This window comes from Lathyrus oleraceus, chromosome 7 (genome assembly GCF_024323335.1).
Source record: "Lathyrus oleraceus cultivar Zhongwan6 chromosome 7, CAAS_Psat_ZW6_1.0, whole genome shotgun sequence".
Lineage (NCBI taxonomy): Eukaryota > Viridiplantae > Streptophyta > Magnoliopsida > Fabales > Fabaceae > Lathyrus > Lathyrus oleraceus.
The window spans coordinates 484,778,523-484,850,611 of NC_066585.1; the positions used below are offsets into that span (position 1 = coordinate 484,778,523).

At 36.7% G+C, this 72,089-nt stretch overlaps 3 protein-coding genes and 1 non-coding gene across 4 annotated transcripts; 1 reads left to right on the forward strand and 3 right to left on the reverse strand.

Moving 5' to 3' along the window:
• Positions 1-22,077: 22,077 nt before the first annotated feature.
• On the reverse strand, positions 22,078-23,333 carry LOC127104469 (uncharacterized mitochondrial protein AtMg00810-like). Its single transcript, XM_051041646.1, has 2 exons — positions 23,203-23,333; positions 22,078-22,633 (listed from the first exon to the last, which is right to left on the reverse strand). Exons 1-2 carry the CDS (start codon positions 23,331-23,333, stop codon positions 22,078-22,080), a joined length of 687 nt encoding a protein of 228 aa, XP_050897603.1.
• A 3,397-nt stretch (positions 23,334-26,730) lies between these two features.
• Positions 26,731-27,964, reverse strand: LOC127106329 (WUSCHEL-related homeobox 2). Its single transcript, XM_051043637.1, has 2 exons — positions 27,403-27,964; positions 26,731-27,273 (listed from the first exon to the last, which is right to left on the reverse strand). The coding sequence occupies exons 1-2, from the start codon at positions 27,752-27,754 to the stop codon at positions 26,894-26,896; spliced, it is 732 nt and encodes a 243-aa protein (XP_050899594.1). The 5' UTR covers positions 27,755-27,964; the 3' UTR covers positions 26,731-26,893.
• A 7,270-nt stretch (positions 27,965-35,234) lies between these two features.
• Positions 35,235-35,390, forward strand: LOC127108840 (5.8S ribosomal RNA). Its single transcript, XR_007796349.1, has one exon. It is a non-coding gene; the product is annotated as a 5.8S ribosomal RNA (ribosomal RNA).
• Positions 35,391-60,039: 24,649 nt separating this feature from the next.
• On the reverse strand, positions 60,040-61,221 carry LOC127104470 (uncharacterized). The gene is made up of 2 exons (XM_051041647.1): positions 60,750-61,221; positions 60,040-60,584 (listed from the first exon to the last, which is right to left on the reverse strand). The coding sequence occupies exons 1-2, from the start codon at positions 61,219-61,221 to the stop codon at positions 60,040-60,042; spliced, it is 1,017 nt and encodes a 338-aa protein (XP_050897604.1).
• Between the last annotated feature and the right edge of the window lie 10,868 nt (positions 61,222-72,089).

Below are 72,089 nucleotides of genomic sequence, written 5' to 3' on the forward strand. Positions count from 1 at the left end.
CTTCTGTCATTTCCTCTTCGCCGGTTGTTTTTTCGCATTCCCTTTTTTAGGCTGCGACACTCCCCATGACCCTTCTCCATGTTGGGAATTGATATGATTGGCATGATTGAGCCCAAAGCGTCAAATGGACATCGTTTCATTCTGGTGACTATTGATTACTTCACAAAGTGGGTTAAAGTGGCATTGTATGTGAATGTGACCAAGCAAGTTGTTGTGAGGTTTATCAAGAATCAGATTATATGCCGATATAGTGTGCCAAATAAGATCATTACTGATAATGGATCGAACTTGAATAATAATATGGTGGAAGCTCTTTGCAAGGACTTCAAGATTGCACATCATAATTCTTCTCCCTACAGACCCAAGATGAATTGGGCTGTTGAAGCTGCAAATAAGAACATCAAGAAGATCATCCAGAAGATGGTTGTGACGTACAAAGTTGGCATGAGATGCTCCCATTTGCTTTGCATGGGTATCGTACATTTATTCGCACTTCAATAGGGGTAACCCCTTTCTTACTTGTTTATGGCATGGAAGTTGTGCTCCCAGTAGAGTTTCAGATCCCATCATTGTGTGTCTTGATGGAAGCCAAGTTGACCGAGGATGAATGGTGTCAGACCAGGTATGATCAGCTGAATTTAATTGAAGAGAAGAGATTGACTGCCATGTGTCATGGTCAGCTCTATCAGCAGAGAATGAAGAAAGCTTTTGATAAGAAGGTCAGACCTCGTGTGTTCAGAGAAGGTGACCTTGTGCTCAAGAAGATTCTATCTTTTAAGCCAGATTCTAGGGGCAAATAGACTCCTAATTATGAAGGCACATATGTTGTTAAGAGAGCCTTTTTAGGCGGTGCTTTGATTCTTACAACTATGGATGGTGAAGAGTTCACTCGTCCTGTGAGTGCAGATGCAGTCAAGAAATACTTCGCCTAAAAAGAAAAGAACAACTCGCTAAGCTGAAAACCTGAAAGGGCGGCTTAGGCAAAAATGAGTGTCTCGGTGGATTGCAACCCGAAAGGGTGATCTAGGCAAAAATTAGAGACATAAAAACAGAAAGATCATCCTTATAAATTGAGTACCCCACCATGGGGCAATTTATGCAAAAATTAGGGATTATGGCAAGTAACTGCATCCTGCTGATCTTCAGTTTTAAAGACATTCTTGAGCAAATCGGTCAATTCTGATTCACCATCTCCGATGAAGTCGCCAAGAGCACAGTGGACATCAAAAGTTAGTAGAAGGATTAGTGATCATTGTATTCAATGTAGCCCTTTTCCATGTAAATTACCATTTTTTATCTTTTGTAAAGATCTATGGAGTCTTGTCATTTATAGACTACCATTCCATTAAATAAAGTTAAGCTTTTTATCCAATTACTTCTACTCTTGTTTAATTCAGCCAAATAGATTTAAATTTTATTATGATCATTTTGAAATTAAATTTTAAATTAAAATCATATTTTATTAAATATATAAAAGCATTTAATTTAAGCAACTGATAACATTTTAAAGGAATATCAACAGCATTTTGAAAAGCGGTAAGCCCTAAAATACGGAGCATTATTGGTTTTCCCCAAGCAATGGGTGTAATCCTTATTTCATCCTCGGCAGCATTTCAGTAGCCGAATTCTGTTGGTTTCCCCAGCCAAGTTTGTTGGCCTCCCTTGAGTTGTAGGCGTGTTATTTCGGCAGTTAGCATGGCTTCGTCAGAATTTTGATTCCTCGCAGATCGTCAGAGTTACTCCTGATGTTGAGCAACTATTCTGTTTGTCCCCTGCAGGGTTATCTCCCATTTGATATGGTGTTGACCTAAATTCCCCATAGAGTTTATAGTAGTTTCCTCAGCAGATCCATTCCTTATGCTTTACCTAGCCAGGATTGAGCCTTCAAACGTTTGTTTGTTTCTCTCCAGCAGTTGTTTCCCTCCCATGAGGATATGCTAGGGGTTGTATCGATGATATAAATCAGTGACACTTGTATCCTTTGTGACCGTTTTGTCAGCATAATCATCATATATACATATACATATACTGAAGGTGAGAAAAACAAGAAAGGGGGGGTTTGAATTGTTTGAAAAATAAGCGCTTTTGCAAAATGAAATCACACAATGATTTTATACTGGTTCGCTTATAACACAAAGCTACTCCAGTCCACCCGGCCAAGGTGATTTCGCCTTCAACAAGGACTTAATCCACTAATCTTGAAAGATTACAAACAACCCCTAAGAGAGAAGAAAATCTCTTAGTCCTCTCAAGTCTACAGACTACAAAGAGTCACTTGAGGAAATCAAATAAAAATTTAGATACAAGATGTGTAATCTAGAGTGCTTCTAAGAAAGCAAATATTACAAACTTAAGAACAAATTTTTCACTTGATAAGCAAAAGCTTAGTGAAAATCTTTGAAGAACAAAGATGTTTTTCTTGAGCGTGATATAATTTCAGTATAGTTTTGGCTAGTGATTTCTTGCTTACTGAAAGTTGATTTCTTCTCTTTATATAGGAGTTGAAGTAGTGTTGAAATAGAGTTGAAGTAGCGTTGAATCTGGTGGATATAAAGATGTAGTTACGCCATTCCATAAATAGCTTCTGCAGGAGACTTTTTCTCTTAGAAGTGACTACTTACCACAAGTAGTATCTTCTCTCTTGGAAGAGGAGATTAACGTCTCTTTCTAATTGAGGAAATCCATTTGCAGAACTTTAACTTGGCTTAAACGTTACTTCATCATGATTAACAATTCTGATTAGAGTCTTCGTGTATCTGGAGAATCTTGCTTCTGATGTTATCTCTTGAGAGTTCAGATGGCGCTGATAACTTCCAGAGTTTACAGAAGGCATTTGTTCAGAATCAGAGCTTCTAGACTTTACTTCATGTTCAGATGCTTCTGATACTTTGCAGTTTTGTCCAGAGTCAGAGCTTCTTGAAACGAGATTCCACTTTAGATGCTTCTGATACTTGATAATTTGTATCTGATCTTGTTGTGCATCTGATGACATCATCAGATGTATTTCTTCTTTCTTTAGAACCCTGCACACTTAGAAACTTTTCGTTAGGGTGCCATTTTTGGTTTCATCCTTTGTTATCATCAAAATCAAGGAATCTGTTGTAGAACAATTTTTGTTCTTACAATCTCCCCCTTTTTGATGATGACAAAACAACTTAAAATAGGAGATGAAACATGAATAAAATAAGATCAGATAGACAGAAGCTCCCCCTGAGTTAGTGCTAGGGAGTTCAGAAGTTCTTACCAGAGCTTTCAAAGTAATAAGATTTCTGAAAACTTTCTGCAATTTCTTAAATTTAATGTTAGAGCCATTTAATCAGAGCTATTTTTATCAGAGCTATATCTACAAATGTTGCAGAGTGCTTAAGGTTTTAGACAATTTTCATCAGAGCTATTTAATGATTTCTCCCCCTTTTTGTCAGAATCAAAAAGGTAGATAAAAAAATAACAAGACAATAAAGAGAAAAACATTTCATTAATCAAAAGCACAAAGGCAAACAGCAGTCAAAACATCAGACTCAAAGAAAAAATATCAGAGCTAAAAAGAAGACAGAAGCAAAAACATTAGGCAAGCAAATAAAATAAATCCTAAGTGCCTAAGGGTTTGGAGGTTGAGGAAGTCTCTGAAGCAACATGGCAAACATGTTCTGGATGTTTTCATTCAAGGCATCTTGCTTGTCCATCCTGGCCCGGAGCTCATTCTGATCTTGCTTGATCTCTTTCTGATCTTGCTTGATCTCTTTCAGAGTGTTAAGAATCAACGGGATCGCAGAAGAGGACTCCCCCTGAGTCAGAGCCTGCTGAGCTTCAGCTTCAGCAGCAGCTTGGGCTTCTGCATCCGCCTGAGCCTTGGCTTCAGCTTCCTGAATCCTTAGAAGTTCTGCTTCCTTTGCCAGTCGTTCTTCTTCTAACCTCTTTGCTTCTTCTTCAGCTTCTTTAGCCAATCTTTCCTCCTCTAATCTTCTGGCCTCAGCTTCTCTAGCCAGTCTCTCTTGGAGTCTTTCCTCAGAGTCTCTGATGTAGCCATTTCTGACTTGTTCAGAGATACTCTTCAGCCTATAAGACTCAGAGGTCATCCAACTAATGACTCTGTTCCAGTGTGTCCTAACAGATTTAGGATCATCACTAACTTCAGAGTTTTTAGCCAGAGACTTGATCTTCTGGACTGAAGCTTCTGCAACCTGTAAAATGGCCTCCTCAAGGGTAGGTATGGTAAGTTCAGGTTCAGGTTCAGGTGAATGAGGTGGAGAGTTTTGAGGGCTGAGATTTAGAGGTTGAGGTTCAGATTCTGCTTCTGGTTGAAGTTCAGAATCTGCGTCTGGTTGAAGACTAGGGGATGAAGCATATAGTGGATTTAGGTCTAATGGGTCAGAGTCTGGTCCAGGTACAGCGGGAATAAATGGTGGAATGATATTAGAGGTGAAGGGATCAGATGGTTGAGTTTCAGAGGGTAAGGTTGTTGTTTCAGCTATTGTTGGGGAGTTAGGATCAGAAGGTTCTGTGGATGATGATGAAGAAACACTAAAGTATGGGGGTGTTTCTGGTGCAGAGGATGAGGAAGAGGAAGTGATGTGGTGATATAGTTGATTAGAGTCAGAGGTTGTTGTGAAATTACAAGCAACTTTTAGAACAGGTGGAGGTTGAGAGGTTCTGATGGTTGAAGGAGGGATTTCATTCAACATTAGGTTTGAAGATTGTTGGGTTGATAACCTCAGTGATGCGTTTTGACCTAGGAGGAATGTTGTAAATCCTCTTTCCTCCAGTAGTCTCCATGTTCAGCAAGGAAGCAATTGATGCTTCAGTGATGACAATCTTCACTCCCAGAACAAAAGAAACAATGAACTGGTCATCTGCATCAGCATGTCTCCAAAATTCTTTGACAAGAAGAGGGTAAATGGGACCATAAAGCCTGTTGAAGTAGTTTTCCCAACCTTGCTTGTGAAGATCTTCAGTAAGATCAACACCGTTCCTTCTCAAGTTCTCAAAATCTACCAGCGATTCACACAGTACATCCAAATTTTCAAAGGAGGTTGCAAGATGAATGTGGCGTTCACGTTCCAAAATGTGAGGTTCTTGATAAACAGGGGTTATGGTAACGCCTGTAACAGTGGGTGTTTGAGTGTTTGAGGTTTGGGGATTAGAACTGGCTTCCATCTGTTGGGAGAAGTTAAAAACTTCTTGCTCTTGAGCATTCATGAAGAAGATTGATGAAGAAGATGAAGAACTAAAAGAGTTGCAGAGAAAACTTCGAGAGAGGGTTTAGGGTTTTAGAGTGAGTGAGAGTGATAAGTGTGTGAAATGTGAGAAAAGCGTTTATATACCTAAGTAAAAACGCATGCAAAACGACACCTCAGAAAGCGTTAGACACAAAACTCAAAATGGCACGCTTGGGGGGAAAAATGATTACAGCTAATAAATGAATGTCTAATCCCACAGTTTGCACACTGCTCGAGGAAAACTCAAACGTCTGCCTTTTGAATTTCTTGACAGCTGTCTAGAAGTTCTAAGGTTTGACGCTCAGAGCTCCACGTGTTTAATGTATCTGATCTTCAGGAATACCAAGAGATTGGTTTCTGAAGATTTCTGATTCAGATGTCTTCTTAACTTGTAGAAGTATCAGAGTCAGAGGCAGAAGTGTATTTGTTTTTATCAGAGTCTCATTTTACATGTTCAGAGCCATATTTTACTCAGGGCAATTTTTAATGTTCAGATGTTCTAAGATAAAAAGAAATCTATCTTCAGCTAGAGGCTTAGTAAAGATATCTGCCCATTGATGTTCTGTATCAATGAACTTCAGCGTTACTATTCCTTTCTGAACATAGTCTCTAATAAAATGATGTTTAATTTCTATGTGTTTGGCTCTGGAATGTAGAATAGGATTCTTACTTAAACAAATAGCAGCAGTATTATCACAAAAGATAGGAATGTTACTCTCAAAGATTTGTAGATCTTCTAGCTGATGTTTCATCCAGAGCATCTGAGTTGTGCACAGTGATGCTGAGATATATTCTGCTTCTGCAGTTGATAGAGCGATTGTTGACTGTCTTTTGCTAGCCCAGGAGATCAAGTTGTTTCCCAGAAGCTGGCAATTTCCAGATGTGCTTTTTCGTTCTATTCTATCTCCTGCGTAATCTGCATCACAATAACCAGAAAGCCTATACTCTGATGTTTTCTCATACATCAGGCCCAGGTTAGGAGTTCCTTTCAGATACTTAAGAATTCTCTTAACAGCTGTTAAATGAGATTCTCTAGGATCTGATTGGAATCTGGCACACAGACAGACGCTAAAGAGAATATCAGGACGAGTAGCAGTCAGATAGAGAAGAGAGCCTATCATACCTCGATAGAGCTTCTGACAAACCTTGTTGCTTACCTCTTCCTTTTCCAGAATGCAAGTTGGGTGCATAGGAGTCTTTGCAGAGTTGCATTCAGTCATGTCAAACTTCTTCAGAACATCTTTAATGTACTTGCTTTGATGAATGTACGTGACTTGTGGAGTTTGATTGATTTGAATTCCCAGAAAGAACTTTAGTTCTTGCATTAGACTCATTTCAAATTCTGCCTGCATTAACTTAGAAAATTCTTGGCAAACAGAGATATTAGCAGAACCAAAAATAATGTCATCAACATAAATCTGGCATATCACGAGATCATTTTTATGGTTTTTACAGAAGAGTGTAGAATCAACTTTCCCTCTGATAAAATTTTGTTCCAGAAGAAAATTGCTTAGACGTTCATACCAAGCTCTGGGGGCTTGTTTTAGTCCATATAAAGATTTTTTAAGTTTGAAAACATGTTCTGGAAAGTTTGAATTTTCAAAACCTGGAGGTTGATTTACATACACTTCTTCTGAAATATAACCATTTAGAAATGCACTCTTGACATCCATTTGGTATAATTTGATAGAGTGATTAATAGCAAAAGATACAAGAAGACGAATAGATTCTAACCTTGCGACTGGAGCAAAGGTTTCATTATAATCAATACCTTCTTGTTGACTATAACCTTGAGCTACCAGTCGTGCTTTGTTTCTGACAACTTCTCCTTTCTCGTTCAGTTTGTTTCTAAAAACCCATCTGGTTCCAATGACATGAGTGCCTCTGGGTTTAGGAACGAGATCCCAGACATCATTCTTGGAGAATTGATCTAACTCTTCTTGCATAGCTGCCACCCAATCGTTATCTTGAAGAGCTTCATCACAGGACGTAGGCTCAATCAGAGACACTAGTCCCAGAGGAATGTCTTCAGAAGTTCTGAAAGTAGATCTGGTTCTAACAGGTTCATCTTTGTTTCCCAAAATCAAATCTTCAGATACGTTAATACGACTTTTAACTTTCCTTGGAATGTCTGGAGATTTAATTTCTTCAGAGTCTGGAGTGACAGTTGCTTCTGGAGTTTTCTCAGATTCTACCAGAGTGATCTCTAAATCTGCAAACTTTTCAACTAGCTTTGACTTTTCAGGGTCAAGCTTATCATCAAATCTAACATGAATTGATTCCTCCACAATTTTGGTTTCTGTGTTGTATACTCTATAGCCTTTAGAGCGTTCTGAGTATCCTAACATAATACCTTTCTGTGCTTTGGAATCAAACTTGTTCAGATGTTCTTTAGTATTTAATATAAAACAAATGCATCCAAAAGGATGAAAATAAGAAATGTTGGGTTTTCTTCCCTTACACAGTTCATAGGGAGTCTTTTCCAGAATAGGTCTAATAGAGATTCTATTCTGAATATAACACGCTGTGTTTACAGCTTCTGCCCAAAAGTGCTTTGCTACATTTGTTTCATTGATCATGGTTCTGGCCATTTCTTGGAGTGTCCTATTCTTCCTCTCTACAACTCCATTTTGTTGTGGAGTTCTAGGGCAGGAGAAATCATGGGATATTCCATTAGAATCAAATCATTCTTCAAAATCTTTATTTTCAAATTCTCCACCATGATCACTTCTGACTCTAACAATTTTAGAGTCAAATTCTTTTTGCACTTTAGAACAGAAACTGGTGAATACAGAGTGAGACTCACTCTTGTGCTTTAGGAATTTTACCCATGTCCAGCGGCTGTAATCATCAACGATTACTAGTCCATACTTCTTTCCATTGACTGATGCTGTTTTCACAGGACCAAATAAGTCAATGTGAAGAAGCTCCAGAGGCTTAGAGGTAGAAACAACATTTTTCTTTTTAAAAGATGTTTTTGAAAACTTTCCTTTCTGACAAGCTTCACACAGAGCATCTGAAGAAAACTTCAGTTTAGGCAGGCCTCTGACTAACTCAAGTTTAGTTAGCTGAGAAAGTTTTCTCATGCTAATATGGCCTAAGCGTCTATGCCATACCCATTGCTCTTTGTGAACTGACATTAAACATTTAACATTTTGATCTTTTAAATCAGAAAGATTTATTTTATAAATGTTGTTTTTTCTCTTGCCTGTGAAAAGGACAGAGCCATCGTTCTGACTAATGGCTTTACACGTTTTTTGATTAAAGATTACATCATAACCGTTATCACTTAATTGACTTATGGATAACAAGTTATGCATTAATCCTTCTACATAAAGAACATCAGATATAGAGGGAAGGGTACCATTACCAATAGTTCCGGAGCCTCTGATCCTTCCTTTCTGATCTCCTCCGAAGCCTACAAATCCAGCGTCTTTAAGTTCCAGGCTTTGGAACATAGACTTTCTTCCCGTCATATGTCGCGAGCATCCAGAGTCCAGGTACCATGACTGGTGTCTGAACTTTGCTGCATAGGATATCTGCAACATAGATAATCTTATCTTTCGGTACCCAGAATCTCTTGGGTCCTTTTAGATTAGTCTTCCCAGAGTTTCTTATAACTTTGGGTCTTCTATCATTCTTAAATTTTTGTTCTTGTGTGTGTGTGTAATGATATGAAAACGGAGATTTAAGCTGGTTACTGGTAGAGGTTTTATTTTCCTCAGAATCATACCCAATTCCCCTTTTATTATTCTGACCTACTCCATAAATCATGGATGCCATAATACTCCTATCTATCCCATTCTTCAGAAATTGTTGAAAGGCTTCTTCATATTTATAAATAATTTCATTTGAAGTTTGTGGTGCTTGAGACAACGTTTCTTCTAATTCTAAGCTTTTTGTTTTAGCTTCATCTCTTTCTAACGTTAGAGATCTGATAGTATCATCTCGTGCTAGAATTGTTGTCTCAAGTCTACTACATACTTCAGATTTTGCTTTAAGAAGGCCTTTAATGTCTTTAACTTTTTGTTTTAATTTCTGAAGAGAGGTAAGAGTTTCTGATAAACATGATTCTAAGTCAGATCTAGAAAGTTCAGAAAATACCTCTTCAGATTCTTCATCTGAACTGCTGGATGTGGTAGCCATAAGAGCTACGTTGGCCTGTTCATCAGAGTCAGATTCTGATGATTCGGATTCACTGTCGTCCCAGGTGGCCATTAATCCCTTCTTTGTTCTGAAGGCATTTTTCTTGAAGCTTTCCTTTTTAGAGTTATCTTTCTTCAGCTTGGGGCATTCATTTCTATAATGACCTGTTTCTTTACATTCAAAACAGGTAATATCTTTGTTAGGTTTACCTTTTGAAGTTGACTCTGATCGATCCCCTCTGGGTCTTGATCTTCTGAAGTTGTTGTTGTTCCTCCTTTTCCAGAGTTGCTTAACTCTTCTGGTTAGTAGGGACAGTTCTTCTTCATCATCAGAATCTTCAGATTCAGAGTCATCAGTGTCTGCAGTTTCTGCTTGAAGGGCTTTGGTTCTGTCTGACTTCCGTCTTTCAGGTCTGGACTTCAGCGCCACTGACTTGTTCCTTCTCTGAGGCTCATCCTCCTCTAGTTCTATCTCATGGCTTCTGAGAGAACTAACAAGTTCTTCAAGGCTGATATTGTTCAGATCCTTTGATAACTTCAGAGCAGTAACCATTGGTCTCCATTTCTTTGGCAGACTTCTGACAATCTTCTTAACATGATCTGCAGTCGTGTATCCTTTGTCTAGCACTTTAAGACCTGCAATAAGAGTTTGGAATCTGGAAAACATAGCTTCTATAGCCTCGTCATCTTCCATCTTGAAGGCTTCATATTTCTGGATCAGCGCCAGAGCCTTCGTCTCCTTGACTTGGGAGTTTCCTTCATGGGTCATCTTCAGAGAGTCAAGTATATCTTTAGCCGTCTCTCTGTTGGTGATCTTTTCGTATTCGTTGTATGATATAGCATTTAGAAGTATTGTTTTGGCCTTATGGTGATTCTTGAAAACACGTTTCTGATCTTCTGACATTTTGCTTCTGGGAACTTCAGCTCCATTTAAGGTTGGAGGTTTGTATCCATCTGTGACAATGTCCCAGAGGTCAGCATCATAACCCAGAAAGAAACTTTCGATTCTGTCTTTCCAGTAATCAAACTTTTCTCCATCAAAAACAGGAGGTTTAGCATTGTAAGAATCTCTCTCATTTGAGTGAGCCATTTGTTTTTCTCGCACTGGATCTCTCTACACGGTTAAGTGTTTGATTTGAAAATCAATAACAGAGCCGGAGCTCTGATACCAATTGAAGGTGAGAAAAACAAGAAAGGGGGGGTTTGAATTGTTTGAAAAATAAGCGCTTTTGCAAAATGAAATCACACAATGATTTTATACTGGTTCGCTTATAACACAAAGCTACTCCAGTCCACCCGGCCAAGGTGATTTCGCCTTCAACAAGGACTTAATCCACTAATCTTGAAAGATTACAAACAACCCCTAAGAGAGAAGAAAATCTCTTAGTCCTCTCAAGTCTACAGACTACAAAGAGTCACTTGAGGAAATCAAATAAAAATTTAGATACAAGATGTGTAATCTAGAGTGCTTCTAAGAAAGCAAATATTACAAACTTAAGAACAAATTTTTCACTTGATAAGCAAAAGCTTAGTGAAAATCTTTGAAGAACAAAGATGTTTTTCTTGAGCGTGATATAATTTCAGTATAGTTTTGGCTAGTGATTTCTTGCTTACTGAAAGTTGATTTCTTCTCTTTATATAGGAGTTGAAGTAGTGTTGAAATAGAGTTGAAGTAGCGTTGAATCTGGTGGATATAAAGATGTAGTTACGCCATTCCATAAATAGCTTCTGCAGGAGACTTTTCTCTTAGAAGTGACTACTTACCACAAGTAGTATCTTCTCTCTTGGAAGAGGAGATTAACGTCTCTTTCTAATTGAGGAAATCCATTTGCAGAACTTTAACTTGGCTTAAACGTTACTTCATCATGATTAACAATTCTGATTAGAGTCTTTGTGTATCTGGAGAATCTTGCTTCTGATGTTATCTCTTGAGAGTTCAGATGGCGCTGATAACTTCCAGAGTTTACAGAAGGCATTTGTTCAGAATCAGAGCTTCTAGACTTTACTTCATGTTCAGATGCTTCTGATACTTTGCAGTTTTGTCCAGAGTCAGAGCTTCTTGAAACGAGATTCCACTTTAGATGCTTCTGATACTTGATAATTTGTATCTGATCTTGTTGTGCATCTGATGACATCATCAAATTTATTTCTTCTTTCTTTAGAACCCTGCACACTTAGAAACTTTTCGTTAGGGTGCCATTTTTGGTTTCATCCTTTGTTATCATCAAAATCAAGGAATCTGTTGTAGAACAATTTTTGTTCTTACATATACATATACACTCATATAATTTCATTATTGCACTTTGCGATTCATGGTTCGCTTTGATCCTCTGCTATGGTGGTTTTCCTTCTCCACATGCAGATTTGGTTTATCTGTCCTCTTTCAATTATAGACTGTCAACCCATTAAGCAGAAAGACTTTAACCTTTCTCTTTCCCCACTGAGATATTTCCTCATGGATGATCATTATTTCAGTTTCCTCCCCAGTTGATTATCTGGATGAGACCACTCCCCCTAAGTTATATCCTCATTGGGATGAGTCCTTTGATTTATCGTTTCTTTATAGATCTTACCTAGATAGATTCTTTTGGTCCCCTGAGAGTCTATTACCCAGTAATTGGTAATATTCTTCTCATGTTTGTTACTTTTGCCCAATACCCGGCAAAGGTAACCTTGTTCCCCCGGTGGATTCGTTTTCACGTCTCTCAGGAAGTATATCCTTGATGTGTTCATCCTAATCGATGACGGATATTTTATTCCCTTGTTTGAGTCTATCCTTGATATGTTCATCCTAACCGATGACGGATATTCTCTCCTCTTGGTATTCTACCCAGTAACCGGTAGTTGTAAATCTTGTTTTTCTCTCCTTTGCAGAGTTTATCCTTGATATGTTCATCCTAACTGATGACGAATACTCTCTTTTTGGTATTCTATCCAGTAACTGATAGATGTAATTCCTATTTTCCCCACTGAGTCTATCCTTGATATGTTCATCCTAACCGATGACGGATATTCTCTTTTTAGTATTCTATCCAGCATTCGATAGATGTAATTCCTACTTTTTCAGACAGTTTATCCTTGATATGTTCATCTTAATCAGTGACAGATATCCTCCCTAGAATCCCCAGGCAAGTCTATCCTTGATATGTTCATCCTAACCGATGACGAATTTTCTTTCCTTTGAGTCTATCCTTGATATGTTCACTTTAATCGGTAACGGATATTCTTTCCCCTGTGGTCTTCTGCCCAGTAACTGGTAGTTGTAAATCCTATTTTGGCTTTTCCCAGCAGTTTACTCTTACCAGTAAGCGGTTATGAATACACATCATGATTGCCTTCAGCGAGTCATCTTTGATATGTTTATCCTAACCGGTAACGGATGTCCTCTGTGTCAGATTTTTGTTATCTCCTTACCCAGTAAACGGTAATGGATAATATATTTCTGCTCCTCTTATGTTGAAGATCTTTTCTTCCCCAATCAAGTTTGAGTGTGTTTTCCCTTTGTGGAATCGTTGTTTCCTGCTTGGTTCGAGTATTTCAGCTTTGCTCTGATTTACCCGCTTCCCCTGCAGGTGTTCCTTTTGTTCCCCAGCTGAGTCTTTCCATCGATTCATTTTTGTGGAATCCCTCGAGTCCCCCAGTTGTTCTTAAGTCGTAGCCTGGCCTACGCACAACCCTTTTTCCCCAGAGTCTCTGTCTCCCCGGTGAAATTTCCCTTCGGAATGCATTATACTCTTGTGGACTTTCAATCTCTCCGGATTCTTTTCCTTTGTGGCAACATTTCCCTACAAAGATTATTTTAACATTCATTTCATATGCATCATGAGGTCTCTTAGGGACCAAAATTTGTTTCTGTCTGTTGTTATTTAATCCCATTCTACTGAGTTGATGCGAAGATTTTAAACTTCTTCTCCTCAGTTAGATTGTCCTTAAATAGGGGCAGCTGTAAGACCCCAACTTTGACCCTAAGATCCCTCATGATATCTCATCATATGCATTAGCATTGGGATCATACCTTGGCATCCTCCTTACCCCTCATTCATTGGTTTTGCATTGGGAGAGATCACCAAACATCATGTGATTGTATCATAATTTTTATTTTATCATCTTTACTAACCAAAATACCAAAAATATCTCTTTGTATAAACTAACTCTTTTGTAGGTATGGCATGTGCTCACCTTTGATCTATCAAGCTCACATCTAGGGTTTAAGACCCTCAAGGCAAGGATCTCAATCAAAAATTGGTTTACTATGGCTCTAAGCATCATATATGAATGCCCATGGTCTTCACATGTTATTTTGATCAATAAATCATCAAGATTTTGGAGTTGGTTTGCCTTGGAAACCCTAATTCATCTGGGTATCTTGTGTAACTTCTTCAACAAGCTTCTTCACCAATTGTTCAAATATTTCAAGGGATACTTCAAATTACATCATCTTGTACATATATGATCCTCCATGAGTCCCAAAAGTCAAGAGAATGGCAAGCTAGCAAGTTGGTTTGTGGTGGTTGACCAGAGGAATTCATCTAATCAAAACTGGGGTTCCCTAGACCCTATCTCCTACAATTTTTATCATATTAAAATGATCTCAAGAGGAATGTTACTCTAAATGACATTCCAAACAACTTTCTTGTTGAGGTCTAGAGCTACTTTTTCTTGGAAAGTCATTTTTTATGGTGAAAGATTATAGGTCATTTGGTCTAAACCCTAATTTGGAGGTCAACTTCCCAAGGCCATAACATGCTCAATTTTTATGATATGAAAGATTTCCAAGTTTCACAATCAAATTAAATATGTCTTCGTCAAATTTTATGTTTGGGGGAAGAGAAAATTCAACTTTTATAGGCATGTGATATGAGGATACATTATAGGTCATTTTGGACCAATGCCATTGAACAAGTGATTTTCCTCAACTTCAAAAATGTATAACTTCATCATATTAAATCCAAATGAGATCAACTTTGTGACCATTTTAAAGGACTTTGAGATAGTTACAACTTTGAAAGAGTAACTTTTCTCATTTGAAGCTCACATAAAAAGTTAGCCAAGGTTGAATAAGTGAACATATGGCTTGATACTTAGAATTTTTTTTTGACATGTTTGATTTTCCTAACTTCCACCTCATAATTCATTATGATCCAAGCTTCAAATGAAAAAGTGTTCAACACGAAACTTGTTCCTCTTTATCTAACCTTTCCAAAAAGTCCAATTTCATCCCATTTGGACACGATATGAGTGACATGCGCATGGCTTGAACATTGGATCATCATTTGGCATAAGTGAGCTTGAAACTTTCATGCACAATTGCATAGCTTTCCAACATGACTTCAGCATTGTTTGTACTCAATTATGGACCAGAAGGAGTGATTACATGGGCCTATCACACACCCATGCACTCATGCAATGTACATTGCTATTTTTAGAGCTTTGATTTCAAGTGTGCAAATATCAATCCATATGGCTATAAATAGAATCCCTTGCCATCAGAATTAAGGACCCTTCGTGCATGCTTTGATTCCCAACCTTCAAACCCTCACATTTCAAAGGATAACCTTGATAATTTCCATTGGAAATTGAGTTTGAATCTCAGTGTTTTGAGATTCAAAACTCCAAGAGTCTTGTGCCTTATGATCATTCCATTCCACTCCATCAATTGTCCAGAGCAAGATCAATAGCAAGCAAGAGCAAGATCGATTGAATACAGACTTGCAATGAAGGTATTTTCCAGAAATTTTCATCTCTTCGATTCTCACTCAATTCTCCATAATTCTTATTGGTTTTTGGTTGTTTGAAGTCCTACCAATGTAGGCAACAAGATTGAGTTGCTTTGAGGTCAAATCGAAGAAACTCAGATCATACACCTCAAAATTCAACTCCCTGTATCTTTCAATATACTTGGAGTTAGGAGAAATTGAGGCCAGATTCGAGCTCCTGAGCATTTTTACTTTAAATTCATGTCCTTATTTTTAATTTTGGTGATGGTTATGAGTGAACCAATCCGGTGAAGCTCACCGAAGAAGGAGACCGGAGCATTGGCTCCGGCGGTGTGCTGGCACTCATCTGGACCACGGGATCCTTTTCAAATGTTTTAATCTCGTGCCTTGGTTTTGCATACCATCCATACAGTGCTTTGACTTGACTCCACCATGGAACGGCGCACTAGCAGCCACTTGATCTGCCACCTCAATTAATGAGGCAGATCAAGTGGTCCACGTTTTTTTCCTATTTTCTGATTTTTATTTTATTTGGTTTATTTTCATTAATTCATATTAATTTTAATATTGATCCAAAAAATATAAGAGTTTCACCAAAAAAAATTAATAAATTCCTCTTTCATTTTCTGAATTAAAATTAATTTTTGGATCATTATTAATATTTTTCATGATTTAATTGTTTTTGTGATTATTTTTAAGTTTCCAAAATTAATGATTTTTTTTCTCCAAGGCCCTTTGCCCTTGTTTGACCTATGATAAATATCATGGCCATTTATTTGGTGTTTTGATGAGGATTTAGGATTTTGACCCCGACCATAATTTAATTTAATGCATTATTTAATTGATTTTAATTGTTAAAATGCAAAATAAGTTGTGTTGAGCTTTTGATATTGACTTGTTGAGTTTGACTTGTGTTGTTGGGCCTTGATCAAGGTTGATTTGACTTTGTTGAGTTAAAATCATTGGATTTAGGGGATTGATGAAATGTACATTTCATCTCCCAAAATGAATGAATGATTTTAATTCCATAAAAGTCCTCCTTTGACCAATTTGTGTTGATTCCATTTCCCCTCCCTCTTCATCTCAATCCGATTTTCTTCTCATTCATTTCATGGACCTATGATGTCTCTATATCCTAAGGCTAGTTGATTGCAAAATCAACATAAGTGTGGATGAGATTAGGTCCACCTCTTTTGCATATTCTTTTAAGTGTGGTATGTTTTAGGAGTATGGTTCATTATACCATATCTCTAACATGCATTAACACTAAAATTTCTATTGTCTGGCCTCAAATAGTTGTGACTTCTACATAAGTCCAATTACGATTGCTTAACATAGCGCTAAATTGTTGACACAAAAGGCAAAGCATTCTAGTAAGTGAGATTGTAAGTCTCCCCTCTTTCACGGTATTGTGTGGAAACTTGGCCTTTTTTCCTTCCTTTGGAAGATGTCTTGGTTCAAGTATCCATGCTTGTGAATAGTGGGTTGAGTGTTCTCCAAAGAATGACTTAAACAAAAGAAAAAGAAATACTAACTTCTAATCAACTAACAACTAACATTTAATTTCAAGTCATTTACTTTTATGCACTTTAATTTTAAGTCTTTATTCATTTGCCATTATTCATACCATTCAAATTGTTTACTTTAATGCCATTTTCACTTTGCTCATTTGAGCCTCATTTTGTGATTATATTGTGATTGTATATACTTGTTTGTTTTTGAGGTCTTTTGACCTTAATGTACATAATAACAACAAAAGCCCTACAAGACATCTGTGTGGACGGTTGGATTTGATCTGGGACATTGGACTTAGAATTAGGCAACACTCCCTATGCAAAAGGACTTGGCCAATGCCAACTTTCATGAAACCAAGTGCTTGTGATTTGAAACTTCATCTGATGCAAGTATTGTAATCCCATCTAAGTTCATCTGCTACATGGTCTTATTGAAGCTGTTACTTTGAACATGTGCCTAGTGCCTATCTTTGAGTTCATCTTATGCATGAGAGATTTTGAAGGAGATCATGAAGTTACTAAGCTTGGATGTGGCTATCTTTATTTGATGCCTTGCTCTTCATCTTGCTATTTGTGTATTGATATTGCTTGATTTAAAAGTCCAAGGGGAATTTGGGGTTTCTATATGACATTCTTGTCTATTCGATTGCATCCCATTGGTCAGATCTTTTCAACTCTTAACTTTTAAATTTTTTCTTAGGATTAGTCTCTTCATCTCTTCCCCACTTCTTTAATTTCAAATCTCTCCCTCCTTTTAAAATCTTCTTTACTTGTGTTATTTTTTTCCTAAACTTAGACCATATTGCAAATTAGAAACTTTGGCCTTATGCCACTGAATTTTTAAACTCTTTTCTTAATCAAATTTGTAAATGAACTTAACTATATTTGACTTAAAATTTCAAAAAGACAAAAAGAACTAACACTCATCCCAACCTTTTTAGGCCTTTTGTGCCTTTGTTAAACTTGTTTTTGTTAAAAATAATGCATCCACTTTGAAATTGTTACCACGAACTACGAGGTTTTGATCCCTCATTTTATTTTGGTACGTAGGCACAGGTCCGAAGGTCTTGTCAAACACAAAAATATAATCAATGAATTATTTTCTCATCCATCCACTCTATTTATTGCAAACATCATTTTGTACAAAAATACATATGCACACAAAAAAAGGCTCCCTAGGAGTACCTAGGAATCTTTGGGTGCTAACACCTCCCCTCTATGTAACCAACCCCCTTACGTGTAATCTCTGGCATTTTATTAGTTTTGATTTGAAAACTTCTTACTTCTGGGTTTTGTTCGTATGTTTCCCTTTTCCCTTGGAAACAATAAAAGTGCGGTGGCGACTCTGGTTTAATTGACGTATAGCTTATCCATTGCTTGATGGTCATGAATTTACCGTTACAGGTATGAGTACTTAGGTACCCATAGGATACGGGTATGGGTACGAATATTGGTGTCCACACGGGTATGGGCTCGGGTACGGGGATTTTTTTAAAACTGCGGGTTTGGGGACGAACACTATAGTACTCTGCCCAAATCCTGCCTATTGCCATCCCTAATTGGTTTCATGGAGATGTTTGAGTTTGTAGGAAGCGCTACCTATAGATTGATACAAGTTATCTAAGAGTAACTGACTATGCGAGGCTTTTCGACCTTCATGGAATTAGATTGCTAAAGGGGCATATTTTTTGGCTTTTTGTAAGGAACTGGAACAAAAGAAAACATAAGATAGTCAAAGAGTCAGAAAAGCTATATGTTCTTGGTCGGAGACATCTTCAGTCTTTTTCTAGTGATGGTAGGTGATGTAGTTTTTAAAGCTGGGAATTTCGAAGACAAACTCATTAACAATTTCTAGTGTGAGAGTTAAAGTTTCGCCTATAGGGTTAAGTCTCATGATGGTTGCTACATTGAATAATGCCAGTGTAAGAATTCCATATGGAAATTGGAATGTATTAGTCGAATCCTTCCAAAAGAAGATCGACGCGAGCAACATGGCTAGGTTATACCTAGGACAAGTTCTAGATAATTGGATGACATCAAAAATACCTAGGTTTTCCCATTATTTTTGTCTTTTGCCTTGGACTCTGTCGAGCCAAGCAATATACTCTTTGTTTTGAGCTGAGGAGCAGATCGGAAGACACATTTGGGTGTTTTCATGAAAGATAACTCTAGGGAGCATTATTCGAACGCATAAGGCATTGTAATAGAATAACATGGGAAAAAGTCTTTTACCTTCCCAGGTTATGACTTAGTCGTCGAAAATGGTCCTATGAGCGCTACAACTTTATCAGAGAGGATGAAAGGGATGAGTACTTGTTTCTTCCAAATAGTGGTTTTTTCTTTAGCCATTGGAGGTTCAGGTACGAAGTCTTTTCCATCGTTACCTTCAAATGTCAGAATCATGAACGCCAACAGGTTTTTGTTGGTGTGTGGTTTGGAAGATGAAGTGGTTGTTGCCATTGTTAAGTTTGAAAAACTTGATGTGAAAGGTTTTTTCTTTCTATATGTAAAATGCTAAAGCCATAGTGAAGAAGATGAGAAGAGAATACAAAGGAAGTATTTATAGAGTTGTTTTTCTTGTCAATGACGCACACTTGGCAGACGCATGTTTAGAGTGAAGCGCTTCATTTCTCAGGAAGTGGAAAAGCTTACAGAAGTGGAGAAGTTGGTGAAATCGTGCAAACCCATAATCTCATAGGAAATAGGAGTAATGATAGAATTCTGAGGAAATCTTTTGAAATTTACAATGTGCATTAAATATGTAATGATAACATTGACATCAGCAAGAAGGGTTAAACAATGTAAAAAATAAAATCAAAAATTCCACTTTTCTCCTTTTGATTAAAAGGAAAGTCGAAACATGGCATTTGGGGGGCAATTTGCTACCTCAAATTTTTGACACAAGAACTAATTATAAAGACGTGATAAGTTTTCTGGTTTGATGATAGGTTTATTTCCTGAATCAAAATGGGCAGATAATCCCATAGATATTTCGGCAAATTCGTCTCGTCGAAAGATGATGCCAACTTTGGTCGAATTTCTCAATGAGGCAGAGACCAAAGGTTTGGTTAGTTTTGAGACTGTGAATTCAGAGATTTCTGAACTTTTGTTTTCTCAACACAATCGAATGAGGTGTAGGTGGATAAGATCATACAGTCTGGAGGCACGTGGAAGCTTTTCAAATTTGGAGTCTGCACGGAGACGAAGACGTGACATATTTTGTTTAGTCGACCGTTGTAGACGGTTGACTTAGGACTAGTATATAAGTAAGCATTCACTTATGTTTTAGGGATTCCCAATTGTACATAAATTCAATAAAACTCAAAATATTCGTGTTTGTGAGAAAAGAGTCAAGAATCTACGTATATGCGTTACATTTTTTATAAATCAGAATCTTTATTTTTAGTTATTTTTTGCTTATAATTTGATTTCAATTATCTTTTATTGTCTTTTATATTTCGATTTCAGTGTCAAAAATATGTTTAAAGTGTTTAATTTTTAAACAATATCTCATGGGATCTTTTCGAGTTTAATATCTTAAGTAAAATCAAATTTATTTTTGTTTATTAAATTTCATAGTAAACATACTTTTATATATATATTGCATTAAGTAATGCCCGGTTGTCTTCTTGTGAAAGCCCAACAAGGCAAAGCTTGTATTATTTGCTTAATGTGATATTGATCGCTACTTGTTACAAAAGAAAATCAAAAGTTTTACCACAAAAATTAATTACTACTTTTTCTTATTTGAAAACTAACTAGATTTTTTTCGCTAGCACTAATTAAAACTTCTTTTGCACGAAGTTTAAAGAACCTTCTGTCTTATATATTTTATATAGAAGAATAATAGTGTAGTACTACAATTTATAGAATAGGCGACTATTGAAGCTGTTCTTGGAGCAACCTTATCTACCCATTACCCAAAAGAGCAATACTAGGTTGGATTAATGTATGTCCTTGAAGTAACTTCTTTTGAACAAGAAACTTCATTTTCATAAAGATTGACATTTAATTCGTGTAAAATGATCAATCAATTTGTATGCAGTTGGAAAGAAAAGATTTTGATTGGACTGGATAAGTAAAGGAACCAATAATATATAGATGTTGAGAAGGAACATAGGTATAGGAACATGAAGTGAAGTTGTCGAACCATATAACCGGGGATTCTTTTTGTTTGAAATAAAATTTGGGTTAGGAAGTTACGCTTTGCTTTTTATACATGGGCAAAAACAAAAGATGAAGTGTTGAAGTAACTTGAGTCTTAAGTTGATGGAATAGAAATGGGCTACATCCCATAGGCAATATCGCATAGTGTCGGTACTTTCATATGCAATTTCACTTTGTAGTTAATTTATTGGTGAACATGAATTTATATGACAAATTTTTATATAGTTCCTTTTACTTAATTTTATATTTCAATCTAACTATTTCGGACGAGTTATAGGCTCTAATAAGACTGTCTTAATTTGAAAGCTTAATCGAGAGTTTCATCCACTCAAGACTGACAAACATGTAAACCTCACTAAAGAGCCGCGCACGATGTTGAAATGTCACCAAATTTCCAATGTAAAATTTTATCAAATCTTGGAGAATTTTGAAACAATTATCATGAACAAGAATCAATCTTTCTAATTGATTACTCCTCTTATTTTTCACTCTTCACTCGAGTGAATCAACCACTCCTTGGTTGCAAGATGATTCTGCTGCACAAAAATTATTGAAGAAGAAAAGAAAAGAATGAATTGGGGAAGAAAAGTGAAATTAGGGTTTTTAGAGAAAAGGGGAAGGAGAATATTTCTGCATAGTTTCTCCCTACCTTCAAACTGAAGTTTATTCAATCTTTTTCTCTATGCAACTGCATTATTAGAATGATAAGGTACTCCCTATTTATAGACTTATATTGTGTGCACACCAAACAATCTCCAACTAACCTAACTAACTCAGCTAAAACAAACAATTAAAGTTAAGTTTAACTTTTTGTTGAAGACACACTTCTTCGACATTTCGACAACTTTATAATTTTTTACACACAGAGAATTTCGACAACAATAGGCTCTGTCGAAATGATGCTTTGACAAAAAAATTATACTTTTCAACACATCACATAATTCATTGTGTCTAAGCTATCTACATTCATCATTGCTCTTAGTCTTTTGAACACTTCGACATGCATGTCTTTCGTCATGATGTCTGCAATTTGATTCTCAACAGTGCAGTGTTCCAAGTTCAGCTTCCCATTTGCCAGTTGTTCTCGAAGATAATGGAACCTCATTTTGATGTGCTTGCTTCTTCCATGTGTTATCAGATTCTTCGCCGGATTGATAGCAGACATGTTATCGATCTTCATAGTAATTGCTCTATAATTCTTCCCTGTAACTTCTTCGATCAAATTCACCATCCATGTTGCTTGAGATGCATAGAGAGAAGTAACTATGTACTTTGCTTCACACGACAACATTGTTACTACTGGTTCTTTTCTTGAGCTTCAAGCAACTGGTGCACCACCTAGCATAAACACATAGTCAGTTGTAGATTTTCTATTCTCAGCATCACTACACCAACTTGAGTCAGTGTAACCCATTAACTTGCATTCTTTTCCTTCATCATATATAGGAAACAGAATGCCATAATCGAGAGTTCCTTTGAGATACCTTAATATCATTTTCGTCGTTGCTAGATGTGATACCTTTGGCTTCTGCAAGAATCTACTCACCATACATACATTGTACGTTAGATCAGGCATTTTGTGACAAAGGTATCTTAATGACCCAATAAGTCTTATGTACTGTGTTAGGTCGACATCGTCTTCTTTTGAATTTTTCAACAGTTGCAATCTTGGTTCAGCTGGTGTCAAAGTCGAATTGCAATCTTCCATCTCAAATATCTTGAGTATCTCGCCTGCATATCTTCTTTGATGCATCATCAAGCCTCTAGTGCTGTTGTAGAATTCAATGCCAATGAAGTATGAAATGTGTCCCAGATCAGAGATTTCGAAGTCCTTGCTAAGATCACCTTTGAAGTCTTCGATCTTTTTCTTCCAGCTACATGTTAGTAACAAGTCATCGACATACATACACGGTATAATAAATTCACTTTTTCTTCTTCTTACATATATTCCATGCTCAATTGTGCACTTCACAAATTCCTTCTCCCTTAGGAAATTATCTATCTTCTTATTCCAAGCTCTTAGAGCTTGCTTCTGTCCATGCAAAGCTTTATGCAGCCTGTATACCCTGCTTTCTTCTTCTCGTTTCAAAAACCCAACTGGTTGTGCAACATAAACCTCTTCATCCAAGGGCCATTCATGAATGAATATTTCAAATCCATCTGACACTTATGCCAGTTGTTCATGTTTGCTAAACCAACAACTAACTTGATTGTTTATCCTAGCAACAATTGTAAAAACTTCATCGAAGTCGATTCCTTCTTTCTGAAGAAATACTTTTGCCACAAGTCTTTCCCTGTGTCAAGTTACTTCTCCTTTGGGATTCAACTTCACCTGTATACCCACCTCACATCGATTTCCTTCTTGCCTTGAGGAAATTTGACAAGTGACCAAGTGTTTTTGACTTCGACGGACTTCAGCTCCTTATTCATTACTTTCATTCACTTCGAATCCTTCAATGCCTCAACAACATTGACTAGTTCGACATCTGCATAAAAAGCATAGCATACCAGCTCACCTTCATCATCGACCACATCATCTGATTTAATCACACATTCTCGCAACCTTGCAGGCATGTGTCTTGTTCTTTGAGGTCTACTTGTGCTAGCCTGACCTCTGACTTCTTCTTGTTGAACTTCTCTATCGACTTCACTTGTTGGTTCTTCACATAGGATTCTTACTGAATCCTCTTGACATTTTCAGTCCAATCTCATTCCTTAAACTCATCTATGATCACGCCCCTGCTGATCACTAGCTCGAAAAACTTGTATCCTTCAGTTGAATGATATCCTATTAGGATCATTTGACTTAACTTGTCATCAAGATTTCTTCTCAACAAATCAGCCACATGCCCAAATATATTCCACCATTTTGTTAGCACTCATTAGCGACTAGGTTACCTAAACCAAATCAACTTTGGCACCAGACAAAGAGGAAAAGCATAAGGGGAACCATACTCCTTCAGTAGCTTCTCCAAATATTTTACCTTTGCATCCAAAGCATAAGGGGAACCATACTCCTTCACCTCTTCTTACGCAAATTTCAAGAGCTTCATCGCCTCAACAAGTTCATTCACAAGACCGCCCCTTTCTGGAAGAACAAAGTTAAGTTTTTTTTTAGACATCCTTATCCTTCCAAATATTATCTGAAGTCAAGACCTCTAATTTTCCAGAGCCACTAATAGATAGCACGTGGCAGGTTGATGCAAATGGTAGGACAAAACTTCCATCACTTCTCGGTGGTTTGATTTAGCTAAATATGCAAAGTATTTATAATCATAATACATGAGGTTGGACTAGACATTCTTGGTCGTTCGAGGACCATTAGTGAGAAGGAAACACATTGGGTTCCCCCTATTTTTAACATCTAAAGGCACCCCCGTCTTGAGCTTCTTTGAGACCAGCACATCCTGAATAAGCCTTTTGTCTTTTTGCCATCTAGAAGAATCGTCATTGACCGTCCTCGATGAAGATCAGTCTGAAGCATAATTTCCCAGACTATCGTTAGATTTTCTATTCTAATCCTCGAAGGTTAGGGGACCATAGGTTTCTGTTCCTTCTGATCTGCCTCTTAGGGATTGATACTTTGACAACTCTGAACTCTGTTGTGTGCTTCTTGCTCGATCTCTTTTTGGGCTAAAAGTAATGAATAAGCTAAAGTTCCTCTCCTCAATGGATATTTTATGTCTTTCTTCCTTAATGGCTCTCCTCTACCAACGGCCAAGTTTCAATGCGCCACTTCTTTTTCTGCATGGTCTTACTGTCAGAAGGACCGACCTCATCCACAAAGCCTAAATCCTTATAGAATACGACAAAATTGACCTTTAAACTCTCTTTCTACTTAGACAAACCACAAAATTTGTAGGTATACATGCCAAGACCCTCTAAAATGGTGGTCCATTAGATACTTCAAAAACGTTTCTACACACTTCAGAACCATCTTGACATTTTGATGTAAAGAGGACATGAACCCCTTAAGGTAGTCTCTCTAATCCATATGATTCTCCGATATAATATATAAATTTTCATAGGCATCGCGACTGAAGGGGGGAGGGGGTAATCAAATAGTATATATCCTTAAATTTTTTGAATTTGTCAATAAAAACTACAAAAATCTTATTCCCTTGTGTAAAGGGAACATAGGCACATTGTATGTTTAAGAGGAGAAATAAGAGCTTTAGAGTGGGGACGTCGTTCGTGTATTCACACCAATACTAAAAGACTTTGACATAGGCCCAACTCACACGGTGCAATTGAGAATGGGTGATTCTTAAATGATAACGACCCTGGCCTCAAACTTGTTGAAAGAGACCATAAAACTCATTCCAAAGATCACTCGTGAAAGAGAAACTCGCATCCATTGAAATGGTTACAAAGTCTCTTGCTAGAAGCTACATTTGAAACCGCCAAGTCAGAGGAAGGCCCAACATTCAAATATGAAACCACCAAGTCAGAGGAAGGGCCAACATTCAAATATGCACTTTCTATCTGACACATCTCGCTAAAGATGGACGTCGTACCAAAAATATCTAGTTCGCTATGAAAATTGATATGTATCAGGGAGATCTTAAGCATAGTTTTAAATTGCGATTGCGCCTGCGAATGCGGTTGCGGTTGTGGGTGTTGCAATTGCGGTCATTGCGCTTGTTGCGATGCGTATTGCGGCCGTTGCGTGTGAATTTTTATAGATAGGTGCTTGAAATACAATGTTGAAAAACACTTAATGTTAATTTTTTTAATTACATATGAAATAAATTGAGTTTTAAGATTCTAATATATCGTTTTTTGATTAAAATATTTGATGAATTAAGATTAAAACTGTTTCATATGGTTCCTAATACATCTGAAGGTGTAATTTTAAAATAACACCGCAATTGCGCTCTACATTTGCAATATTACAGGTACAATTGCGGTTGCGGACCGCAATTTAAAACCACGATCTCAAGAGTCCTATGTCCGTTTCATATCATTTCATTCTCACATACAAAAAAATTTAATGTGAGTAGTGTAGGGTTAACAGGAGTCTATCAGTCAACTAAAGGAACAAATATGCCTTAATATAAATTTGGACCTTCTAAGAAGCCTTATATACATCTACACTCTCCAAGCTTGGTGTAGGAAGTTCACGGAAGGCGAAGCAACATCCTAGATATCAATCCTAAAGGGAGTGACTTTCTCTTCTTAAGCGACACACAGTTCACCTCGTACACCTTCAAACACGCCCCTACCGCCTTGTCTCCACAGAGTTTCAACAACTTTCACTAATCTCTAGTCTACAAAGTGAGGCCTCATGTCTAAAGGTGACACCTCCGGCACTTCTTGCTTTATCACTTCTATTAGTTAGCAGACATCACTTTTTCTTCATTACCCAACAAGTTTACAAAAGGAATGTTTTGGATTTCCTATCATGTCCATGACTAAGATAAATGGAATTAAGAAATTGAAAATGTAAAGAAACTATTACCTTGAACGTTTGCATTGTTCAAGAAAACCCAACCATTAAAGTTCAATAAATGTGGGCGGATAAAGATGAAGATGAAAATATATAACCAGGAAGATTGAAAGTATTGAAATCTAGAGAGATAGAATAAAAAGAGTTTTTAAATAACTTTTGACAAGACAAACTTTTTAAATGAATAATACTCAAATATTTAGTCCTAGTGGCATGTGATTCAATTAAAATAAACATTATCAATCTTTATACGGAATTAAAAATAAAAAATAAAAAGTTGAATGTATGAATAATTAGAAGAAACATTAAATCCCAATATTTATTAAGTAAAAATTAATGGCAGCAACTGCAATTAAATATTGCAAATGAAAACAGTAATTTTACACAATAAGGATCCAGAGTTATCTGTTCTCAAATTCTCCACCTTTTATTTGCTCTTTGTTCTTACCCATTTCAATCTACTAAAACCTAGACAAAATAAAAATTTCGACAAATTTCTATATTTTCAGAGGCTACAAAAGGTATTATTTTATAGATGGACTTCATGCATGAAAGAATGAGGAAGTAAAATATAGTAATACCCTAAATAACATAAACCCATATCATTGAATGATAACAAAATGTGGAACACAAAGTTGCACGTTTGTACTTTCAGCCAGAAACATTAAACAACATCGAAACTAACCTAAGAACCTTGTCCTGCAGAATTATTAAAAAAGTCAAAGAAGGGTTGATTCTGTTGATTGATAACATGATGAGGAGAACCAGAATTTGTATCAGTGGAACTATCAGCGGAAACGGAAACAATAGAAGACACCTGGTCAGTTGTTTTCCCTTCCAATATGCCAGTTGGATGCACAGGAAACAGATCCAACGTTTCATATTCCGATATTCTCTTTTGCATGCTGTTTTCATATACCATTGGATTATTGCAGACATTTGACATAACTTTTTCACCTTGGTTCCTTCTATAACCTACCGCAGGTAGAAGCAGTTTTGGATTTTGAGTGTAATAACTGAATTCATGACTGTGTTGCTGTGGTACACAATATGGTGCACAGATAGCTGAAAACCAGAAAAAAAATATACTATCATTTACAGTACCAAAAAGTGCTTTGTCTGATTAAAAAGTAGTTTCTTCAACAAAAAAACTAAAAGTAAATATAATGTAAACAACAAAAGAAGAGAACTCACGATTGGGACAGATTGGTGAAGGAAAAATGGGTTGAGGTCTATGAAGAAAGCGATTGAAATAAGCAATATTTTCTTGCTTCTGCTTCTGTCTCTGTCTAGCTTTGTGATTCTGAAACCAGTAAAAGACATTCTTTCCTTCGATGTGACCATACGCTCTAAGCCTAGCGGTTATCTGTTGTATTTCATCAGCACTCGGAGTTTTTATTCCTTGCTTATACAAATTCTCCAAAACACTTATTTGTTCTTTCGTTGGATTCCATCGTGAACTAGATGAAATAGTGTTGTTATTATTATTATTTCCATTCGACGCTTCTTCAATAATCTCGTTATTCTGATCACTCTCACTCTCCATCTTTGAACTTGTTCACTCAGTGTTGAAAACCAGAATAACGTTTCCAATGTTTTCTCAACTCTAAAGCAGGCACACTCTTTTATAGAGTGATACTCATAAATAACGAAGTTGGTTGAGATTGGTTGAGAGTTGAGATTTGAGAATGAGAGAGGGTTTGATTATTAATGAAAAAATTTAACATGCGTATTGTTTTTGGTGCACAACATTTGTGAAAACATGGAGGTTGAGAGAGAGGCTTAGGTTTCTTCGTCTTTGTTATTGTTATTGTTAGTAGAATATTTAGGATAAGAAAACAATGATAATTCCCCAAATGGCCCTCTCTTTTCATCTTCCTCTTTTTGCGTATAGGTATATACATAGAGAGTGTTTAACGTTGTCTTGGGAATGAAAGAGAAGGGATAGAAGGGTATAAAGGTAATTAAAATTAAAAAAAGACAGACGGTTGGGTTGTAAGGAATAGGTGAAGGCTAGGTATTGGGAATTGAAGTGAGAAGAGATAGGCTCAGATAGTATTAGTATGAAGTTAAGAAAGTTGAAAATTGAAATTAAGTTGAAACGTCTAGCTATATAGTATAGCTAGGGCTCTATAACACAAAGGTAACTGTGAAGTCCAACGTAAACACAAGGTGGACATTGCATTACATGGATCATTATGTAGATTTAAGGTTTGTTTGGGACTGTGTGTTGAATGTTCACGGTTTTATTGGGCTGGTAGGTGAGAGGGCCAACCAGAACCATATCCTTAAACTGTGGTTTACTATGTCATGCATGATTTACGTATAGGATACTACATTGAATGGTCATGGAGTATTTGAATAGGTAAAGGATAATGTAGCTTGAAATATTTTATTTCACCGTAAAAGGTGATTACTGTATAGTCACCGAATTGCTTTTCATTACAATATTTTTTCTTAAAAGTAGAAGAACCATGAATGTAGTAGTTTAAATGGAGTCATTATTTTCTTGCTCACATTCTTTCATTAATCAACGGTCTCTATCAGCACAATCAATTTAAAACACATGAATTCATAAGAATAATAATAATATGTAATACTTAATATTAATAATTATAATAATAAATAGTAGTAATGTTTCCACTACTCAACCATTGATATAAATGTAATATGCAACAAGTAATAAAAATGTGACCTTTTTTTAAAAAAGTTCATTCTCCACCTCTCATCTCTCATCTCTCATCACACCAACATGTTAATTGAAAATAATTTGATTAACAATTTTGAACTTATTGTGTTATTGTAGAGTAATGCACCCAAAAAAAAAGTAAGGTATTGAAAACTTAAAATGGATTAATTTATCTATTCATGATATGGTATGCGGGAATGAATTAATACAATTTATTGTACAAGATGAATTTATTCAAAATGTTTAGAATAAGATATAGTAGTACATTTATATCATTAAAATATTATTTCAAATATAGGGGTAATATAACTCAATTGATAGGTGTGTGAATGGACATCAAATAAATGAGCACATATTCAAATCTACCATATTTCACTTGTTTACTTTTTAATGTATTTTTAGATAAATAAAATTGCATTAAAAAAATATAAAGGATACACACAAAAAAAAGTATAAAGGATCTCAAACTAACACATATTCAAATCTACGATATTTCACTTATTTACTTTTTAAAGTATTTTTAGATAAATAAAATTACATTAAAAAAATATAAAAGATATACACACAAAAAAAAGTATAAAGGTTCTCAAACTAAAAACTTCTAAGAATGAAAACAAAAACCCCTTTGATTGAAAACAAGAATCTGGATTTGATTCTCATTCCCCCTACTATTGATTTAGAGACTTCTTGAATTTAACTTGATACCAAGAAAATTAAAATCGAATCTGACCGGGAGCCAAACACTTATATGGTTCTAATAAAATGCTATGCATAAAAACTGATGTATTAACTAGAAAAACGAATAAAAACTAGTAAAAATCAGTAAAATTGACGGTCAAACAATCAAAAGTTGTTTAACACTTTTTTAAAAATTAAAAAATTTAAAACTAGTTTATGAGTTAAAGCATTGAGGAGGCATTAAGTCAGGATATGTGTTTATCTCGAAAATTGGTAAACAACGTTGATCTTTCAAATTTTTAAATTTGATTGCTCACATGATCGATCAGATTGATCCTAAGACATGTGCTAAGTGTTTTGTAAATGTGGTAGTAACAAATAATCAAGACTAAACGTCAGATCAGAGTTTGAAAGAAAACTAAGGACAAATGGTGACTTGAACCAAAATGATCTTAAATCGGCGTTTAAAACTAATAAAGAAAAATGAAGTAAACAATAGGAATTATAAAGGATGTAAAATGATAAGGTAAAGATTGCGAGTAACGGAATCTTAAGACCGTAAAATAAATGTTGAATGTAGGGAAAAAAGCGAAAAGATCCTAAAATTGCAAATGACAAAGTAAAAGTAACGTGTTTGAAAGAAAGAAGTAAGGAAGTATGTTTCTGGAAAAAAAAGTAAAGACAAATTTATATTGCTTTGAAATAACTAACAATGGTGTAGACAACGTACATTCTGCGTTTTACAATTCTTCTTCACACGAATACTTAGTAAATTTGCAGATTTTTGTACACAATTTGACACACACTTTTCTAACACTAAAACCCTATATTTATACTGGACCAAAATAACCGCTTTGATGGTCATTCAATCACGTCGATACACGTGGCGCCCTGCATGCACGCATTCATTCACCCTGCTCCATGTGTGTTCTTACGGTTTTTGACGAATGTGAAATTCCCTCCTTTATTTAAATTTTGAATCTTTGATCGAAAAATGTTTTTAACCGCTTCTCTAAAGAACTGCTCCGAAGTTTCAGTTGTAAGTTTGATCTTTATCCAACTAGCCAAACCGACTCACCTTCAGCTGGTCGAATACTACTTCTTGGTCGAAACCAGCTGTGCATACTTTCCAATTTTGGTAATTCAGGATGGGCGTCGAAAATATGAGCTAACAATATGAATCGAACAAACTAATATTAACATATAACCATGACTTTGTAGGAAAATAATATTCTGTTGTGGGAATGATCATATTTTGTACTATCAACAATATTATTAATGTAATTTCTAATTCCTCTTATATGCTTGAATTTATTTCTTTATGGCGTTTTAGATTAACACATGTTAGTGTTAGTACTATAAATAGACTAATTAAATTTGGATTTATCTCATGTAATATTCATGATTTTGAAAAATGTGAAATATGTGTTAAATAAAAAATGATTAAGAAATATTTCAAAAGCGTTGAAAGAAAATCAAATTTGCTTGATCATGTACATTCTGCTTTGTGTGAATTTAATAGCATGTTAACCCGTGGGAAAACCAGTATTTCATAAACTTTATCGATGATTGCTCTAGGTTCACACTGTATACCTCTTAAAACATAAAGATGATGTCTTTAATGTCTATAAAAGTTGTAAAGCGGAAGTAGAAAGGCATTTAAGTAGAAGTATCAAAGCCCTTATGAGTGATAGGGACGATAAATACTTTTTTACAAAATTTAATGCATATTATGAAGAATATGGCATTATACATGAATGTTTGAAACCTCGTACACCACAACAAAGTGCTCTAGCCGAGAGAAATAATAGAACATATCAAGAAACGATAAATTATATGTTAATGCATTATGAATTGTCATTTAATTTTTGGGGTGAATCATTACTATTTGCATGTCATATAATGAATAGAATTCATTTGAAGACAACTAATATTTCTCCATATGAGATTGGAAAAGTAGATTGCCAAATATGGTTTACTTTAAATTGTGGGGGTGTGTAGCATATTACAAAAACATGGGTCTTAAAAGAACAAAATTGGGTCCTCGAGGGATCGGATATGCTTTCATATGATATGCACCCAACAACAAAGCATATAGACTTTTAAATCTGGAGTCTAATGTAATTATGGAATCCCGGAATATGGAATTCTTTGAAAACCTTATCGCAAAGGATAAGGAAACTGAGATTCTCACTAATGAAGAATCTCGTGATCAAGATTCTCCGTGGATTGTTGAAATATAACCTTAGTCAAAGACATTATATTGAGAAAATGTTAGATAAGTTCAAACACCTATACTTTAAGGAAGTAAACACTTCATTCGATCATAGTTTCAAAATTCAAAAGAACAATGGAAGACTTGTGGCCTAGTTGGAATATGTAAGTGCAATTGGATGTCTAATCTATTTAATGCAATGCACCAGACCTGACATAACATTTACAGTTAGTAAAATGAGTAGATTTACTAGCAATCAAAATGATGAAAATTGGAAGGCAATAACTATGATTTTCGATTATCTTTTAAAAATAAAAAGATTTAGCCTTCATTATGGTAGGTTTCTTGCCATAATAGAAGGATATACCAATGCGAGTTGGATATCGAGTGTTGGAGATCATAAATCTACAACTGGGTAGATATTTACATTAGTTAGAGGTTTAATTTCTTGGAATAGCAAGAAATAAATATGCATTACTCTTTAGACCATGGAATTGGAGTTTGTGGCTCATGCTTCTGTTGGTCAAGAAGCTGAATGGTTGAGGGACCTTATGTTGGAAGTTCAATTGGATAAAGACAATATCTCAAAAGTGTTGATACATTGTCATATTCAGGCCACCCTTGCTAGAGCATTTAGTGAAGTATGCAATGGAAAGTCAATAAAGTATATACGAATCATTTCATTGAAGTATATATGAATAAGCCATAATTTAGCTTATCCATTTACTAAGCCACTAGCTAGAGGCTTGGTAAAGAATACCTCGAGAGGTGTGGGATTGGAACTCCTTAAATAAGGGTTTCAGCAATGGTAGCATTATAGTCTGAAGTTAAGAAAACCTTAACTTAAGATTAATTAGGTAAGAGCAAGTCATTGATTTAGATGTTTCTGCAACATTATGTGATAATGTTGACTATTGCATATTGAGGGTTGAGTTTTCAAACTTTTAATGAATTTCAATGTCGAGAATATGTATCTCAAGAAAAATAGATACAATATGAACTTCACCTATGTGAATTTTGAGATGTGTCGTCTCAAAGTGAGATTTAGAGTTTCTCTCGTGAAAATTTTACGAAACAAGAAAAGCATATAGCCATAAATAGTGCTAGGAGAGAGATGTAAGAGAATAACCATTAAAGAGTGTGTATAAGGTAATGTCGGTCTAATCACAAGGGATAATGGGTCAAAGTATTGCTACTTAACATTTCGATTAGACTATGTGTTTTCCTTACTGAGGTTAAGTTCAAATTGAAGGAAACTTAAGTGTATTAACATTATTTGTTTCTATTTTTATGGAATTGGTCTTGTCATTATTAGAACAAGTGAGAAATTATTGTAATTTATGAATAAGATATATCCATGCGTGTGTTTCAATATGACGAGAAAAGTACAAGTGAGTAGATGTCAATAAATGCATGGGAAATAATCTCACATAGGAAGTGGTACTCATATTGAAAGTCTTTACAAAGAGTTATATTCATTAACTCAACAAAAGAGCTTAAGAGGATAAAGTGTCACATGGACAATTGTGGTGGTCCCAAGCATAATGCCACATGTCTCCTCCATACACCCCCCCTCACTAGTGTTGCCACCGGAGACACCAACTCCGACTCCAAGATTGGGTATAAGGGAATGGGCATAAAGGCACTAGTGGTGGCTTGTAGGCGAAAATTGAGCATGACGCATAAGAGAAATCAGGCTACTCACGAAATTATACAGTGGCACCAGTGGCACTCAGGCAGTTGGCCTTCGAACGACATGTGGCGACAGTAGGCAACACTTAGTGAAGTGTTGCGGAATGAAAATAGGCAACACTTGAAAAGTGTTGTTGTTGGAGAAACAATACAACTTTAAGTAAAAGTGTTGTTGAATGGGTCTTGTTTCATCAAGAGTCACAACCTTATTAAACAACACTAACATGGCCTATAACGGGTGGACGTGACATTTATGGAGGTACTTTGTCACTCCTTAAACGCATATACACATGACCATTGGGAATAACTCATACAGAGAACCAAACAAAACAAAAATTGCAACCAAGTATAGTTTTCTAATAAAAAAATTCTAAACAATTTTCGCACAAATGTCCTATTAGGCGTGCCAGTTTGTTTACTGTAATTTTTGGAACACAAGCGCTAGTCTTAAAAATTGTTACTTGCAGGATCGACTATTGAATCTTATTACATATTGTGCATAAATTCTACAAGTGGTTTTTGAATGTTCATAAGTTCGAATAATAAACTGTAAATTAAGTAAAGTTACCGACTGGGTCGGAGACAAGAATTGGAGTAAAATAAATGTAAAAACAAAGAAAGCAAAGTAGATGTTCAGGAAATTATGTAAATGGTTTCAATTAAATGAATAAAAGATGGTGTACAAGATCATACATTGCCTCACAAAATTGTTTCTCTCTTTAACGCGGGTACTTTAATTTCTATAGAGTTTTTGTATAGGATTTGTCACCCCCAATCCCTACGCAAAGACTATCTATATATACTAGTGAAAATATAATTGTTTTTGACAGTTGTGACTCACATGCTTAACATGTACCCTTCTACGTGGTCTTGGGGGCTAATGGATGACTCCAACATGTCTTTAATGTCTATATATCTTTTACTGGTAGCTACTTAATCTTATCCTTTTGTAAGTGGTCGTAGTCGAAGTCATCCATCCTTCAACGTTTGCCAAAATAGGCTAAGTCCTACAATTGTGAAAACAAACATGTCGAAGTTGACCAAACATTTGGTCGAACAAAGCATCACTAAGAAACTTCAAACATGGTCATATCTCTTCTCGACATTAACTTTTCTTCGTCGAACTTGGCTATCACATGAAAAATGGAATGCCATTAAATTTATTTTTCTTTTTAAACGTAAAATTAAGTACATTAACCAACAATTAATTATTATTTTGATAAAGATAAAGTTAAATCTTATAAATTTAGTATCATTAAAAGTTTAAAAAATACTATATTTAATAACATATACAAATATGTTAAAATATATGTTAGTATTATAAGATATTATATATTAAAATAATTAAAAGTTATATTTCATTAATTCCCGTCAGATCCTGGTTCAATCCGGTCAAACCTTCAAACTTAAAAATCCTTAGTTTAATAGTCGGTTTAATTTTAATTACCTTGATTTAAAAATCTCTCTCTCTCTCTCTCTCTCTCTCTCTCTCTCTCTCTCTCTCTCTCTCTCTCTCTCTCTATATATATATATATATATATATATATATATATATATATATATATATATATATGAGTTCTTATTGGATGATGATATTTGCATATACATTAAATTTTTTATTTAAAAAGTAAGTTTTAATATTTTAAAGAGTCTTTAATAGATACAGGTTCGACAAGTCGTTATTAATTTAATAAAGACAGGCTCCCGAGATTGTTCCTGTACGGGTTATGTTTTGACACATTAATATATAATGACTCTCGCCAACGGATATCTAGGCTCTTCCATCAATGAAGAACGTAGCGAAATGCGATACTTGGTGTGAATTGCAGAATCCCGTGAACCACCGAGTCTTTGAACGCAAGTTGCGCCCAATGCCATTAGGTTGAGGGCACGTCTGCCTGGGTGTCACATATTGAAGCCTCCTGCCAATTTCCTTTTGATAGGTATTGTGCAGGGTGGATGTTGGCCTCCCGTGAGCTCTCTTTCGTCTCATGGTTGGTTGAAAATTGAGACCTTGGTAGGGTGTGCCATGATAAATGGTGGTTGTGTGACCCACGAGACCAATCATGTGTTGCTGCTCTATTGAATTTGGGCTCTTTTATCCATTTGCGTTTCTAAATGCTCGTGATGAGACCTCAGGTCAGGCGGGGCTACCCGCTGAATTTAAGCATATCAATAAGCGGAGGAAAAGAAACTATATGACAGTTAATCAATGAAATTGTAAACATAAAAAAAATTGCAGCAGTACACATTAGTGTCTATTAGTATTTGAATTATGTGCCTTAACTAAAATGATAGAACACATTTATCACCAAACAAGTCTTCTTACATTAAAGAAAGACCACTCAGCTAGATGAACTGATGTATGTAAAAAGGAGGCACATCAGCTGAATTAACTCCTACCATTCGGCCAGATGAACTGATGTATATAAAAAAGAAGAAAAATGTCTCTAGAGAAGGGTGAGGCTATTGTTAGCACGGTTGAAGGAAGGTTATGATCCAACTTCAACTGTGAGTTAAAATACACATAATGGATCTCTAATATAATATTGTTTAAGAAAGCTTCTAGAAAGTGGAGGATATGTATCAACTATACTGGCCTCAGCCGAGCACGTCCAAAAGGCTCATATTCGCTGCCTAAAATAGACAAACTAGTAAACAACTCAGTTGAATACAAGCTCTTATCATTCTTGGGCTCTACTTTGGATACAACCAGATATTTATGTTTGGACCTTATAGGAGGAAAACGCTATTCATGACCAAGTAAGTCAACCATAAATACAATGTGATTCCCATTAGATTAGAGAACCTGAACGCAACATACAAAAGGATGATGCATAATGCCTTTTAGGAAGAGATAAATAAAACACTGGAGGTATATGGGGACACATATCATGTCAAAGATAAAATCGATCGCTAGAAGGTCGGACATAAACTTCCCATTGCTGATTGTCCAAGGAACGCATTTGAATTCCTCCACCGCACATAAGATAAGTGTTTCTCAAAATTCTTCTAAATTTGAATAAATAAATCTTTTGCCTAAAAATATATTGTACACACAAGTTCCATTTTAAACATTGGAAATATGGCATATATTTTGTTTATGAAATAGGATCCCACTAGGCGGAACACGCAACTGGCGTACTCTGTCTTAGGAATAAGACATTCCAAGAGCATAGTCGGTGGAGCTGTGGAGACGTACACCTCAAACCAAGATAAAAATTAGGAGCAAGGATAAGAACCCCACCTTTGTCCGAGAATGGTTCCTAGTGACGCTGAAGACTTGCACCAACTCCCCTCGACTGAGACGGGTAGTGATAAATAGAGAAGGTGCACTAGCTCTCGTCGATTAGGACACGTAAAAATTAAGTTTGGTAGTTTTTCTAACTCTCACTGATCAGGACAACAAAATTTAGGATATAAATTGAATCCCACAAAAGAGACAGGTGAGAACAAGCTTCAAAGATCTTCCCGGTTAAGAAAGGACCCTAAAGGGGACAATACTAACAGTGCAAGCTTCCACCTACTAAAATAATCAAATTCAACCAGGGAAAGAGACACAAGTTGGTTCGAAAGAGACCGATTCGGGAATGACTTAAATACTAAAGTAGTGAAACCATTGAGAGTACGTCAAATGAAAAAGGTAAATAAACAAATATTGGTGTTCATACAAGTAGTGGGAAAACACAAAGGTATAACACCATATTTACATTAAGATTAAAATTAACTCAAGCATCTCCGTTTTGAGACGTTATACTGTAATCCTCCACCAAGGCCCTGTCCCGAATTATCTTGAACATGTTAAGTTGAGAATGGGAAATATGGATATCCAGACGAAGTGCTTCCACCTAATCAGCTGCTTGGTCAAAGGCTTTGTACACCCTCTTAAGAGTTTGTTGGAGGGACTCATTTACCTCATTCCTAAGTCAACCACCCATGTCTCATAGGTATTGTGATCCTTATCTTAAGATATCTTCTCTTGTCCAAGGTCTTCAAAGCCTCATCATCATTATGAGACTTCATCTCCTAATAAGGGTATCCTTCTTTTGAGACTTCTTCTCCATTTCGAGAGGATTCAAGTTTAACAATCCTGGTAGCTAGAGAGGAAGGATACCCATGACCTTTCGCCTCCTCCTGAAGCGACTATACACGGCTAGCCTTCTTTTGAAGGGACAACACTTCCTATTGAAGGTTATATCTCTCTTGTACATCCGCATCACATTTCCATTTCCAAGTATCTCTTTCCTTAGAAGGATTACCCATGACCAAAACATCACTCGCCCAACAGCAGCCAGGGAGAATAGAAGTGAAGTTCGATAAGTGTAGAAAGTGACTTCTAAGAAGTGTTTCATCTTCTCTACTTTAGGAATATTCTAAAGGTAAGCAAAGTCCTCTTCAGATATTGCAACAAGGGCCTCATAAGAAGTGCAGAGAATCCGGGATGGAAAGATTGTTATCAACTTGAGGAGAGGAGTGGGTGGCCTAGAAGCCACATCCATAAACAACCAGGTTCGTTTAGCTAGATCTCCCTCCGAGGGAGGACTCTGATCCTGGTTTCAACCCCTTTTATTATTAAGGGAAGGGGGTCGATCCCAATCCTTAACAACAACAACAACCACAACCACACAAGAAGGATGACCCTTGATCAGGGGAGAGCGAGGAGATTCAAACAATAGTAGATATGCTACGACCAACATGAGGAGTGATGGCCCGAACCAAAGGAGTAACAATGATACCTTGAGACTCCCACTATTTAGCAATGCACTTCAAATTATTTTATTGTCAACTATTTTTAGAGAGATACCTTAAGATGACTCCATCCGTCTCAAAATAAATGTTGCATTTAGAAATTTATTTGTCACAAAATACCTATTTAGCTCATCAATGCAATTTTAATTTCTATCTTACAATTGTACCATCTAATTAATACTCTTAATTTATTATTTTTTAACTTTATATTAATACTAATTCGAATACACTAATAATTAATAAGGATAATTTGTTAAAATCATTTTTCTCTGTTTTTTATTTATTACATTTTTTTAGTTTGTGTCAAAGTGTCAAATATGACCCTTATTTTGAAACGGAAAGAGTATAATATAGTATAAATGATATGATATGAAAGAGACACAACAAAATAATCAACACAAGAATTTGAAGTTAATTAGTATTATCTATATCATATCATACTCAAAGAATTTGAAATTAATTGTTATTATCATTTCTATAAAAAAAAACTAACTTAACATATTTTTGAATACTACCGTTCAAAATTATAGTAATTATTTTATTCATATTATCTTCTTTTTAAATTACAATTGAATTAAATAATATTATTTATTACAATATTGATTTATATTATCTTTAGTTGTGAACATGATTATGTTTTTAACTATATTATTCAAAATATTTTATTTAGCATAATTTATAAATATTAATTTAAAAAACCGAGCATTAATTATTTTAGTTTGATTCGATTTTATTTTTAAAATTCAATCGAATCAAATTAAATCGCATATTTTTTCTCTTGTATTTCAAATGATTTTTAACTTTAAAATCGTGCAAACCTGTTTACGCAGCAATCTCTAGCCTTCCTATCGAGGTTTACTAGTAGGACCGGCTAGGGATGACAATGGACAGGGTTTGGGCAGGGTACTATAGTACCCATCCCCATGCCCGTGATTTGAAAAAATCCTCGTACCCGAGCTCAAATCCGCTTGGGTGTCAAAGTTAGCACATGTACCCGTGCCCTGTGGGTATATAAGTATCCATACCCGTATCCGCGCCCCGCATTCCTATTAAAAATAAATAGATCAATTATAAAATATCATATAATTTTAAGTTTTCGAACAATTTATTGTTAAAATAAATGAACACTTATATTAAATACATAATGGTAACATTTATATACGTTTTATAATTGATATAGATACATTTTTATATAATAATATAAACTAAAATATATAATTATAAATAAAAATACATAAATATATAGTGTGCGGGTATGAGGCGGGGTGGGTACCAAGGTGCCCATACTCGTATCAGTACCCGCTTATTTTTATTGGTAATTACCCGAGCCCATGCCCGTACCCATTTTTACGGGTTTTTACCCTACCCGTTATGGATAAATTTGTGGGTGCCAATTGGGGATGAGTCAAATTGCCATCCCTAGGACTAGCTACAAAGTCCTAGACTGATATGTGTTAAGCATATGGTGGTTTTGTTGGTAAAGTGTTTGGAATACTAGAACAATAAGTGAAATGTTTGCAAAATAGAGAAATGCAATAACAGTAAGAAAGGATAAAAAACAAGATAAAGATGTAAATTAACAAAGCAAATGAAAATAACTTGACAAGTTAAATGGTTTAAAAATAAAGGTGGAAACAGAAGTATATTTTGGCAGGAAGTTAACTTGTTTCTCTCAAATGTTTGATACTTCAAGTGTTTTCATCTTGGAATGTTACAAATGTCTCCTATTGAAATGAAAATTACATCTACTTAAATAGTAATACGAAATAACTGCTAGGAGGTTATGATCCATTCACGATGTGCCACGTGCCGGAGCCTGTCACCCACGTTGCTGGTAAATTTCCACTTTCTGCTTCCCACGATTAATTCCCATTATGGTAAAATTACCTTCGACTTCGACAGACTCACCTCCTTCGTCGACCCAACTCTCTTGGTCTCCCCCTCCGTTGATTCTACTTTCGACCTCATATTGGTCGACCTGGCTTCGTGCTATAAAGGTCGAAATTTTCCAGCTAACAAATTTCCCACCTAAAAGTCCAGTTTCGACTGAGGCGCTTCGATCGAGAAACTTGACTTTTTGACTTTTCAAATTTCGGCTGGACGTCTAATCGTTAATGATGTTTTATGCAATGATGATTTTCTTGCGTTGTGATTTCCCAAAAAAATTATCATTATTATGAGCTACTTTCTAAGTAGTGGGATCTCAACTAATGCTACTAACTTTCCCATTACCTCTTAGTCAAATAGCTGTCAATCGACTGACGCTTGATTTCCATTTGGTTTGCCTATAAATAATCCCTTTTTACATTCAACATTCTCTTCCTATTTCTTCATCTGCGCATTCTCTCTGCAATTTCTCACAATAACCTTATTCTTACCAATTTTTCCTTCATATTTTATTGCAATGGCTTCCTCTCCTCGCACCAAAAACGCCATCACCTTCAACACTGGTAACAACCCTGTTGCATTTCGACTTACTGAAACGGAAAGTATGAAACCTATTCCTCAACCCATTTCTACTGATGAAGCAGTTGTAAAATATGGCAACGCCAGATGCTCATTCCATTTGTCGTTGACGACAAACTTGTTGCATTTCACGGACCTTACATAGACACCAAAACTAAACCAAAAATAGTTCAAGGCCATTTTCCTAGTTACACTCTTGCTGCCCCTCCAACTTTCGAAAAGGATGGAACCATCGACATTAGATTCATGGACCCAAAGGCAAAAGTCTCCAGGTCAATGCCTACTCCAGGAAACAAATAGTATGTAGCTTGGCTTAACAAAGTCCAATGAAAACGCCAAGACAAGTGGAGAAGCGTGGGGATCTTCGACGCTATCCATATTTCAAGGCATGCTCACCGAATCAACCCCTGCATGTTGTTGGCTTCGATGTATTTCTAGGAAGGTTCGACCAATACTTTCCATCTTCCATGTGGCATGTTGACGCTAACTCTCTTCTACGTGGAGGCTATCACAGGCTTATCGCAATTGGGCGAAACTTTTGACCCCACGCTTCCGACAGAGACCACTTTTTCATTCAATCGCGCTAGCCTCCAAAACTATATCGAAAACCACCACAACAAGGATTCTGTCGAAGTCTCTGACGAAGAACATATTTCTTTTCTAACCTTATGGCTTTCATACTATGTTTTATGTCCTGGCTCTTTACAGATAGCCAAAAGTTACTTAAGTCTAGAGATCCAAATCCACGAAGGTCGACAGGTCTCTCTAGGTAAGCTTTTGCTAGCTTCTTTATACCACTCCCTAGGGCTCGCAACCCTAAAATTAAAATACCTCCATTCTACTACCAACACCTTGAACTTTTCAAGTCCTATGTGGCTTTTGCAACACTGGTTGAATGCCACTTTTGAATATCAGTTGGGTTATCCGGTGTGGGAGCGTATAATGTGTTTAAGTGAGGATCGACCATTCGAAGGAGCAAGACTTGCCCTGATGACATGCCAATAAACCCCAAAGAAACATCTTTTCATGAAGTACCTCAACATGTTTATCAAGGTCGACTCCTTTGCTCCAAGTATGGTTCCATTCGTGGACCAAAGATTTGACTCGAAGTGGTTTAAGAATCCTTTCCCAGGTGTCTCCCCTCAAGCTGCAGCGCAATCGAGTGATGTGTGGAGGGAATTTTTTACCCTTATACTTTTATCCTTTAGGATCTGTAAGACCCCAATTTTGACCCTAAGATCCCTCATGCTATCTCATTATATGCATTGGCTTTGGGATCACACCTTGGCATCCTCCTTACCCCTCATTCATTGGGTTTGCATTGGGAGAGATCACCAAGCACATTTGATTGCATCATGCTTTGTTTTCATTACTTACTAACCAAAATGCTAAAAGTATGTCTATGCATAGTTTTACTTCTTTTGTAGGTAGTGTGTGCATCCACCAATACCCCATCAAGCTCATATATAGGGTTTGAGACCCTCAATGCAAGGAGATCAATCAAAAGATGGGTCACATTGATTCTAGACATCATATATTGATCCCCATGATCTTCATTTATCATTTTGATCAAGAATCCATCAAAAGTTTGAAGCTTGTTTGCCTTGGAAACCCTAATTCATCTAGGTATCTTGTGTGACTTCCTCATAAAGTTTCTTCAACATTTGATCAAATATTTCAAGGTATACTTCATATTACATTATATTATGAATATATTATTCTCCATGAGTCCAAAAGATCAAGAAAACTTCAAGTTTGCGAGATGGTTCAAGGTGGTTGATCAGAGAAAGTTAACTAGTCAAAACTGGGGTTCCCTAGACCCTATCTCGTATAATATTTGTCATATGAAAATGATTCCAAGAGAAAAGTTACTTCGTATGACATTCCAAACAACTTTCATGTTGAGGACAAAAGCTAGTTTTTCTTGGAAAGTCACTTTTTATGATGAGACATTATAGGTCATTTTGTCAGTGCCCTAGTTAGGAGGTCAAATTACAAGGACCATAACTTGCTCCACTTTTATGAGATGAAGTCCATCCAAGTTAAATGATCAAATTCAATATGTATTCTCAAACTTTTATTCTTTTATAAACTTCAAATTCAACTTGCAAGGGCATGTGCCAAGAGGAAACATTATAGGTCATTTTGGGTCATTACCATTGAACAAGCAATTTTCCTCAACTTATAAAATGCATAACTCCTTCATGCCAAATCCAAATGAGGTCAAATTTGTTACCAAATTTAAGAGGTTTGAAATAGCTACAACTTTTATGAAGGAACGTTTTCCATTTGAAGCCCATAACTAAAGTTATTCAAGGTGGAAGAAGTGAACATTTGACTTGGTACTTAGAAAATTTTCAATTATGTTTGATTTCCCAAACTTCCACCTCAAAATTCATCATGATCCAAGCTTTAAATTGAAATGTCTTCAACATGAAAATTGTTCCCCTTGATCTCACATTTCCAAAAAGTCCAAAATCACTTCATTTGGCCGAGGATTGAATGACTTACGCATGGATTTTCTTCAAGGTTTCATTTGGATAAATCCCATTACCACTTTTCAATTCCATATGCATGGCTTCATGTCACACTTTCAGAATCATTAATGATCATCTTTGGACCTTTTGACATCACTTTATGGGCCTATCATACACCCATGCATCCATGCAAGTGAGAATTGCTATTTTTGGCATTTGAATGGAAGAGTGTGGAAATCAATTGCCTAGTCTATAAATTCATTGCCTCATGCTCAGAATTAGGGACACCTTGCCCAAGCTTTGATCCTGCAACCTTCCCTTCACCATTAGAGGATAAACTCGAAGGTTTTAAATTGAAAATCGAGTTTCAATTTCACTTCTGTTTTGAAGTTGAAACTCTAAGAATGCAAGCCATTCTTTGATCTAATTCACTTCCTACAAGCTTCTGAAGTCAAGCCAAGGCCAATTGAAAGCAAGATCAAGCAATATTCAAGCTCATCGAAGGTGATTTTTCAGAAACTTTCTCTCTTCGATTCTCTCTCAATTCTTCACCATTCTCTTTGATTTTTGGTTGGTTGAAGTTCTACCAATGTAGGCAAGAAGATTGAGTTGCTTTGAGGTCAAATCTAAGCAACTCAGTTCATGATCCTCAAAATTAAAATCCCTGTATCTTTGAATATACTTGGAATTGGAGAAAATTAAGGCCAAATTCGAGCTTCTGAGCATTTTTCCTTTGGATCCATATCCTTATTTTTCATTTTAGTGAAGGTTGATGGTGGACCAGTCCGGTGTGTAACGGTAAATTCATGACCATCAAGCTATGGATAAGCTAGACGTCAATAAAACTAGAGTCACCACCGCGCTTTTATTATTTCTAAGGGAAAAGGGAAAAGTACGAACAAAACCCAAAAGATAATAAGTTTTCAAATCAAAACTAATAAAATGCCAGAGATTACAGGTAAGGGGGTTGGTTACACAGAGGGAAGGTGTTAGCACCCAAGGTGTCCTAGGTACTCCTAGGGAGCCCTTTTTTGTGTGCATGTGTATTTTTGCACAAAAGATGTTTGCAATAAATAGAGTGAAGGGATGAGAAAAGAATTCATTAGTTATATTTTTGTGTTTGACAAGACCTTCGTACTTGTGCCTACGTACCAACATAAAAAATGAGGGATCAAAACCTCGTAGTTCGTGGTGATAATTTCAAAGTGGATGCATTGCTTTTAATAAAAGTTTAAGTTAAACAAAGGCACAAAAGGCCTAAAAAGGTTTGAATGAGTGTTAGTTCTTTTTGGCTTTTGAAATTTTTAGTCAAGTATAGTTATGTTCATTTATAAATTTGATTAAGAAAAGAGTTTGAAAATGCAATGGCATAAGGCCAAAGTTTCTAATTTGCAATATGGTCAAAGTTTAGAAATCACAAACAAAGAAGATTTTTAAAAGGAGGGAGGTATTTTTGAAATTAAAGAAGTGGGGAAGAGATGAAGAGACCAATGTTGGTGTAAGCCCTAGAGGCCAATACTTTTTGGTACTTGTATCGAATTATTTATTAATAATAAAAGGCTTTTTCTTTATTATGTTTGTCTAATAAAGTCCCTAGAATAGATAGTCCGTTTAATGTATCAAGTGTGACTTAATCATGAGATCACATTAAACATAAGGACGTTATTCTTAAAGTATCCATAGTCGAGCTTTATTGTGAAGTGGGATAACATTAAAGCATTAAGACTATTATGTATATAGACTGATGATCACATCTCATGGATCATGGATAAGGAGTTATCAAGTCTTAAACATAGGTATGAATGTTAAGAGTAATATTTATACTGGATTAACCCGCTATGAGAATACTATATAGATAGTTATGCAAAGTGTCATAAGTTATTCTCATGGTGATAATGGTGTATACCACCCTTCGACCTGAAACCACTATGGACCCTAGATGTAGAGTCGAGTGCCTTATTGCTGATTAAACATTGTCCGTAAATGGATGACCATAAAGACAGTTGATGGGTACTCCACGAAGCGTGCTAAGGGACATGAGTGACCTAGATGGAATTTGCCCATCCTGCATAACAGGATAAATGTCTATGGGCCCAATATTGAACTGGACAAGGATGACACGGTCTATGCCTTGTGTTCAATATAGACATAAGGGCAAAAGGGTAATTGTACATATAAGTATTATCACAAAAGGATTTGTCAGATCACATGATATTTTCATATTTTGGGTAGCAGTGATGTGTTGCTAGATACCGCTCACTGTTTATTATGTTAAATACGTGATTTAATATAATTGTCAATGCCGCAAAAACCTACAGGGTCACACACAAAATGACGGATTGATGAGAGATAAAGTAACTAAGGAATACCGTAATGTACGGTGCCCTTAATTGAATTGTAGAACATCGTAAGGTACGGTGTACTTAAGTAGAATACGAAATATGGTAAGGTACCACGCGCTTAAGTGATTTTGGAATATTAAAAGATATGGGCCACATACACTTGAGTGGGCTTTTTAGCTTGCAGCCCACACAAGTGGTTCTATAAATAGAACCCTTGTGTAGAAGCATTTGTGCAGTTGCAATTTCATTTCTCTCTCTCTCTCTCTCACTCAAAGCCTTCATTCATAGCAGCTAGCACTGAGATTGAAGGAATCCGTTCGTGTGGACTGAGTAGAGGCGTTGTCATCATTCAACGTTCGTGATCGCTTCGTAGATCTGCATCAAAGGTTACAATCGCCACAAGAGGTAACAATTCTATCACTGATTATGCCCATTCGTAAGGATCACTAAAGGAGAAATTTTAAATTCCGCTGCGTTTTGGATCACCCTTCTCCTTTAACTAATCCTAAGCACAAATTTAAAAGTTGAGAGTTGAAAAGATCTGACCAATAGGTTGCAATCTAATAGACAAGAATGTCATATAGAAACCCAAATTTCCCTTGGACTTTAGAATCAAGCAATATCAATACACAAATAGCAAGATGAAGAGTAAGGAATCAAATAAAGATAGCCACATCCAACCTTAGCAACTCCATGATCTTCTTCAAAATTTCCCATGCATCAGATGACTTCAAAGATGACATTAGACACAGGTTCAAAATAACAGCTTCAACATGGTTATATTGCAGATGAACTCAAATGAATCTTCAATATTGTATCAGATGAATGTTTACTTCACAAGCACTTGGTTCCATGAAAGTTGGCATTGGCCAAATCCTTTTGCATAGAGAGTGTTGCCTAATTCTAAGTCCAAAGTCTTAGATCAAACCAACAGTCCACACAAAATGTCTTTTATGGGTTTTTGTTGTTATTATGTACATTAAGGTCAAAAGACCACAAAACACAGACAAGTATATACAAACACAATATCACAAAATGTAGCCCAAGTGGGCAAAGTGAAAATGACATTAAAGTAAACAAATTGAATGGTATGAATAATGGAAAATGAAATAAAAGCTTAAAATTTAAAGTGCATAAAAGTAAATGATTTGAAATTAAATGTTAGTTGTTAGTTGATTAGAAGTTAGTATTGGTTTTGCTTTGTTTTATTTAAGTCATTCTTTGATGAACACTCAACCCACTTATCACAAGCATGGATCCTTGAACCCGGACATCTTCCAAAGGAAGGAAAAAAGGCCAAGTTTCCACACAATACCATGAAAGAAGGGAGACTTACAATCTCACTTACTAGAATGTTATGCCTTTTTGTGTCACAAATTTAGCGTTATGTTAAGCAATCGTAATTGGACTTATGTAGAAGTCACAACTATTTGAGGTTGGGCAATAGATTTTGGTGTTAATGCATGTTAGAGACATAGTATAATGGACTATGCTCATGAAACATACCACTTACAAAAGAATATGCAAAATGGTGGACCTAATCTCATCCATACTCATGTTTATTTTGCAATCAACTAGCCTTAGGATATAGAGATATCATAGGTCCATGACATGAATGAATAAAGAAGGGGAATGAGATGAAGAGGGAAGGGGGAAAGGAATTAACACAAATTGGTCAAAGGAGGACTTTTACCAAATTAAGATCATTCATTCATTTTGGGAGATGAAATGTACATTTCATCAATCCCCTAAATCCAATGATCTTAACCTAACAAAGTCAAATCAACCTTGACCAAGGCCCAACAACGCAGGTCAAACTCAACAAGTCAATTAAAATGGCTCTACACAATTTATTTCGCATTTAAACAATTAAAAATAATTAAAATATGCATTAAATTAAATTATGGTTGGTCAATTTCCTAAAACCTCATCAAAACACCAAAGAAATGGCCGTGAGATTTATCATAGGTCAAACAAGGTCAAAGGACCTTGGAGAAAAAATTTCATAATTTTTGGAAACTTAAAATTATTTTTTAACAATTAAAAATATTCACAAAATCAATTAAATCATGAAAAATATTAATAATGATCCAAAAAATATTTTTAATTCAGAAAATGAAAGAGGATTTTATTAAAATTTTTTTTGGTGAAACTCTCATATTTTTTGGATTAATATTAAAATTAATATGAATTAATGACAATAACACAATTAAAATGAAATTCAAATAAACAGAAAAAACGTGGACCACTTGATCTCCCTCATTAATTGAGGTGGCAGATCAAGTGGCCACATGCGCGTGTTCCATGGTGGACTTGAGTAAGCGCATCATAAACAAGTAATCAAAACTAACGCTCGTGATTAAAACAAATTGAATAGATCACGTGACTTTAGACCTTGCCAACTCACCACGAGAGCAAATCTCCGGTCACCTTCTTAGGCGAGCCTCGCCGGACTGGTCCAATCATAACCATCACTAAAATAAAAATGAAGGACATGATTTTAAAGTAAAAATGGCACTGAGCACGAATCTGACCTCAATTTATCCTAACTCAAAGTATATTGAGAGATACATGGAGTTGAAATTTGAGGTGCGTGATCTGAGTTGCTTCGATTTGACCTCAATGCAACTCAATCTTCTTGCCTACATTGGTAGGACTTCAGACAACCAAGTAACCAAGAGAATTATGGAGAATTGAGTGAGAATCGAAGAGATGAAAATTTATGGAAAATACCTTCAATGTAGGTCAAAATTTGCTTGCTCTTACTTTGATTCGTGCTTGATCTCACTCAGGAAGCTTGCAGAAGTAGATTAGAACCATACAAAGGCTTTGGATCCCTAGAGTTTTGAATCTCAAAACAGTGAGACTCAAACTCAATTTTCAAAGAAAATTCTCAGGATTATCCTTTCAAATGGAAGGGTTTGAGGTTTTAGATCAAAGCTGGCACGCATGGGTCCTCAATTCTGAACCTAGAGGCTTCTATTTATAGCTGAATCACATGTTATTTTCACCTTCAAATTGAATTTCCAATTTTTGCAATGGATGATGCATGCTTGTGTGGGCGTGTACAAACCCATGAAGTCACTCCTTTAGGTCCATAATCAAGTGTGAATGAGTCTGAAATCAACTTGGAATGCAAGGCAATTGTACACAGCTGTTTGAAGTTTTGATTTTGCCAAATGATGATGCCATGTTCAAGCCATGCGCAGACCATTTAAATCTTGTCCAAAATGGATGAAATTGGACTTTTTTCAAAGGTTAGATCATGAGGAACAACTCTTATGTTGAACACTTTTCGATTTGAAGCTTGTATCATGGTGAATTTTGAGGTGGAAGTTTGGAAATTTTAACATATCAATTTTTTTTCTAAGTGTCAAGCCATATGTTCACTTATTCCATCTTGGATAACTTTTGAGTGAGCTTCAAATGAGAAACGTGTCTTCATAAAAGTTGTAACCCTTTCAATGTCCTTAAAAATGGTCACAAATTTGACCTCATTTGGATCTAATATGAATGAGTTATGCATTTTTGAAGTTGAGGAAAATCACTTGTTCAATGGTATTGGTCCAAAATGACCTATAATGTATCCTCATATCACATGCTCATAAAAGTTGAATTAGATCTTACTCCAAACACAAAAGTTGAATTAGACACCTTGAATTTGATTGTGCAACTTGGAAATATTTCGTCTCATAAAAATTGAGCAAGTTATGGCCTTCGGAAGTTGACCTTCAAATTAGGGTTTAGACAAAATGACCTATAATCTTTCAACATAACAAAATGACTTTCCAAGAAAAACTAGATCTAGACCTCAACATGAAAGTTGTTTGGAATGTCATCTAGAGTAACTTTTCTCTTGGAATAATTTCCATATGATAAAAATTGTAGGAATAGGGTCTAGGGGACCCCAGTTTTGATAAGATGAAATCCTCTAGTCAACCACCATCAACCAACTTGCTAGCTTGCAATTCTCTTGACTTTTGGGACTCATAGGAGATCATACATGCATAAGATGATGAAATTTGAAGTATCCTTTGAAGTATTTGATCAAATGTTGAAGAAGCTTGGTGAAGAAGTTACACAAGATACCCAGATGAACTAGGGTTTCCAAGGAAAATCAATTCCAAACTCTTGATGCTTTCTTGACCCAAATAACATGTAAAGATCATAGGGGCTCATATATGATGTCTAAAGCCATTGTAGACCAATCTTGAGTGTGCTCTTAGTAATGAAGGTCTTAAACCCTAGATAAAAACTTGATAGATCAAAGGTGATCATGTGCCCTTCCTACAAAAGAGTTAGAAAAATGCAAAGACATATTTTTGGTAATTTGGTTAGGAAATGATAAAGTACAAGGTATGATACAATCACATGGTGCTTGGTGATCTCTCCCAATACAAACCCAATCAATAAGGGGCAAGGAGGATGCCAAGGTATGATCCCAATGCTAATGCATAGGATGAAGTAGCATGAGTGATCTTAGGGTCAAAATTGGGGTCTTACAGCCTCCCCTATTTAAGGACGTTCTGATTGAGGAGATGAATGCTAAAATCTTTGTATCGACTCAGTAGAATGTGCTTAAATAACAACATATAGAAACAAATTTTTGTCCCTAAGAAACCTCATGATGCATATGTTATGAATGTTAAAATAAATCTCTGTGGGGAAATATTGCCACAAAGGAAAAGAATACAGAGAGACTGAAAGTTCACAAGAGCGTAATGTATTCTGTAATGAAAGCTCACTGGGGGAGACAAAGACTCTAGGGGGATAAAAGGTTATACGTAGGCCAGGCTACAACTTAAAAACTGTTGGGGGGCACGAGGGGTTTCCATGAAAAACAATGGAAAGACTCAGCCGGGGAGGTACAAAGATCATTTGCAAGGGGACACGGGTAGATCAGAGCAAAACTGAAATACTCGAACCAAGCAGGAACAACGATTCCACTAAGGAAATACGCACTCAAACTCGATTGGGGAAGAAAAGATCTTCAACACAGGAGGAGCAGAAATATATTATCCACTACCGATTATTGGGTACAGAGATAACAAAATCTGACAGGGAGGACATCCGTTACCGGTTAGGGTAAACATATCAAGGATGACTCGCTGAGGGCCACCAGGAGGTGTATTCATTACCGGCTACTGGGTAAGAATAAACTTACTGGGGAAAAGCTGAAAATAGGATTTACAACTACCACTTACTGGGCAGAAGACCAAAAGGAGAGAATATCCGTCAGTGGTTAAAGTGAACATATCAAGGATAGACTTGCCTGGGGATGCTAAGGAGGATATCCGTCACCGATTAGGATAAAAATATAAAGGATAAACTCTACGAAGGGGAGAAAAACAGGATTTGCAACTACCGGTTACTGGGCAGAAGACCGCAAAGAGAAGGAAACCTGTCATCGGTTAAGATGAACATATCAAGGATTAACTCTCTGAGAAATAACAATAGGGATTACAACTACCTTTTTACTGGGTAGAATACCAAGAAGAGAATATTCGTCATCGGTTAGGATGAACATATCAAGGATATACTCAATGCAGGGGAAGAAAGATATCCGTCATCGGTTAGGATGAACATATCAAGGATATTCTTCCTGGGAAACGTGAAAATGAATCTGATGGGGGATAAAAGGGGTTACTTTTTTGGGTATTGGGCAAGTAGCAAACTGCAGACTAAGAAGAATACTACCACTTACTGGGTAATAAACTCTCAGGGGACCAAAAGCATCTATCTAGGTAAGATCTAGAAAGAAATGGTCAATCAAGACTCAACCCAATGAGGATATAACTCAAGGGGAGTGGTTCCATCTAGATAATCAATTGGGGAGGAAGCTAAAATAATAATCATCCACGAGAAAATAACTCAACGGGGAGAGGAGAAAGGTTAAAGTTTTTCTACTTAGGGGGCTGACACTCTATAATTGAAGGAGGACAGACACACTGAACTTGTATGGGGATAAAATACCACCATAGCAGGGGATAAAATATCACAAGAATGAATCACCAGGTGCAATGATGCAATAATGAAGTTGTATGAGTGTATATGTATATGTATATGTAATGATTATGCTAACAAAATGATCACAAAGGATACAAAAAAATGTCGCTGATTTGAATCATCGATACAATTCTAGGCCAATCCACAAAAAAGGGAAACAACTGCTGGAGAAAAGACCAAACATCTCAAAGGCTCAACCCTAGCTGGGGAAGGAAGGAGGAGATCTGCTGAGGAAACTACTACCAACTTAGCAGGGAATTTTAGGCCGATACCATATCAAATGGGAGACAACCCTGCAGGGGATAAACACAAATAGATGCTCGGAAACCAGGTGGAAACTCTGACTAGGAGCAAATCTGATGGCGCTGTTTACTAGTAATTTTTGACAAACAACCGCTAGTCCTCCAATATTATTAATCTTGGTAACTTACAGGATCGACTAGATTGATCCTAGGACATGTGTCTCAAGAACTAGTGTTATGGTGATTTGATTCATGATTAAGTTTGTTTCTGGTTTATGAATGGTAATTAGGATTCTTTATCTATCGTTAATGGTACAAAGTAAAGAGTGTTTCGACAATAACTCTAAACGAAATCTAAAGGCTTATGACTTTAAAGATAAAGGACAAATGGCGGTAATTCTGTAAAAAGGGCTTTTTTAAGATAACAAAGGTAATTGGCAAAAGTAAAGATGAATAACTTGAAGTAAAAGGTTTTAAGTTTGAAAAAATGCTGGAAATAAAGGTTTGGCGAAATGTAAATGCAAAGGTAAAAGCAAATGACGAGAGACTTTGAGGATAAAGGCAATTTGACAGAAGGCTTAAATAGAAATAAAGACAGTAAATGGTTTAATTTATGTAACTTGCATTAAAAAGATAACATGAAATGTAATCATGGTGTTCTTCATACATACATTTTCAGCAAAGACTCATTTCTCTCGCTCCGGTACTTTGAGTATTTTTAGTGAATTTTTGTATATCAGTTTGAACACACGAAATCTAAAAACTAAGACTCCTATTTATAACAATTCGACCCTAACGGTCTCTACACAGATGATTACCACGTTCGACGTTTTCAAGCGCTGCGTGTCTCAGATGCTTCCACGCGTTCGCCTGACGAAACTACTTCGTTTGAATATCAAATCTTTCCCGCTCGAAGTTTTGAATCTGCCAAACGCCTATGTCGAAGAGAACTTGTGGAGATCCTAAAATCTTCTAAGTCTTAAGCTTCGACAAAAAGGTCCTTTCTCCCAAGAAAAGGATTTAATAAACAGCTTCGACAAAGCCATTTTTATATTATTCTCCCAAACATAATATTTTCAAAGAACTTCAACCTAATGGTCGAAATCTCCAGCTGACAAATTGCCCCCAATAAATGTCTATTTCGAATTAATGCAGAAATGGGCATTTCTTGTAATCACCAGATTTCGACCAGAGACCTTTCATAGACCTAAAAGTCCATAACTGTCAGTTAATCATGACTTACTTTTTCAAAGCGTATCATCAAGACGTGCGTGAAGTTATTAACATCATGAATTTCAACTTCCAAGAAAAATGAACAGTAATCCCTGCACCTTCTTCACAGAAAAACCACCACGTGGCCCACTACCTTTACAAGGTGTAACCAACCCACTCGTAGGTTAATACTATAAAAACCCATTGTCACTCCCTTTTCCCTTTTTTACAAAAATCTTCATCTTCAACCTGAGTTCATCTCCAAACTTCTCTGAAACATTTCTTCTTCTTCGAAACCCTAATCTTTCAAAACCTTAAAAACCCTGTAGCGGGGTATTTATTACCATTAGAGATTGACTAAATCTAAGGTAAACCATACAAGTCGAGTCGCCACCGCACTTCCATTAGTTCCTGAAGGACATTTAGAGAAATGTGTAAAGTTTTTTCCTTGTTATCACACTACAAAAACCCATAACAAACAAAATTGTTTCCTCTAGAAATGCTGAAGATTTAGTCCAAAGAGAGGCTTTTCAACTAGATTATATTACTGATAGTTTCAGACCCTTTCGTTCTTGTCCAACTTTAGACAAATCTTATTTAGCTTGGTTGACGAAAGTTGAGAAAAAGAAAGCTCCATTTTGGAAAGAATTGGGTATTTTCGACCTGATTCAGATGTCGAAGCTAGGGTTTAGCTACTGCCAACCTCTGTTACTATCTAGTCTGTATTTCTGGGATAGTACGTATAATACTTTTCATCTCCCATGTGGAATGATAACTCCTATGCTCTTCGACGTAGCTGCTATTTCTAGACTCCCTCCGACATGAGAAACCTTCGACCCCTATCAAGACTACGAAAACTTAATTGACTTTAACGTCAAAAATGCTTCGTTCAGCACTTATATTAGTTTATATCATGCTAATGGGGAAAAAGTTTCCGACGTAGAACATATAGCATTCTTGGGTATGTGGTTATCCAAGTTTTTCTTCTGCTGTAAATCTATGCAAGTTGCAAAGAGATTTCTAACACTTGCTAATCAATTGCACGCTGGTCGAAAGGTGTGTTTAAGTGAACTTATATTGGCTAGTTTGTATGAAAGTCTAGGGTCTGCTAGTGCCAAGTTAAAGGAGTATAAAGCTGGTAAAAACTTATTACTATCTGGGCCTTATTGGCTTCTTCAATTGTGGCTCAATGACACCTTCGAATCCTTTTTGCCAACACATGGAAATGTTGATGAAAATGCCCCATAGATAGTAAATCGAAGCATTGAAGGCACCAGACTCCTTTAGTTGACTCCAGTTGATGATGTGGACAATCTGCAAACTTCCCTCACCAAATATACCCTGATGTTCTCGAAGCGTCACAATTTCTCTCCTTCGATGACTCCTTTTGCCAGTCGAACCCATGGTCCTTGATCGGTCACCATTTTACTTGATTTTCATCATGTTCTCGGCCAAAATTCATCAATGTGGTAACCCTTTATTTTGAGTTTTAGTGTTTGAGTTTTAAGTATTTCATATTTGAGTAGTTGTATGCTTATTTTGCTTTTGGTGTTAATTGAAGTTTTTAGATGCGTTTGATGTCGTTTCCATGGTATTGTGCATGTTTCAGAAGTAGTTGAAGAGTCGGAAGTACCAAGGCAACAATGGAAGAGTTAAAGAAAAAAATAAAAAAATATAATAAAAATCCTGGAGCCAAACACGGCCCGTGTCTCCTGACACGGCCCGTGCTGCAAGCTCAGCCTCTTCCCATACAAAAACCAGAGAGCCAACACGGCCGGCCGTGTTGCTTGGCACGACCCGTGTTGGCTGGCGCGCTGAATTTTTCCGATTTCCTATTTTCACTCATGAAGTGATCCCGAAGGGCATTTTTGACTTTTTGGCTTGGCTGTAATGTGTACTGTACTATTTAGACCTAAGAAGAGAAGAAAAGAGGGAGACGACGAAGAAAAGAAGAGCAATCAAGGTTTTTGGAGAACGGAGATCATCAAGCGCGGAAGCAATTGAAGATCGAAGCTATCCAATCTCTTGTAATGTTTAACCTTGCATTTGTACTTTCTTTGAATATTATGATGAGCTAAACCCCCCGATGCTAGGGGGGTGTCCCTGAATTGCTTTTGTAATGAACCTTTTTCCTACAATTTTATGAATGTTTATGTTTTTATGAAATCAATTTATTATAACACGAGTGTAATGCTTGCCGTATTGGAAAATTAGGTATTGAATTGGAGGTAAAGGAGGTCTGACAAATCCCTTTATCACTATGTGTATAATAGCATCGCTAATTTCTCTTAGGAATGAGGATCTAATAGTGATGATGGGAAATTCTTGATATTCATACATGGGATTAATATTCTTTTGAATGGCTAAGGAATTGGGATTTAAAATTGAATGTTAATGGTTTCTGGCTAAGGAATTAGGGGAAACTACTCTTGAGAATCATATTGAATCATTCTAACATAGATGTCATAAAATAAGGATTAAGTTTATTTCAGAGCAATTCATACACCCCGGACCTAGCATGCTTAACTTTTCTGCATTAAAAATTCTCTATTTTTCCGTTATATTTTACAGAGCGAATTTACTCTTCACTTACCAAACACAGGTTCTTTTGTTCAATTGAATCATTACCAACACTGATAGTTCCTACGCAGTCCTCGAGATCGATACTCAGGATAATTCCTTTTCATTACTACATCGGTAAAAATAGTACACTTGCTATTTTCCCAATCAGTCCTTCCTAGTTCAGTGCTTCGCTTGAAGATGCTGTTAAGGACGCCAATACAGAGATCGAAGATATATGGCGTGCATTTCTTTTCCCAAGGCTGCTTGTTTCAAGGATCTTGCCAGTAAAGAGCCATGTTTACTTGTTGGCTTACCAACCTAATTTTGTCTCTCGATAATTTGGGTTGTGTCAACTCATTCCTGTCACTTTATTCAATCGAAAGCGCGAGATATGCTGTGTAGGGACTGATTGGAGCGCTCGAGACATTGCAACCCACAAAGAATTCCATGCAAACTTTGTTGAATTTCAATTAATAACATACCAACCGTCATTCCACTCTACCAATGGGTTCGCCACTTGGTGGACAGATTTCTATTCCAAGAACATGTTTACTACTGCTGAAATCAAGGAACATCTAACGAAGGCCTTTTCATCTTTGCAGGAAAATGTCTACAAGGGTAAGCTTACACATTATGAAGAAATCCAAGCATTCCAAAAGTACTTTGAAACTATCTATAACCCAATGGAACTTGTTCAAACCGTCTATTACGCAGTGCCAATTTTAAAAGAGAAATTTGAAAAACGAATTGCCAAAAAGAAAATTCCCAAAGCTGTAAAACCTGAATTTAAATATGATTTGGCCTTTGAGTGCGAACCACCCAAATTTCCAAATTTACCCAGTGCAGACTTTGCTTTATCATTTTTCCCCCTTACCCAGATTGGTTCAAATGTGGGAACATTTTTAATGAACTGAAAAATGACCAACAAAAACCTGCTAAAAGAGTAGTTGCAACCAAACATACCTTAGACAGTTTCAAAGGCTTCCTTCACTTTGACTTGGATGCAGTGAGAATTACCTCTCCGACATGTGAAGGTGTGGAATGTGTGGATTTCTTGGTTTTACAACTCCTTTTCGTCTTTTGCTAATCTTTTAAACATTGCATGGAGAGAGACATAAGTCTCGTGGACCACCGTAGACATCCTTTGTTCTCCTTGAAGGCGACCGTCTGTGGCAAGTGCGAAATAAACCACTTGTACAACAGAGGCAAACATCACACAATGGTACCACCAACCTTTGCATTCCTCATATGCAAAGAAAAGTAAGTGTCACCCAACAGAGTCGGAATGGGATTAAGAGTAGAGAAAATCCTAATAGCGTTCACATCCACAAACTTGTCGATGTTGGGGAATAACACTAGCCCATAGATGAGAAGTACAAATATGGCTTCAAAGGCGTCCTCACTCATGGCCTTCCCATACATAGTAGCTTGAGCAATGAGGAACTCAGAAGGGAGACCTTGAATTCCACCTTTGGTAGTCATATGCGCACCAACCATAGATTCATCCATATGCAACATAGCAGCTATCTCTTGAGAAGTAGGAACATTCTCTAAGCCACTGAATGGAAACTGGTCTAGAATAGGTATACCCACAAGGTAGGCATACTCCTCAAGTGTGGGCAAAAGCTGAAAATCCGGAAATGTGAAGCAACGGTACAAGGGATCATAAAACTGCACCAATACACTCATCAATCCTTCGTCCACTTGAGTAGTCAGAATAGACAGAAGCTTCCCAAAACGAGCCTTGAAACCCAAGGGATCTAATACATAGGATGTCAAATTCCTTTGCTCTTTCAAGTCGGGTTGTCTAAAACTGTACTTCTTCGTATTCCTTCTTTGTCTTTCCATGTCTGAAAATTTGCAAATAGACCTCTTAAGTTCCCTGAAAATTTTCTCATTATTGATGATATGGATGCAAATGGGTGCATGAATGCATGAATGCATCAAACACACTCAAGGATCAAGCAAAGCACACCAAACAAAGGTCATGAGATAGATCATGTCATCCTTAATATCATTCATCCATTTTGGTGGATTATGGTTTACACCTTATCAACACCCAAGTTCCATTGATATTAAGGATACAAGAATGGATCAACCATGAATCAAGGGTTTGTTGCAAGTCACGAGCATGGAGTCTCGGTTAAGAACCACCCAAAGGGAGGGTACTAGGGTTTAAACCTGCCAAACACGTTCTACAAGAGGTTCCCATAGTCATCATCCCATCTTTCGGATATTATCGGATAAACGACTACTCGTATTCCAGAAACATTCTCAAGAGAGACTCTTATGAGTGTAGTATCGCGTAACAATCGTATTAAATCTTACACTTGAACGACTTTCGCACTACATCCTAAGAATACGCCAAGATGGGCTTGGTAAACTAAGGTCCCTGGCTTCTAAGGTCTATATTGGAAAGAGTAATGTCTAACCACAACTACTTGTGTGACATTATTGATCCCAACATGACCTCCACCAAGTGAATGGGCTTGCAAGTCAACTTACTAAGGAATAACTCCATACAAGTCAACAAGACTATGCCATTCTCCTATCCTAAGTGCACTCGAGTTCGGGTATAGAACTCATTTCACAAAGATCACCAAGCATACAAGGAATTAATATTCAAGCAATTCAATCATTACATACAATACAGTAATCCCAATTTGCACAAAAATATGTCACAAAACAATATACACAACAATACAACAAAAATATGAAAAGTAGGCAAAACCCACTAGGCAAATGGTCCCCAGCAGAGTCGCCACTTTCCTGTAGCGGGGTATTCGTTACCATTAGAGATATTGACTAAATCTAAGGTAAACCATACAAGTCGAGTCGCCACCGCACTTCTATTTATCCAAAGGAATGGTTAGAAAGCGAACAAAAACCTAAAAGTTTTATCGAATCAAAAACTAGTAAAAATGTCAGAGATCGGGGTAAGGGGGTTGGTGAAGAAAGAGAAGCCTGTGGCGAAAGCTAGTTCGAATACTGCTTATAAGCCAACTACCTCTTCGAGCCAGGGAGCCCCTTCTGCCAAGGATGCTGCTCCAAAAAAAACAAAGAAGAGTTCAAAGGTATTACATCAAATAACTTCTCTGTCCCTTTAGTATTTTTCTAATTGTTTATAATTTTCCTTCTTTCAGGGTAGTGGCAAGCCTCCTTTAACGCCAAAGAAAAGAAAATTCCCAACTGAAAGTACAATTATTGTCGAAGAAGATGAAGAAGAAACTCCTCCAACTCCACTTAAGAAGAAACAGAAAAAGAATAAGGCAACAGTTGCCCCTTACCAAACAACCAAACAACAAGGGGTCGAAATCAAGATTCTCCCTCCTCCTTCAAAGGAAACTCAATCTCAGCCCTCTGGTGGCGCAATGCTGGAGCGCATTGGAAGTAATGCTTCCGACCTTGATGCTTAACAGGTGAACTTCTATCCTGAGTCGGTTATCTTTCGATAAACTTATTTTTTATTCTAACACTTTGTTTTCAGGAAAAACCTACCACTCCCTTCATCTCTACTGCCAATCAGAGTGATCCTTCGAGTGGTATGAATCCATCTCCTCCTCCAACAATCAGCGGTGCTACTCAAAACAAAGGATCTTCAACTGGAGCCCAAAATCTCGAAGCAGATAATGTCCAGAACGAACAAGAAACCTCTTCTCCTGGTGAAGATGGTAAAAAAGATTCGAAGCAAGCTGAAGAGAAGGATTCAGAAGAGAAAGAAGATTCTGAGGATACTCCCAGTAACTCTCCTCCAAGAGTTACGTTCCCTTCAGATTACGCTGACGAAGATGATCAGGATTCTGATGAGATTGAGGGGTACTTTCCGCAAGATGAAGACATGAGTGAGGGAGAAGTTGATCCTGAAGGAAATCAGACTGGAACTAGTGATACTATTGTTGAAATAGTCCCAAATCCAACTAATGTTCGACCATCAACAATCCATACTTCGCCTATATCACTTATTGAGGAGGAGAAAAATGCTTTGAAACAAAATGATCCCCTCAAGTATGTAAGATTGATGATGGCTCAAAGAGAATCTTCTTCAAAAAAAAGCATTTCTGGAGCTTCGACCCACTCTGGTGCCAGTGCAAACGAAGCATCACATGACGAACTCCTTAAGCAGGTGAAGAAGGCTGTTTTTGATGTAGATCTCTTTGAGGAATTGAAGAAGTATGTGGGAGCAAGGTTTGGCATAAAGAAGTTGATAAGCAAGATCAACATCACTGCTTGCCCCACTGATATAGGTGAAGCCCTTATCGACATCCAGAACCTCATTGACCAAGTTTGTGCTGAATACCGTAGGGAGGTGAATGCCAAAGCAAAGCTTCAATCAACTGAACAAGCTCAAGCTACTGAATTTGATAACGCTCTTCGAACTTCAAAAGCCTCTGAGGAGTTAGCTACTTCCAAAAAATCAGCCCAAGCAGAATTCGACACTTATACTGCTTCGATACGACTCTGAGAATCTCACATTGCAGAATTGCAGATAGTTCTTTGTTTACTACATTGTTATGATTTTAACTTCATGCACAAATGGTTTATACTTCTTTAAGTATTTCCCATTTACTTTTAGGATTCTTCGATCCTCTACTAGTTCTTTTATTTCGTATGCATTATTTGAAAATGCTTTTAAAATTCGAAAAGGTCCTTCCCAATGTGGATACCATTTTCCTAATGTTTTGTTCTTTTGATCCATAGGTAATATAACTTTCCAACTTAAATCATTCATAATGAAAGTTTTACCTTTGACCCTCTTATTGTATGCTTTTGCTACCCTTTCCTTCTGTCTTCTTAATACTTCTAATGCATGTAACCTTTCTTCGTCCAAATCAACCAGTTCATTCATCATCATTTCCCAATATAGGTCAGATGGAATTTCTCCTTGTCTTTGGATTCTCATTGATAGCAAGTAGATTTCGACAGGTAATACTGCATCATGTCCAAATGTAAGTTGGAAAGGTGTGGTATTAGTAGCTTCTTTAGGGGAGGTTCTACAAGCCCAAAGTGTTTGATCTAAAGTTTTGTGCCAATTTTTTGGCTTCTTCCCTACATGCTTTTTGATTAAACCAATTATTACTTTATTGGCTGCTTCGACTTGCCCATTGGCTTGAGCATAATAGGGTGTGGATGTTAATAATTTGAAACCCATTTCCTTTGCAAATTCTTGCATCTTTCGACCAATAAAAACTGATCCTTGATCTGTTGTTATACTTTCTGGGATCCCAAATCTATATAATATTTGCCTTTGAATGAATTCAATGACAGTTTCTTGATCCATATTTACTAAAGGTACTGCTTCGACCCATTTAGTGAAATAGTCAATTCCCACAAGGATGTACTTTTGACCTTTGGATGAAGTAGGTCGAATTTCCTCAATCAGATCTAATGCCCAACCTCTGAAAGGCAAAGGCTTGATAATTGCATGAAGCTCACTTGCAGGAGCATGTTGAATTCCTGCATGTACTTGACATTCTTGGCAACCCTTAGCAAATTCTATACAATCTTTTAACATGGTGGGCCAATACATTCCATATCTGAAAAGCAACCATTTCATCTTATAGCCTTCCTGGTGTGCTCCACAGGCTCCACTATGTACACTAGATAATGCTAAGTACGCCTCGTTTTCTCCTAAACATTTCAACAGGATCCCTTCAGGGGTTTTCTTGAATAATTCATTTCCCATCAAAACATAAGATAAAGCCCTGTACTTGTTTTTTCTTTATGTATCTATCGAAGGGTCCTTGAGATAATTAATAATGGGATTCCTCCAATCTGTATCCATTAAGGTATCAATGGCCAGTACTTCAAATTCTTCCTTGTTAGCACATCCTAACTGAGTGCTTCCCAAATCGGTCGGAGATAATCTGGAAGCCATTGCTTTTCCTCTTACTTCGACAAGTTCCTCTAGCTTCTCTTTTGAAATTCTATACCCTGAAGCTATTTGTGCTAAGTCATTAGCTTCTTGGTTTTTTATTCTAGGAACATGTTTTATGTCTATATATTCAAAATTTTTTGAGCAACCTATTTGCAATGATGAAGTACGTAATCAAATTCTCTTTTATACATTTGTACTCTTTCGTTAGTTGCTTAATTACTAATTCTGAGTCTCCTTTAATTTCGACCCTAGCTGCCCCCAATTCCAACAAAGCCTCAAGTCCTGCAATAAGGGCTTCATATTCTACTTCGTTGTTAGAATAAAGGGGACCTTCGATTCTATATTTGAGTTTTGTTGGAATTCCATCAGGAGAAATTATCATGATCCCAACTCCACTTCCATCCTTATGAGTGGAACCGTCGAAGAATAATCTCCAAGGTTTTAACTCAACTTGAAGTTGAGGACTTTCGACCACTGCATGGTCTACAATAAAGTTTGATACTATTTGTCCCTTCATTGCTCTTAAAGGCATAAAGGCTAAAGAGTATTCAATGAGGGCTAATGCCCATTTGCCAATTCGACTGTGTATTATTGGCTTCGATAACATATACTTAATGACATCAAAGTGTGAAGAGACGTATATGTAGATGTTTTTGATTGGCTGCATTTTATGTTAAAACACTTACTGTACTTAGATATCTTGACTGATGTCATGACATGCTTAAGTAGTATTCTGCAGGATTAGCTAATACACGATTTACTGGATGTCAAACTGAATATTATGACATTCATTCATGACAACATTTTCTGGATGTCAAACTGAATGTTATGACATTCATCCCTGACAGCAGATGCTAAAGTATAGGCTAATTTTTAGGCTAAGTTTTCTGTTATGTTTCAGTATTTATCTCAGGCTGATTTTCAGGAAACTAACAGCTGTGCTAAAATTCAGGAAACTAACAGCTGTGCTAAAATTAAGAGACCTAACATATAGCCTATTTCTTAGCACCCTAATGTGTGGAAATTAGGTTAACTTGCTTAACCTTAATTTTAGGAAATTCAAGTACAAGGCCCAAGTACTGCATTATAAAACGATGGCAATCCTACTTTCAACAACTCAGGGATTTGAAGCGTGAAGAATTAAATATATCATTATATATCCTTGTTGTACTTTCATTGTGTCTTGTATTAGGTTTTACTTGTGAGCCAAGCAATTATCACCTAGATGATTGCATTGGACTATGGTGTTTATCGAGTTGTAATTGTTATGTCACTCTAAGCTTTTAAGTGTGAGTGTTGTGTTTCTTTATTAAAGCTTTTAAGCTCAATCAAGAGTTGTTTGAAGTATATCTTCACCACTGACTTTAAAATTCTTAATGGTTGTAATCACTGTTGTGATTGAGGGGGAGTGAGTAGGTACTCAGGTCTTAGTTTAGATTGAAATTGCATTGGGTAGGTCTTAAGTGATAGGATTAAACTGGTGGTTTAAGTCCTGAATTAATACCTCTTATAGTGGATTTCCTCCCTAGCTTGGTAGCCCCCAGATGTAGGTGTGTTTGTCACCGAACTGGGTAAACAATTATCTGTGTCATTTACTGCTTTTTACATTTACTTTTTGCATACATTACCTATTTGCGCAGAATTGGATGTCATAACATCCAGTGTGACATCGATAGTCTGTTACTAGAATTTGAATTGGCATCAGAGCAGGCACCCTGCCTGTTAATTTCTGGGTGAGATCTAGGGACGTTACTTTCTAGTACCATGGACAAGGATGTAGGATTCTCAAATAGACCACCCATGCTGGATGGTTCTAACTATGATGACTGGAAACCTCGTATGATAGCCTTCTTGAGGTCTCTGGATAGCAAGGTCTGGAGAGCTGTCAACAAAGGATGGGATACATCCAACGAAGACAGGTAAAGATGGAATCATTATGCAAATTCCTGAAGAAGAGTGGGACAAAGAGCAAGAGGCATTAGCCCTTGGAAACTCTAAGGCTTTGAATGCACTGTTCAATGGGATAAATAAGAACATTTGCAGACTGGTGCATCACTGTGAACTGGCTGAAGAAGTTTGGGATACTCTCAAAATAACTCATGAAGGTAGCTCCAAGGTAAGGATGTCTAAACTCCAGATGCTGACTACTAAGTTTGAAAATCTAAGGATGAAAGAGGATGAGACTATTCATGACTTCCACATGAACATTCTTGAAATTTCCAACACTTCTGGAGGCTTAGGAGAGAAAATGTCTGAAGAAAAACTTGTAAGAAAGATTCTCAGATCATTTCCCAAGAGATTTGTCATGAAGGTTACTGCTATAGAAGAGGCTCAAGATATCTGCAATATGAAGGTTGATGAGCTTATTGGTTCTCTCCAAACTTTTGAAATGGGCTTGTGTGAGAATGTTGAAAATAAAAACAAAAGCATAACTTTTGTATCAAATACTGAAGAGAATTCAGAAGAAGGAAATATTGGAGGTGATGAAAGTATATCAGAAGCTATAGCCATGCTTGGAAGACAGTTCAACAAGTTCATAAAGAAGATTGATCAAAAAGGTAGACCAAATGTTAAGAACACTTCATCTGACATCAGTAGAAGATCAAAATCTGAAGAAAAGTCCAACCAAGGCAAGGGAATCCAGTGTCATGGATGTGATGGTTTTGGACACATTAGAGCTGAATGTCCTACCTTCCTCAAGATGCAAAAGAAGGGACTATCTGTCACCTGGTCTGAGGGAGACTCTGAGAGTGAATCAGAAGGAGAATCTGCAAAACATGTCACTGCACTAACTAGTGTCTGTGCCTCTGATGATGACTCAAGTGGAGATGAACTTACATTTGATGAACTTACTGCTTCATATAAAGAGTTATGTGTCAAAAGTGCAGAAGTGTGTCTACAAGGAGAAAAGCAGAAGAAACTTATCAAGGAGCTGGAAGCTGAGAAGAAGAAGCATCTGACAGTCATAGATGATCTAAATGGTGAGATAACCTTGTTGACGTCTAAGCTAGATCAAATGAAAAAATCCATCAGAATGCTGAATAAAGGAACTGACACTTTGGAAGAAATTCTAAAGGTGGGACAGAAATCAGGATCCATGTCTGGTGTAGGCTTTGTTAAGGAATCCTCATCTGAATTCAAAAGCTCAAAGGCTGAAGTTCAGAAAATCAAGCAGAAGTCACAACCAATGTCACAACATCATGGGAACAGGAGGATTAACCATCAAAAGAAGAAATTTCAAAGATGGAGATGCCACTACTGTGGAAGATTTGGTCACATAAATGTTGGAGAATTGCCATCCAAGGGGCAGCGGAATTTAAAAATTTCTCCATTTAGTGATCCTTACGAATGGGCATGATCAGTGATAGAATCGTTACCTCTTGTGGCGATTCAAACCTTTGGTGCAGATCTCTGATAATGATCAAAACCTTTGATACAGATCCACGGGGCGATCACGAACGTTGAACGATGACAACGTCTCTACTCAGTCCACACGAACGGATTCCTTCAATCGCAGTGCTAGCTGTTATGAATGAAGGCTTTGAGTGAGAGAAAGAGGGAAACAAAATTCCAAGTCTCTACTTGAATTTCTGTCTGAGTGGATTGGAGTGACAATGCTTCTACCCAAGGGGTTCTATTTATAGAACCACTTGTGTGGGCTTCAAGCTAAAAAGCCCACTTAAGTGTATTTTGGCCCATATCTTATAATATGCCCAAAATCACTTAAGTATTTGGTACCTTACCATATTTCGTCTCCCACTTAAGTGAACCGTACCTTACGGTGTTCCTTAGTTACTCTATCTCTCATCAATCCGTCCTTTGTGTATGACCCTATAGGTTTTCGCGGCGTTGGCAATTATATTAAATCACGCATTTAACATAATAAACAGTGAGCGGTATCTAGCAACAAATCACTGCTACCCAAGTCACGAAAATGTCATGTGATCTGACAAAACCTCCTGTGATAATAATTATGTGTATAATTACCCCTTTGCCCTTATGTCTATATTGAACACAAGGTATAGACCGTGTCACCCTTGTCCAGTTCAATATTGGGCCCATAGACATTTATCCTGTTACGCAGGATTGGAAAATTCCATCTAGGACACTCATGTCCCTCAGCATGCTTCGTGGAGTACCCATCAACTGTCTTTATGGTTATCCAGTTATGGACAACGTTGGATCAGCAATAAAGCACTCGACTCTACGTCTAGGGTCCATAGTGGTTTCAGGTCGAAGAGTGGTATACACTATTATCACCATGAGAATAACTTATGACACTTTGCATAACTTTCTATATAGTATTCTCATAGCGGGTCAATCCGGTATAAATATTACTCCTAATATTCATACCTATGTTTAAGACTTGATAACTCCTTATCCATGATCCATGAGATGTGATCATCAGTCTACAAACATAATAGTCTTAATGCTTTAATGTTATCCCACTTCACACTAAAGCTCGACTACGGATACTTTAAGAATAGTGTCCTTATGTTTAATGTGTTCTCATGATTAAGTCACACTTAATACATTAAATGGACTATCTATTCCAGGGACTTTATTAATCAACCATAATAAAGAAAATGCCTTTAAATAATTCTATACAAGTACCAAAAGTATTGGCCTCTAGGGCTTACACCAACAATAAAACCCTTCTGTTACAGGTTGCATGGTTATCCTAACCAGACCCCTCAAGTCAGACCTAAGCAGAATGCCCCTATCAAGAAACAACAATGGGTTGCTAGAATAGCTCACACATCTCTAAGGGCATCTACCAAAGAAGACTAGTATTTTGATAGTGGTTGCTCAAGACATATGACTGGGATGAATAACTTATTGGTAGATATACAACCTCATACTACCAGTTATGTGACCTTTGGTGATGGAGCTAAAGGAAAAATCAAAGGTGTTGGTAAGCTGGACAGTCCTGGAGTTCCATAACTGAATAATGTGTTGTTAGTAAAAGGACTAACTGCTAATCTCATCAGCATAAGCCAACTATGTGATCAAGGCTTCAATGTACAGTTCACTAAGGAAGAATGTGTTGTGACAAATGGAGAAAATAAGGAAGTTATGAGAGGATCCAGATCCAAAGATAACTGCTATCTATGGGAACCTAAAGTCTCAAACGACTCCTCAATGTGCTTCTTAGCCAAGGAAGAAAAGAAAGTGAAGCTGTGGCATAGAAGACTTGGACATCTTCATTTAAGAGGAATGAAGAAGATCATATCCAAGGAAGTAGTTAGAGGAATCCCAAAGCTGCTTATTGATGAAGGAAAAGTCTGTGGAGAATGTCAGGTTGGCAAGCAAACCAAGATGTCACATCCTAAACTTGGACATCCTACAACATCCAAAACTCTGGAACTTTTGCACATGGACTTAATGGGAGCTATGCAGGTTGAAAGTCTTGGTGGGAAGAGATATGCTTATGTGGTTGTTGATGACCATTCCAGATACACATGGATAAGCTTCATTAGAGAAAAATCAGATGCATTTGATGTCTTCAAAGATCTATGCATAAGACTCCAAAGAGAAAAGGATAGTAGTGTTATCAGAATAAGAAGTGACCATGGAAAGGAGTTTAAAAATTCCAAGTTTGATGATTTCTGCTCATCTGAAGGAATAAGTCATGAGTTTTCCTCACCTATTACTCCTCAGCAAAATGGAGTAGTTGAAAGGAAGAACAGAACTATTCAAGAATCTGCTAGAGCTATGATTCATGCAAAGAAGCTTCCTATGCACTTTTGGGCTGAATCTATGAATACAGCTTGCTATGTTCACAATAGAGTTACCTTGAGAAAGGGAACCTCTTCCGCTCTGTATGAAATATGGAAAGGCATAAAACCTACTGTGAAGTACTTTCATATCTTTGGAAGCAAATGTTACATTCTTACAGATCGTGAACAGAGAAGAAAAATGGACCCCAAAAGTGATGAGGGTATATTCCTGAGATACTCTACTAACAGCAGAGCATACAGAGTTTTCAACTCCAGAACTAATGTCCTGATGGAATCCATAAATGTTATTGTTGATGATAAAGATGAAGAATCCAATGTCATAGAGGATGTTGGAACGTTCCTTGAGACTTTAACAGAAAATGTACTGGATACTCCTCCTGGACTTATTGTTGATTATAAAGATGAAGAATCCAATGTCATAGAGGATGTTGGAACATTCCTTGAGACTCCAACAGAAAATGTACAGGATACTCCTCCTGGACTTGAGTTAGAAGCATCCAACAAGGTGCCTTCTATCAGGATTCAGAAAGACCACCCTAAGGATCTTATCATAGGAGATCCCAACAATGGTGTGACTACCAGATCAAGGGAGAATAGCTCAAATTTCTGCTTTGTATCCAAGGTTGAACCTAAAAATGTGAAAGAAGCTCTGACTGAAGAATATTGGATCAATGCTATGCAAGATGAACTGGAGCATTTTAAAAGGAATGAAGTATGGGAGTTAGTTCCAAGACCTGAAGGGACTAACATCATTGGTACCAAGTGGATTTACAAGAACGAGTCTGATGAGAAAGGAGTTATCACTAGGAATAAAGCAAGACTAGTGGCACAAGGGTATACTCAAGTTGAAGGGGTTGATTTTGATGAGACTTTTGCACCTGTTGCAAGACTTGAGTCAATAAGGTTGCTGTTAGGTGTTGCCTGCATTTTGAACTTCAAATTGTTCCAAATGGATGCGAAGAGTGCCTTTTTAAATGGCTACTTGAATGAAGAAGTCTATGTGGAACAACCTAAAGGGTTTAGTGATCCTAATCTACCTAAACATGTGTACAAGTTGAGGAAAGCTCTGTATGGATTGAAGCAAGCTCCTAGAGCTTGGTATGAGAGGCTGACTGAATTTCTGACTACTAATGGGTACAAAAAAGGAGGGATAGATAAGACTTTATTTGTGAAGGATGAAGATGGAAAAATCATGATTGCCCAAATATATGTGGATGATATTGTCTTTGGTGGAATGTCAGATAGAATGGTGAAACATTTTGTTAACCAGATGCAATCTGAATTTGAAATGAGTTTGGTTGGGGAATTGACTTATTTTCTTGGACTGCAAGTTAAACATATGGAAGATTCTATGTTTCTCTCCCAAAGCAAATATGCCAAGAACATAGTTAAGAAGTTTGGTATGGATAATGCTAGTCACAAAAGAACTCCTGCACCTACTCATTTAAAGTTAACTATAGATGGAGGAGGTACTAGTATTGATCAATGCTTGTATAGAAGCATGATAGGTAGCCTACTATATCTAACTGCTAGTAGACATGATATTGCCTATGCAGTTGGTGTGTGTGCTAGATACCAAGCAGAACCCAAAGTGAGTCACTTAAATCAAGTCAAGAGGATTCTCAAGTATATTAATGGGACTTGTGATTATGGTATGCTCTACTCTCATGGCTCTGAGCCTATGTTATCTGGGTATTGTGATGCTGATTGGGCTGGGAGTGCTGATGACAGAAAAAGCACATCAGGTGGATGTTTCTTCTTGGGAAACAATCTCATATCTTGGTTCAGCAAGAAACAGAACTGTGTATCATTATCCACTGCAGAAGCTGAGTACATAGCAGCTGGAAGCAGTTGTTCCCAACTGGTATGGATGAAACAGATGCTGACTGAGTATAATGTCACTCAGAATGTCATGACATTGTTCTGTGACAATCTCAGTGCCGTCAACATTTCAAAGAATCCTATCCAACACAGCAGGACCAAACATATTGACATTAGACATCACTTCATAAGAGATCTGGTAGAAGACAAAGTGATTACCTTGGAACATGTGGCAACTGAACTACAACTTGCTGACATATTTACTAAGGCTTTGGATGCTACTCAATTTGAAAATTTAAGGGGCAAGTTGGGAATATGTCTTTCTGAGGAATTATAGCAACTAAGGATGTTAGGAATTTACTGTTTAATATTTCAAATTATTAAACAATTGAAAGTGTGCTCTGATTGGTCAACAGATAATAGTTATTTCATCTGTGGTATTATTCTGAATCAGTTTCCAAACATCTTAACTGAGAATGATTCTGTGAAGAAAAGAGACAGACCTATGGCTTTCAATCATAAGCTGTTCCTAGGTACCCATGTCCCTGACATTGTCATGACATCAGGTGAGACATCATGTGTAAGCAATCAACCAGGTAAAGCTGCTGTCATTGCAATGCTCAAAAAAACCTGCAGGGAATTAGAGGCAAGGAAGCTGAACTTGAAAAAATTGATTAGCTCTTTGGAGATGACTGAAGGTGATGTGCTAGCTGATGGTGGAGAACTTGGTGAAGCTGCTGCTGTTGCAGAAGAAGCTGAAAGACAAGGTGAAGAGGGAGAAGCAGATGCCAGTCCTGATGATGGCACAAATGATGATGTTGACTCTGAGTCAGATGACTAGAACATTGCTTGTATATTTTTTTTGTCTGTAATATTAAGTGTTGATTTGACAACATTTTTGACAAAAAGGGGGAGTAACACCTGTACCTGTACCCCAGGACAACAGACTTTGAAGTTGAAGGTCCTCTAAACAAGAGGTTATGTTGTTGTTTGCTCTCTGCTTGATCTTCTCTTGTGCTGCTGTTGTTTGAAGTTTAACTTCTATGTGTATTAGCTAATTTGATTCTCTACTTGGATGTGTGCTTTCCGCTGCTGTGAACTCTGTTGTGATGCCAAGTTGTTTTAGCCAAAAATTTGCCAAAGGGGGAGTTTGTATATGTTTTTGATTGGCTGTATTTTATGTTAAAACACTTACTATACTTAGATGTCTTGACTGATGTCATGACATGCTTAAGTAGTATGTGTAAGACCCCAATTTTGTCCCTAAGATCCCTCATGGCATCATATCATAACATTGCATTGCCTCAAGGATCATTGGACACCTTGCTTCCTTCCCTGTGGGTGGGTTATCTTTTTGAGAGTGATTCTTGATCACCAAGCATGTTTGCATTTGTATATCACTGTTTTTATCACTAACCAAAAAGTACAAAATTATGTCATCTAACCTTTGTCTTGCAGATGAAGCAATAATAGGTCAAGGCAATCAAAGACATTCATTGAGCAATAGATGGTGGTCATTCTTGAGATTTGGGCCCCACAGTCACTCACAAGAGTTTATATGAGTTATGATGTCATTTTGAAGCAAAATCCCAAGTGGTAGAGGCTTGAATTTCATCAGAACATTTTCAAGTCATCTAAAGACCTAGAAAGTCAACTGCAAAGTCAACAGTGGATTTGGAGGTGGGAAGTGACTAGAAATACTTCATTCATGTTCAAACAAGTCTCATTTGACATTTCAAACACTCACATTGAAGAATTTGAGGTCCAGTCAAGACTTTCCCAAAATAGCAAGTGACCCATAATTTGAAATTTCCAAAAATGGAAAGGTTTTAGACCAACTTCAACTCAATATTAAATCATCAAAAAAGCTTCAACTGAAATTTTGTTGAACATGAAAGTTGTAGATCTTTCTCTCCCATTTCCAAAAAGTCCAAGATCATGAATTTATAACGTGTGGTTGAGGAGATATGATCCAATCATGGCAAAGTGTGCTTGAAAATTCAAATGGGCATAACTTTTGAACCAAAGCTCCAAAATGAGTGGTTCTTTTTGCATTTTGTTCATCATGACTTGTAGTTTCCAAACATCTCATTACATGACATGAAATTACCTTGCATGGTCATGTGCTCACTCATGAAGTTTTGTGAAGGAAAATTTCTAAAATCATTTTGGTTGATCATGAGCATAAAATACCAATTCAAAAGCTTGCATGGGCTTGTTTTAAGTGATTTTGGATCAGAATTGGGTACTGTTCACGTGGCTTTTCATGCATGGGGGTGAAAATACCATTTTTGCACATACACCTCATAAGTTGTTAATCTTAATTGCATTTGGCTTAAACAGGTTTTCAGCATGATTAGCATGGCATATATAAGGTTAAACATAACTGCTTTCATCATTAACATTCATTTTCAGATCTAGATTCAAAAATCCTCCAAATTTTTCTCTCAAAAATATTTCCAAATTCTTCACACAAGAGCCATTTCTAGTGATGGATTCATGATCAGGAAGCATTGTTGAGCAAGATTGAACGTGGAATTCGAGCAAATCGTGCCAGTTTGGACCATACTCAAAGCTTAAAGGTTCAATGGAGTTTGGAAATTGAGCTGGATTCAGGCGTGCTGGAGCATTCAATTCATCATCAATCACTTCAATAAGCATTATAGAGAAGATTTGAGGCCTTGCTGAGCTTTGTAGAGCACGATTCCAGTTTCTGTTCTTCAAAGAGGTCAGGTTTCGAGTCCAATTATTTTGCAATTCATCATGATAACTGTGTAGATCTTTCATTGGTGATCATGCTGGTATAAAATTTGAGTGAAATGGCGCAATATTCATGAAGTTATGCTTGTTTGAAAGTTTGATGTTGATTTTGATTTTCTTCGATCTGAACTTGTTATGATGTTTTTGCATGATTTGGTTATGGATCTTTGATGTGCATGAAATGAGGATTCGAATACTGTGCTTGTTTTTGATTTCTGGAGTTTTCTGAAATTTTCTGGAAATTCACCTATGAAGTTCATCATCTTCATGAGGAAGAAGATGAAGATCATACGTTTTCCAGATTAGCTACGAACTGGCCACGATTTTGCTACGAAATGCATGATTAGCTACGAA

What these genes read in the sequence shown, in the direction of transcription:
- LOC127104469 (XM_051041646.1), bottom strand. Translation starts at nt 23,333, where the DNA reads ATGCCTGCAAGGTTGCGAGAATGTGTGATTAAATCAGATGATGTGGTC. An exon ending in GAGGCATTGAAGGATTCGAA is followed by an intron (nt 22,634 to 23,202) that starts GTGAATGAAAGT and finishes ACTAACATGTAG; the next exon opens with CTGGAAGAAAAAGATCGAAG.
- LOC127106329 (XM_051043637.1), bottom strand. Translation starts at nt 27,754, where the DNA reads ATGGAGAGTGAGAGTGATCAGAATAACGAGATTATTGAAGAAGCGTCG. An exon ending in TTCACCAATCTGTCCCAATC is followed by an intron (nt 27,274 to 27,402) that starts GTGAGTTCTCTT and finishes TCTGGTTTTCAG; the next exon opens with CTATCTGTGCACCATATTGT.
- LOC127104470 (XM_051041647.1), bottom strand. Translation starts at nt 61,221, where the DNA reads ATGGGAAATGAATTATTCAAGAAAACCCCTGAAGGGATCCTGTTGAAA. An exon ending in TAGATTTGGGATCCCAGAAA is followed by an intron (nt 60,585 to 60,749) that starts GTATAACAACAG and finishes AAAAGCATGTAG; the next exon opens with GGAAGAAGCCAAAAAATTGG.